At 41.1% G+C, this 72,089-nt stretch overlaps 1 long non-coding RNA gene and 1 pseudogene across 1 annotated transcript; one reads left to right on the top strand and one right to left on the bottom strand.

Annotated features, from left to right (window-relative positions):
• The first annotated feature begins 28,990 nt into the window (after nucleotides 1-28,990).
• LOC136145133 (uncharacterized) lies at nucleotides 28,991-31,826 on the top strand. Its single transcript, XR_010658695.1, has 3 exons — nucleotides 28,991-29,138; nucleotides 29,333-29,499; nucleotides 29,827-31,826. It is a non-coding gene; the product is annotated as an uncharacterized lncRNA (long non-coding RNA).
• Nucleotides 31,827-56,134: 24,308 nt separating this feature from the next.
• LOC136145036 (ubiquitin-conjugating enzyme E2 D2 pseudogene) lies at nucleotides 56,135-56,471 on the bottom strand (annotated as a pseudogene).
• Nucleotides 56,472-72,089: the final 15,618 nt, after the last annotated feature.

The raw sequence follows: 72,089 nt of genomic DNA, 5'->3' as shown, positions 1-72,089 counted from the left end.
TGAGAGACAAGCAGATGTTGGGAAGCGGGCACAGGATTAAGAATGGGTTTTGTTTTATTTTTATTTAAGCAATTTATTTTGAAGTTTGAAATGTTTATTTTTTTTTAATTGAGGTATAGTTGATTCACAATGTGTATAACAGTGATTCAAAATATATATATTCTTTTATATATATATTTTGAATATATATATTCTTTTTCAGATTCTTTTCCATTATAGGTTATTACAAAATGTTGAGTGGAATTCCACATAGTATACAGTAGGTCCCTGTTACCTACTTCTTTTGTATATAATAGTGTGTATCTATTAATCCCAAACTCCTCATTTATTCCTCCCCAACCTTTCACTCTGATAACCATAGGTTTGTTTTCTATCTCTCCGGGCCTATTTCTGTTTTATTAATAGGTTCATTTGTATCACAGACATGTTAAGTTGGAGAGACCCGTACACCCTGCAGATGATGATACCAGTGGGAGGTTGCATTTGTGAGACTGAAACCCAGACAGGAAGTTAGCCTGGAAATGTAAAATTGGGCATCATCGGTGGGTAGAAGAAACTCAAACTCAAAGGAAAAAGCAAGATAACTTAGGAGGAGAATTGTATCAGTAGAAGGAAGACTTCAGAGCCCAGGACCAAGCAGGACAGACAGCAACCGGGAAAGGTTAAATGGAGGAGGAAAAACAACAGCCTCAGGGAAAGAATGAGGAGGGGAGACAACCTGCAGAATGTGCTCGAGGTACTGGGAGGGACACGCAGTGGCATCTAAGCCTCTGTTTCTGAAGAACAGAAAGACATTTACTGAAGTTCAAGCTTTCTTCTCCTATGGCTTTCCCACACCCTTCACATCCCCAGGCCTGACTCCAGATTAAATCGAGAGATACACATTTAGGGATTCAGTCAAGGAGGGAGAATGTACATGGCAAAGAGGAAGGGAGCGCAGTCTGAAAGATCAAAAGAATCTATGGATATTTTCCATCATCTCTCTGGGTCCTGGTTTCCTAATTTTACCTTTAGGGAAGTATCGATTTCTAAGTCCTTTCTTATTCTCAACTCAAAAAGAAAAACGTGAGTGGGAGGAAGAAGGGGAGAATAGTACAGAGAAGTTCAGCTAAATGATCACTTCTTGACTAGATTATATAAACACTTAAATATAATGCACAAATCAAGAAGACTATCTTTGCCACTGTTACTAATACACTTAATATGAGTGCAAACATTGCAGCGAGCACCTTTCCTGAGACACACAGAATTCTTTTTAACTATTTTTGATTGGAGTATAGTCGCTTTACAAGGTCGTGTTAACTTCTGCTGTGCAGCGGAGTGAGTCAGCTGCCTGTAAACATACCTCCGCTCCCCTGGGGAGCGCCCTCCCTCCCCATTCCGCCCATCAGGTTCCCCATTCCGCCCATCAGGTCGCTGAGCGCCCAGCTGAACTCGCGGTGCTGCTCCGCTGCGAGGGCCCACGAGCTCTCTGTTTTACGCAGGGTTGTGTGTATACGTCAGTGCTAATCTCCCAGGCCTTCACATCCCCTTGCCCCTCCCCACCCTGTGTCCACACATCTGATTTCTACGTCCACATCTCAGTTCCTTCCCTGCAGATAGGTTCATCTATACAATCTTTCTAGATTCCACATATATGCATTAATATACAATATTTGTTTTTCTGCTTCAGACTTACTTCTCTCTGTATTACAGATGCTGGGTCCATTCACATCTCTACAGATGACCCAATTCCCCCCCTTTTCATGGCAAAGTAATATTCCATTGCGCATGTGTACCACATCTTCTTTATCCGTTCATCTGTCAATGGACATCTAGGTTGCCTAAATAAAATTGTAAGAAAGCTGATAGCCTCTGGGAACCATCTGAAAGTACTGGGAGAAGATGTCTACCACAGCACCATATACTGAATTCCTCGTATGTAAGTATAATGAGGTATACAAATGATTCAGCAAGTAGACAAGGGTTCCCTGACTTTCACTGACGTTTTTTCTCTACTTTCCCTATAACTTCCTGGAGAAATTTTCAATTTTTTTAAAAATGGAGATTTCTCTGGGCCTGGAAATGGAGCCAGTAGTTTTCTATCCAAGAAAAAGTGAAAAGAAAGTGAAAGTGAAGTCGCTCAGTCGTGTCCGACTCTTTGCGACCCCATGGACTGTAGCCCACCAGGCTCCTCAGTCCATGGAATTTTCCAGGCAAGAGTACTGGAGTGGGTTGCCATTGCCTTCTCCAGGGGATCTTCCCAACCCAGGGATCAAACCCGGGTCTCCCGCATTGCGGGCAGACACTTTACCATCTGAGCCACCGGGGAGGGGGGCTCTATCCAAGACTGTCATTGAGATAGCCTGGGATCTGTGAACAAAGGAAATAGAACTAAGAGCAAGAAAATGGGGTATCAGTGGTCTGGAGTCTATTGGAAATCGTCTTATGGCTGGAACAGTAAGTGCCGTTGCTCTCAGTTTGCTAATGCTGTGGATTGGATATGGTACTTTGGTAGAGTAGCCAAATAAAAGGGGTCGGGGACAGACCAAAGGGAAATCCTTGCTGGTTGTTTTGTTCTGTTTGTTTGGGGGTATTTAGTTGCTGCTGTTTTAGAGAACTTTTGTTTCCTTGTGGTCCTTGTGGCCCTGAGTATCCCCAGTATCCCCTTGTGGCCCTGAGTATTCGCCCTTTAGGAGCTTCCCTCTGGCACTGTTTCAGGGGCTCTCTGTGTGGCCCTTAGAATGTGGCAGAAGTGTTGGGACATTATATCCAAAGTTAGCTGGTAAGAGGCATTAGGCATAAACCTTGCTCTATCTTTTGTTTTATCACTCTGATGTCTGAGTGGCTCAGATGGTTATGAATCTGATCTGCAAGGAGTTCGATCCCTGGGTCGGGAAGATCCCCTGGAGAAGGGAATGGCTAGCCACTCCAGTGTTCTTGCCTTAAGAATTCCATGGACAGAGAGGCCTGGTGAGCTACAGTCCACGGGGCCACAAAGAGTTGGACACGACTGAGTGACTTACACACTACACTACCCTGAAGGCAGCTAGCTGAGTGATGGGAAGGCTCTCAAGGAGCTCTAAGCCACCAGGGAAGCCCAAGACTACTGGAGTGTGTAGCCTATCCCTTCTCCAGGGGATCTTCCCCACCCAGGAATCGAACTGGAGTCTCCTGCATTGTTGGTGGATTCTTCCAGCTGAGCTACCAGGAAAGCCCATATAATATGCATACATATATCTATATATATGCCCACATATATATATGCATATAAATGTATATATGTGGATACACATGCACACATGTATGTATATATATAGGCACACACATAGGTACATACCACACACACATATCACATACACATATATACACATATCCAACTTACCGAGTATCCAACACAAAAATACTGCTGTGGAGGAAGAGACGTGGTTTTTAGTGATCAACTAGCCATCTTCGCTACTTCTGGTTTGCAGTTATAATTTCCATCTTGTGTTTTTGTTCTGATAGCTAGAAGCTCATTTTGATTTCTGTGCTTCAGACTTTCTTTTTTGGTAAAGTCCACTGTCCTTCTCTAACTAGCCACGAGTCCCAGCATGCTTCTTGTCGCTTTTTCATGAGGCTCTGTGTCCCAGGCCAGGGCTCGGCGGTCACAGTGAGCAGGCTCCCTAGTGCTGCCTTTCTGAGCATCCAGCTCCTGGCTGCTTCTTCACCACGCTCCCTATAGCTTATGTTGAACTTCCCAGATGTTATCTGTAGTTGTGGACCTGTAACCTGCAGGCTAGATGCACCTGCCAGACTGGATCTCCTCTCATACCTGGGACTGTCCTTCCACTGCCCACATAGACATCTTGAGCTCTAGATCACTACATGTTCTATAATGGAAACCTAGCAAACTCAGTGACTCTTAAAAATTTGGATGGCTATAAATCCCTTTTGAGTAGCTAATTAGAACTGTAAGCTCTCTGTAGGAAAAAAAGTATGCATGTATGTATGTATGTATCAGTAGATACAAATGTTTATGTATATTTATACTATAAGAGGTAAATGGACTTTTGAACTGAATATCTAGTGACCTGCAGATCTGGGGTGGTTGAGAAGCAGGCAGACACTACAGCCATCATTGGGGATTTCCCTCCCAGCTCAATCGGTTAAGAATCTGCCTGTAGTGCAGGAGACCTGGGTTTGATCCCTGGGTTGGAAAGATCCCCTGGAGAAGGAAATGGCAACCCAGGCCAGTATTTGTGCCTGGGAAATCCCACGGACTGAGGAGGCTGGTGGGCTACCGTCCATGGGGTTGCAAGAGTCAGACACAACTGAGCGACTCATCCACCACCACAGCCATCACTACGGTGGACACCGACTGTCATCTCAGTTGTCCTTGTTGCTCAGCAGGAAAGGGACTGGAGACCTTAGTTGCCATGGGTGAAGCTAGCTCAGGGTGGCAGTTATTCAGCAGGACCAGACTCCTTTTACATGTGCTTTTAAAAATGAGCATAAAAGTAACTTTCAAAAATCATAGTCTCCAAAGTTATTTCTAGAATAGCCCGCAATGTTGTGATTACTGAACAAGGAATATATTCTATCTGTCAGCAGGGGACGATTGCCACCTTCCACTTAATGATGTCAGTGCGAACAGAGGCGTGGGCAAACTGAAAATCCCACGATCTAAACTTTTAAAGATGTATAAATAATGGGGAATGAAAAAGAGAGAATGTAATGATCTTAAACAGAGAATATTTCAGACCTTTTTAAAACAGTCATATTGCAAGTGATTTGGAAGATTGATATGAAAAGAAAAGCAAAACAAAAAAGAATGTCTGGATTTCATGGCTGTTAAAAGGAAAAAAGAAGAATCTTGTGGAGGTTTAAACTGAAGTTTTCTGAATCATTCTTTTTCACATAGAGAGTAATCAGCCTCAGTTAGATAATTCTGAGGTGAATTGGGTGAAAGCTTTTCAATATTATTTACATTGGTAATATTGTCACCCTGCTTATTTAACTTATATGCAGAGTACATCATGAGAAACACTGGGTTGGAAGAAGCACAAGCTGGAATCAAGATTGCCGGGAGAAATATCAATAACCTCAGACATGCAGATGGCACCACCCTTATGGCAGAAAGTGAAGAGGAACTAAAGAGCCTCTTGATGAAAGTGAAAGAGGAGAGTGAAAAAGTTGGCTTAAAGCTCAACATTCAGAAAACTAAGATCATGGCATCTGGTCCCATCACTTCGTGGCAAATAGATGGGGAAACAGTAGAAATAGTGACAGACTTTATTTTTTGGGGCTCCAAAATCAAAGCAGATGGTGACTGCAGCCATGAAATTAAAAGACGCTTGCTCCTTGGAAGAAAAGCTATGACCAACCTAGACAGCATATTAAAAAGCAGAGACATCATTTTGCCAACAAAGGTCTGTCTAGTCAAAGCTATTGTTTTTCCAGTTGTCATGTATGGATGTGAGAGTCAGACTGTGAAGAAAGCTGAGCGCTGAAAATTTGATGCTTTTGAACTGTGGTGTTGGAGAAGACTCTTGAGAGTCCCTTGGACTGCAAGGTGATCCAACCAGCCCATCCTAAAGGAGATCAGTCCTGGGTGTTCATTGGAAGGACTGATGCTGAAGCTCAAACTCCAAAACTTTGGCCACCTGATGCGAAGAGCTGACTCATTGGAAAAGACCCTGATGCTGGGAGGGATTGGGGGCAGGAGGAGAAGGGGATGACAGAGGATGAGATGGTTGGATGGCATCACTGACTCAATGGGCATGAGTTTGAGTAAACTCCAGGAGTTGGTGATGGACAGGGAGGCCTGGCGTGCTGCGATTCATGGGTTCACAAAGAGTCAGACACAACTGAGTGACTGAACTGAACTGAACTGAATGAGGATTAAGCCCATGGAGGATATATAATATGCATATGTCAATATTACATATTTAGGTTTTCTCATTTTGCAAACTGTTGCAAAAACATCACGTTGTATTCATGAGATTCTAGTCAGACTCCAGTGGTAGATTACCTACTCTTGTGAAACTAAGCAAATATCACAGGCTACCAGGATAGCAATGCTCATCAAAGAATTAACTTCCTAAAAAATTTCAAATAATGGAAAAGAATCTGCTTCATCCTTGACAAAGTTTAATCTTGAAGGGAGCAATTTTTTTTTTTTTTTTGCAATATAAAAGAAGAATTCTTCCCTGGTGGTTCAAATGGTAAACAATCCACCTGCAATCTGGGAGATCTGGGTTCAGTCCCTGGGTTGTGAAGATTCACTGGAGAAGGAAACGGCAACCCACTCCAGTATTCTGGCCTGGAGAATTTCATGGACAGAGGAGCCTGGCGGGTTATAGTCCATGGGGTTGCATAGAGTCGGACACGACTGTGTGACTTTCACTTCACTTCACTTATATTTTCTGTGGTAACTAGGTAAAAGCTATTTATTGAATAGATTTTGTGTAGTTATTCCCACCTTATTCAAAGTGATTTTTAAATGATTTTCTTTTAAATTTTTTTATATCTATGTCAAGAATCTAGAGCTCAATTACAGCTATGCTTCCCTTAAGTAATGTAAAAATAAGTAAGTGAATAAATGCTCTTTCTTTGCGCAGTCCTGACTTCCTTGTTAGAGAATTCTCATTCTTCCGTTTTGAGGAGAACATAAAATCCTCTTTCCCTTTCCCCAAATAATTCTCTATTTCTGCTCATGTCAATATAAGCAGGAGTAGCTCCTGAGAAAAAAGCAGTTAACATGTAGTAGAATCTCCTATTATTCACCAGCATCCAATGCCCTACACATCCAGGCCCGTGGGAGGATTACACTTCTCAATCCCCTTGCATTTGAGTGAGGCCACGTGACTGACTCCAGCCAGTGGGTGGAGGGTCAGTTACTTAGCTGAGTGTTTCATTGCCAGGCAGCTCAGAGGAGGCTTCTGCCACCACAGCAGCAAACAGCATGCGTAAAGATGGCTCTGCCATTGCTTTGGGTCCTAGGGACACTAAGATGAGCAGAGCCATGAGCCAAGGCCCAGCTAAGACACTCTGGTGAATGGCATAAGCTTTATTGTTTCAACCACTGAGATTTTGGGAGAGTTAGTTAGCACAATATAACCTAAGCTATTCTAACTAACATAGAGAGAACAATTAACAATAATTCTAATTAAACAGCTAACAATATCTCTAACACAAGCTGATGTGGATCTGCTGTATACCATGTGTCAGACACTTAAAACTACCCTGTAAGAGAATTATTAATATGATTCCTATTTTATAGATGAGGCAACTGAGACCCTGACAGATTAAATAACAAGATTACCCATTTAAGCATTATTAGAATGAGAATATGACGTTAAACAGATTTACTTCCCAGTTTAACTATTAACCAGAGTGACCTTCTATTATTCAAACTAAGCAAATATCACAGGCTACTCCCCAAACTCTACCTTCTAAGATTTCATCAATGTGCCCCAGGAAAAATAATGTTCTGGGCTATAGCTCTAAGAGTTCCATCTTCTAATCAATAATTACAGATGAGAAATATTTAACTGCAAGACAGTTTCCTACTCCCCTAATAAAACTATTTATAAAGTTTCAAAGCTGAACACATATTTAGGGAATATCTATTATGAATTAGGTTTTCTATTAAGTTCACTTTACATGTACTTTAAAATTATTCCTCCTCAAAGTCTTTTCCATTTATAACACTATTGCCCCTTCTTTATAGAAAAAAATTAAGGGCCAGGGAATATATATAATATGCTCAAGATCATCTAGCTTGTAGATGGCAGAGGAAGAATTCAAATTCTGTCCTTAAAACTCCATGCTTTTTCTATTAGGAATTTACACGTGTAAACAGTAAATGAGGCAAAACTCTGTGAAGCTGATTCTTTTAGGATGGACTGAGTCTTGGACGCAGTTGGCTCAGAGGACTGAGAATTTCTGCCAGCTTAGTTGGACTGTATCTCGTCCTACTCATTCAATGTTGACCGTGTGCAGGCTGGTGACCCAATAGCCCTGAACTGGGGAATGACTCTCCCTGGAGCTCTTAAAGGCAAAGTGCAGAACGGATTTCCAAACATGCCTGAAACATCACTGCAAAAGCCACAGGCACACCACCTGACACGACTTTCAGTTATTCTAAAGGCTTCCTCTGGAACACCCTCCAGTGAGCACCAGGGTTTTGATCACCTACAACTTGTGGCCTTCTGTACAGTCTGATCACTCTTTCAGCCCATGGTCTGACAGCTGTTTTTCACTGGGTCCTTCACTGTAACCCTTCCACCTTTGTACTTCCAAATTCCAATTTTAAAAACGCATTAAGAGGACACTTTCAGACTTTACCCTTTAATGATAATACTGATGACCTGCTAAATTGGCACTATTAACCTCTCCACTACAGTTCAAATTTAAATTCAATGTGAACGCAAGATTGCCCCAGAAGCAGCAGTAAAACAAGGATCAGTCGACTCCTGCTATACCTAACCTTAAGCATGTTAATATTTGGTCAGTAAAATTCCTCAGCAAGCTGGCAGTGCCTTGCTCCAGATATGATAACAGTAATTTTTTTTTTTTTTTACTGTAATACAAATAAGTGAAAAGCCCTGCCCTGTACTTACTCTGTACTTTAAAGTTTCTTTATGGAATGTCTTGAGTTCCTGATTCCTCTCTCTATGTGAAAACCTTTCCTTACACAATGCTTGTCAGAGGTTAAGACTAATTATAACCCTGACTTTGTTTTTGAAGCTAAATCAATCAAAAGTGTCAATGTCCTTAGAGAACAGACTTGTGGTTGCCAAGAAGGAGCGGGTGAGGGAAGGGACGGATTGGGAGTTTGGGGTTAACAGGTGCGAACTATCTCATAAAGAATGGATAAGCAACAAGGTCTTACTGGATAGTACAGGGAATGATAGTCAGGATCCTGTAACAAACCAAAATGGAAAAAGAAGCTAAAAAAGAACATCAGTTCAGCTCAGTTCATCACTCAGTTGTGTCCGACTCTTGCGACCCCATGGACTGCAGCACGCCAGGTCTCCCTGTCCATCACCAACTCCTGGAGCTTGCTCAAACTCATATCCATTGAGTTGATGATGCCATCCAACCATTTCATCCTCTGTCATCCCCTTCTCCTCCTGCCTTCAATCTTTCCCAGCATAAGGGTGTTTTCAAATGAGTCAGTTCTTTTCATCAGGTGGCCAAAGTATTGGAGTTTCAGCTCAACATCAGTCCTTCCAATGAACACTCAGAACTGATTCCTTTAGGATGGACTGGTTGTATCTCCTTGCAGCCCAAGGGACTCTCAAGAGTTTTCTCCAACACCACAGTTCAAAAACATCAGTTCTTCAGTGCTCAGCTTTCTTTATAGTCCAACTCTCTCATCCATACATGACTACTGGAAAAACCATTAAAAACAAAACAAAACAAAACAAAAAAAAAAAAATATATATATATATATATATATATATATATATATATATATATATCACTTTCTGTACAGTAAAATTAACAGAACACTGCAAATCAACTATACTTCAATAAAAAATAAATAAGACACATCCTTCTTAAAAAAGTGTTAAATTCTTTAAGATTCCTTCCATGAGTGGTATTTAGACTCTTCTTTGATATTTGTAGTTTAGGGAGCTGACTTTTCCTGAGGGAAGAATCTGAGCATTGTTGGCAAGAGGGTCAACGTCCAATATCTGTGTCTCCTCTGTCTGAACCTTCTAATTCTGAAAGTCAAACGGATTTCTAGAAGCAGCTTTTCCTGACACGCTTCCAGCAGGAAGCTGTTTAGATGCTCATTATTATTTCCTTTCAAACTTTTTGATATCACTGGAGTCACAGATGTTTTGACAAGTAAAAATAATCAAATATAACATAGAGCATGGTAAATAAAACCAGAAAATTATGTTAAAATTGTACCATCTCGTTAGCCCCAGAGACATGAAGTCTGCCTGAGAGAAGTCACTGGCTCTTCTTTGGGCATAATTTCTCGAATTTATACATTTATGTTTGATCCTATTTTCTTCCTTTCTTACATCACCCATCTCCCCCAATCTCCCCTCCAGTACTACCACCACGTGGACAACAAAATCAGAGAAAGAATTTAATTGCAAAATGGCAGAACTTCTTAATAGCAACATCTGCTTTTCTTAGCGCTTCATTTAAGATCAAACTGTAGTCAAGTGAAAATGTATGAGGCTGAAAAGGTGAAGTAAACAGAAGTCCTAAATCCCAGAATATTTGTCCCCAGTTAAAATATAAATGTGACATTTCATCTTCTAGTTCAGTACTTCTAAAATGTTGTAGAACCTCAATGTCCCTTGAGATTGTAAAAAAATACTTTTCAGTCTCTTCAATTGCTATTCCCCTTTCTCCACCTCGCACACAGGCGTGTGTGTGTGCGCGCATACACACGCACGCAGCCACACCCACCTACACATCCACGAGTTTCCTGGCAAATGAGTGTGGGTGAGTCTGAGAAGCGGGTGCTCTTGGTGATTCGTAACGTGTCTAAGCATCCTAGAACCTCCAAGGAGTTGTCTTAGGTGGACTCTGACTTTGTGTCGCCGCATCCTTGTCCCAGGAATGCTGATTTTATTTGGGGGATTCACAGCTTCAGAAATGCCGGGCTAGAAATGCGAGTAAGAATCAGGCGGCAGATCTGCAGCAACTTAAGCGCCGGCCCAACCCGAGCCCTGCGGTTTCACCGCCCAGAACCGAGGCGGGCGGCAAAAGGACGTGGTCCCGGAGGCGGGCCCCGCAGAAAGGCTTCAGCCTGAATCCGGCTCGACAGCCCGCCTGTGCGTTCGCGGGCAGAGGGCCTCATTCCCGGCAGCTCTGATCCCTCGTTTTATAAAGGCCAGAGTTGTGAATATACACCTCATGGCGATATTGGGAGGGGTTGGCACACTTTGAGGGGCTGGAAGACTCTCGAAATAGAAATTCCCCAGGAATGTTATTAGAAATATCAACGTCTCAGTGCATAATGTTCTCTATAGCGTGTTAGTCAGTGGTTCCAGAAATGTCAACCAAATCAACTTCCTCCTTATTTGCTGGTAATTACAGGTTCACCGAGTTTTTTTTCTTTTGGATCAAAGCAGGTAGCCTCCCCGAGGAACAGGGGCATGGGTTCATGAGTAGAAGCAAAGGTAAAGAAGTGAGTCAGCTTTTCTCAGCGCATGAGAATTATCGGCACACAGACAGTTCTGCAGGCATCAGGGGAAGAAAGGACTTCTCTTTATCGTGTTTTATCTTGCTGCTTCTCCTATTAATATTGACTGTGATAACCTGACTGTAATATTTGTTCTTTATTACTCTTGTGCCTCTGAAGTTCATATCATTTATAAATAAAATAAAATACAATTGTGCTATTTTTCCTTTTCACATATAAATACGCGGATGCATGGAAATGTACCGTAAAATTACAGTAAGAAAAACAACTCTAGCAGGCCTATAAAGTAAGAGACATCATGAAGGGGAAAGAAGAAAACAAGAAGAAATAATGCTGGCAACTGCCCCTGAAATGAATCAGGTCCTATTTGGGATTGACATGTACACACTGCTCCATACAAGAACCTACTGTATATAGCATAGGGAACTCTGCTCAATATTCTGTAACAACCTAAATGAGAACAGAATTTGAAAGAGAATACATGTATGTGTAAAAAAATAAATTGCATTTTTTTTTTTTAAAGAAATGAATTGAGTCCTATATCTGAATGGAATTTGGTGATGCGAGCTAAAGCAGAAACATGGATTTGGAATGACAGTTGCATTTTCAGAAGATGGTATCTGAAGCAAACGATGAAGCATACACCCATCCTTACGCTTGATGTGGGCGTCACCTAGCATTTTTGGTTTCTGATGTCTTTTTTGGCCATGATGTGCAGTTTGTGGCATCGCAGTTCTCTGACCAGGGAGCAGACTCAGCAGTAGCCAGAGTGTGGAGTCCTAAGCCCTGGACCACTGGGCAGTCCCCTGGTACTCCTTTAGATAACACGTCACAAGAGTGCTTGTCTGATGCTTCACATACTCTTAGAATTGGTGAGTTTTGAAAGTATATGGATGTGAATTATGTCATAACCAACATGCCATTAAATGAGAATTATCTCAAGAAATTCCTGTAAAATTACACGGATATATTTGTCACACAGATTGTCTTCCCTGAAAAATCCTTCATTGCAGTGGACCACCACTGCCAGGAAAGACAGTCTTGAAGATATGAAGTATTGGTTCCTAAAAAAGTTGAGAAGACAAAAACAACTCTGCTTTATTCAATTGCTTAAAGAAAAAATAAACAAGAAAACACAGATATTTATTCAGATTCTTCTATATATCAGACATTATGGTGGGCTAACGTATTGAACTGGAGAAATAAGGCCTGTGTGCATGCATGCCAACTTGCTTCCATCGTGTCTGACTCTTTGTGACCCCATGGACTGTAACCCTTCAGGTTCCTCTGTCCATGGGATTCTCCAGGCAAGAATACCCAAGTGGGTTGCCATGCCCTCCTCCAGGGGATCTTCCCGACCCAGGGATCGAACCCATGTCTCTTGCATCTCCTGCATTGGCAGGTGGATTCTTTACCACTAGCACCACCTGGGAAGCCCCGAAATACGGTGTACACATATTAATTCATTCAATAGACACCGAGGGCCTGCCACATTCCAGACTTTAAATTATATTCTAGTTGGCTAGTGGCAGGGCGGGAGGTGGTGGAGTGGGGTAGGGACATGATCAGCATAAGTAAGTTGCAGACAGATTAGAGAAGGATGAGGGATACATGCTAAGGATAAGATGTAATGTTGAGAAATGAAGGGTGGGAATAAGGAGGCGAGGGAAGTTCTCACTGAGAAAGTGGACTTTGTGTAAAGACTCCAGGAAGTGACGAATTGAGTCCTACTGAAACCGGGGAAAAGAGCATCCAGACAGAGGAATCAACCAGTGCTGGGAGTCTAAGTGAAAAGTGTGCCTGGCACGTTGGAGGAAGAGTTGGAGGCGGATGGCTGAACAGGGTGGAGGAGGCCCAGGAGGTGTGATCCCAGGAGGAATGGAGAACCAGGTCATGAGGGCCCTTGTTGCTCTTAGACCAGCTCAGGCTCTCACTCTGAAGGTCATTAAGGGCTCCGTGTTTGTTTGCCTTCGTTTTTATTTTTATTCTTTTGGCTCCACTGCATAGCTTAGCAGATCTCAGTTCCCTGGCCGGGAATGGAACCTGGGCCCTTGGCAGTGAAAGTTCAGAGTCCTAACCACGGGACCCCCAGGGGAATCCTCGGCTTCCATTTTAACAGCATTCCTTTGGCTGCTGTGTAGTGACGAGAGAGAGGGGAGAAGGTGGAAGCAGGCAAACCATTTAGGAGGCTGCACAAATAATCCAGATGAGAGACGATGTGACTTGGAATAGAGTGAGGATGGGTAAGAAGTGATCAATGTCTGGGTACATTTTGAGAGTGCAACAGAAGGAGGTCTTCGGTGGATTAATTGTGGAAAAGAGAAATGCCAAAGACTCCTCTGGAACTTTCCGGCTGAGCAAAGCGTGAGATGCAGTAGACCGAGACACTGGCGTCTCAGCGATGTTGGGTTCGGGCTGCCTGTTAGACCGCCAGGTGGTCATGGACACAGGAGCTGGGAGTCGAGGGAAGAAGTCTAAGCTGGAGATACAAATTTGGAACTTGTCAGCATAGAGATGGCATTTAAAGCAATAAAACTGGATGAAATCATCTAGGGAATAAATTTTTTTTTGTATAAAAGAGGAAGGATCCAATGGGTGAGCCTGGGATCTCTTTCAAGTTTAGAGGTGCAGAAAATTGGAGAAAGCAGCAAAAGTAAATGAGAAAGAATAATCTGTGAGGTAGCAGGAAAATCAAAATAGGAATAAAACAAAATGTAGAAATTGCTCTGACAGAGAGGGAGAGATATCAAAGTGTAAACTGTGTCAAATGCAACTTAAAGGTCAAGGAGATGAGGACCCAGAATTGACACCTGCATTTAGCAACACGGTGACCTTGGGAAGCACATATAAAAAAGAAATAATGGTGGAGCAGAGCTCAAGTGCCCCGTGTGTGGTTTAAATCCTGTACATGAGGCTGACCTAGAAAGCACAGATTTCTGGACTCCATTCCCAATGAATTGACCCTTGAAGTCTAGGATGGTGCTGGGGAAAATTTATTTTGAACACTTTCCCCTTCTCCCAGATGACCAGCCAGATTTGGAATCCTGCAGGTGATTCATAGTCAGGAGAGCAGCACGCTGTTACTTGGAGCAGAAATCTTAAGCTGAAGAGGCAAAGAGAGGCTAGGAAACCTTGTTGCTATCTCACGGGCCATGCAGCCAAGGGACGGTGATGAATACGGAAAAGGGGCCCAGGCCGCTGAAATGAGGGCCAGGAGCGCGCAGAAAAGGAGACTGAGGCTGCGTGCTGCCAGCCCGGCAAGTCCTGCTAAGGCTGTGTGAGGAGTCACAGAGCACGTCTGAGCCCGGGTGGGGTGTAATGACCGTGGTGTTTGTATTACTTATTACCTGCGGTGATGTTTTTTAAAGAAAGGGATTTGAAAGCAATCCATTGCAAAGCTTGTCTTTCAACTTAGATAGTTAGCATTTTGGTTTTAGGCTCCTTGTGAGCCCCAGTTTTAGGGTCTCCTCACCCTAAATTGGTTTCCAGCCACTGTCACCTCTTCGTGATTTTCCTTGCCATTCTCTTTCCTGCCTTTATTTATACTTATCTTGAACAGTGATTCTCAATCAGTAAGCTCTAATATTCTTAGGAGCGCACACATTTTGACCAATACATAGTACTTATTTTATTGTGACTGATTTTGAATATAATGACAACTACATTTGTTGGGCAGGATGTAGCACTGAGGAATCTTAACGCTGGAATATAATGTAGAGAAACTCAGAGGTAAAAGTAGGGAAACCACATGATTAATCATTAGCCAAGAATGCGTTTGAGAGGAAACAGTGCCGCTGATAATTCCATCAGGACAACAGGCAGAAACTGGACTTTTCCGGAAAACTGAGGCATACGATCACTCAGGAAAGAGCCATATTTTGTTGCTAAGTTCAATGCTGGGAAAAATAATCTGCTTGTTGGACTTATGAGAAATTTGCCTTTTGAGTATATTAAGAGTCTGTCCAGGCTGTAAACAGTATTATTCAAAAAGCTCCTAAAAGACCACCAGCCAGGTAGTGTAGGAGATGTGAATGAGTACAGAGATTCTATAAAATACTATGGCTCTTTAATGGTGATTGTGTGTAATAATTATTTGAATTGTTTATATCTGTTTTGAGATTTATACTCTACACCTTTGGGCTGTATAACTATGACAAAGGTTATAATCCCTTCAAATATGCTGATAAAATTCTGATATTTGGGCTTTCCATGTGGCTCAGCTAGTAAAGAATCTGCCTGCAATGAGAGGGACCTGGGTTCAATCCCTGGGTTGGGATGATCCCCTGGAGAAGGGAAAGGCCACCCACTGCAGTATTCTGACCTGGAGAATTCCCTGGAGTGTATCGTCCATGGGGTCGCAAAGAGGGAACACAAAAAGATTGTATCCATCTAACGTGGACTGTATGCACCTACACATCTGACTTTCTTGCACAATTCCTTAAAAATGATTACTCAAAACAGTTTCTCTGAAGGTTTGTTAAGAATAATAAAAAAATTGAGACATGAATTGTGTTTTAACACTTCCATTAACTTCTAGGAAACTCTCCTTAGGTTGCATTTCCTTTGTCTTCAGATATCTTCTGGTATCTCAAAATACAAAGAAGAAAATGTCAGCATGACCCTGACAATATTTTCTTAAAATTTTACCACGTGGCATTGAACCTAATGACAGATTTTCAATCCATTCTGTTTGCCAGTCTCACAGTATTCAGCGATCTCCCCTTGTGGAAATACGCCTGACCCCATCATCTTTTTCTGTTGGAAACATTACACTTTCCTCCTGTGTAAATGGTCTAGAAGTGCTTCACTGACGCTTTTTTCTCCTCCTTCCCCAGAGTTGTCTGTATTGCTTAAGGGTAATTCTCTGCACATTCTTATGCCCTTTCTTTTCTGAGTTATTTTCATCCGACCCTAGAGTTCAATATCAATCATGCCCAGGACCCCAAATCTTACACAAACTTTTTTCATCTCTCTCTCAGTTGCTGGATTTCTCACTGTATCTCAATTTCAGCTTATTTCAAGCAAAACTCATCACTTCTTTCTCATGATCAGTCCCCACGTCTGACTTTACGTCTGACTTTCTTGCACAATTCCATAAAAAGGTTGACTGATGGATACTTTGTTACAGAACAGCACAGCTTTCACACACCCACACAGCTTTTCCAATGCTTGACAGCAATAGTCATCGGCAATTTTTCATTTTATAATTCTGCCTCAGGAATCTCAGCAGTGCAGTTAATTCATATAACCAAGCCCAAGGCATGGGCAGTGCAGTAAAACTTGGGCAGCCTCCCTACTTAGGGGCAAAGATTGACTATAAAGCTTCCAGTATGGAGTTGCTGAGCAGAATGGGTGACTCACATGGCCAGCTTATCCCCAAGAGAAAAAGGAGAGGAGGGGGAGGGTCAGACTCCACTTGTCCAGTTTTTCTTCCAAAACTCACCAAATTAAATCAAAGAAGCCAGGAGTGTAATGGAAATGATACTTTCCTTGCAAGAAAAGGAAAAACATGGGTGGAAAGTACTCTGCTCCCCCCTCCACTCCAGTAGTCCCATTCTTTAAAACTAACTGGGCAGCTAGTAGTGGGGTGGAGTCATCAAATCTATCCCATAACCCGACAGCAAAGTGAGAGTGATGAAGCATCCCACACTTGAATATAAAACCCATCCTCAAACCATACTCCGCAGTGGCTGTATCAACTTACATTCCCACCAACAGTGCAAGAGGGCTGCCTTTTCTACACACCCTCTCCCAGCGCTTATTGTTTGTAGATTTTGATGATGGGCATTCTGATCGGTGTGAGGTGACACCTCATTGCAGCTTTGATTTGTGTTTCTCTGAAAATGAGTGATATTGAGCATCTTTTCCTGTGTTTCTTAGCCATCTGCATCTTTGGACATATTTGGAGAAATGTCTATTTAGATCTTCTGCCCATTTTTTGATTGAGTTGTTTGTTTTTTCTGGTATTGAGTTTCATGGGTTGCTTGCATATTTTGGAAATTAATCCTTGTCAATTTTTTGCTATTATTTTCTCCTATTCTGAAGATTGTCTTTTCACCTTGTTTATAGTTTCCTTTGCTGTGAAAAAGCTTTTAAGTTTAATTAGGTCCCATTTGTTTATTTTTGTTTTTATTCCCATTACTTTAGGAGGTGGGTCATAGAGGATATTTCTGTGATGTATGTCATAGGGTGTCCTGCCTATGTTTTCCTCTAAGAGATTTATAGTTTCTCATCTTACATTTATGTTTTTAACCCATTTTGAGTTTATTTTTGTGTTTGGTGTTAGGAAGCATTCTACTGTCATTCTTTTACGCGTAGGAATAAAACTACTATATGAGCCAACAATCCAACTACTGGACATATGCCCCGAGAAAGCCATAATTGAAAAAGACACAGGTACCACATTGTTCACTGAAGCACTGTTTACAGTAGCTACAGCATGGTAGCAACCTAGATGTCCACTGACAGGAGAATGGATAAAGAAGCTGTGGTTCATATATGGAGCTGTGGTTCATATATGCAACGGAATCTTACTCATCCACGAAAAGGAACACTTTTGAGCCAGTTCTAATGAAATGGATGAAACTAGAGCCTATTATACAGAGTGAAGTAAGACAGAAAGAGAAAAACAAATATCGTAAGTCAATGATCAATGTGTATTTATGGAATCTAGAAAGACGGTACCGGTTAACCTGTTTGCAGGCAGTGATGGAGACACAGACACAGAGAACAGACTTGTGGACACAGTGGGGAAGGAGAGGGTGGGACAAAAGAAGAGAGGAACATGGAAGCATATATGCTGCCATATGCAAAACAGAGAGCCAGAGGTGACATATGCACCTATGGCTGATTCATGTTGATGTAGGACAGAAACCAGCACGATACTGCCAAACAACTACTCTTCCATATGTTGCTGTTCGTGTCTGACTGACATGACCCGCTCAGTCGTGTCTGACTCCTCACAGCCCCATGGACTGCAGCACGCCAGGCTTCCCTGTTCTGCACTGTCTCCCAGAGTTTTCTCAAACTCGTGTCCATTGAGTTGATGATACCCTCCAACCATCTCAACCTATGTGCCCCCCTTCTCCTCCTGTCTTCAATCTTTCCCAGCATCAGGGTCTTTTCCAATGAGTCAGTTTTTCACATCAGGTGGCCAAAGTAAATTAAAAAAGAAAAAAAAATCTCATTTTCAGATTGCCAAAGGGAATTAAAATCCAAAGATTAAATCTCCCAAAATTCAAAGCACAAAGCATCAAGTCCACAATCAAATCTTCTTGTCCTGTGGATTAAGTTCACAGGAACTAAAGTACAAAATTCATTAACCATCCCAACTTCCAGTTCTGCTCAGTCTCAGCCAGATGGTTCTTGATGCCTAGAAATTGCTGTGATTGCTTCAGTAACTACAGACAACTCTGTCTCAAGCCAACTTCCTCATATTTCACTTGAGAGTCCCAAAAGATTATCTGAGAACTGGCCTTACCACCTGACCAAATTTAGAAAACAAGCCAGTCTTCAGGACCTTGGGCCAGTTATTTCAAGCAAAGATTTATTCCCTGGAACCTAGGGAAAACCCACTGTATTCAGTGTTGCCCAAGATCCTAAGTGGTATTCATGACATTGGTGTGAGAGATGACAGATGACAAAAAAATGTGATTTTTGCTTTGCCAGGATGCTAGTTACTCCAAAACCAGTGACTCAAAATCTATGATTGAATTTAAACTCATCTGGGAAATAGTACCCAGTAAATTTATTTTGATGCCATATATTTATTGTCCCTTGGATATAAATTCAACTATATTCATGCTTAATTTTCTTCTGGAGGCTAACACATTTAGACATTGCTGCATCCTTGCAAACTTTTGAAATTAGCAATTGTGGTAACATCAGCCACTAGGTGTTATTGAGGTGTGCTCCAGTCTCTCGAAAAGCTCTTGATTTCCACTGAACCCATAGTTCTATCGCGCAACTCCTGAACTAAATGGAGGGTCTATTTCGTGACTTGGAATCAGTTCCCTAGTAAGCAGGTGTGTTCCGGTCTGAGCCACAGTGGCTGTTTCTATTGCCTCTTTTGGAATTGCTTCAGCCTTAAAACTCTGCCTCAAGCATGTTTAACCTACCGATTCTCAAGTAACAAATTCATATGTAACCAACCAATTCAGAGCCAGCTTGAAACTGCATGTGCTTCTGGAGTTAACTCTTGAGTGTGGGCAAGCCTCATTAACTCCAGAATTGTGTCTTTCAGATGTAAAAGGGAAATGAAGTTTGGGACAGCTAACCCAGTGCTTACCTAAATTAAGTGTTAGTCGCTCAACTGTGTCTGACTCTTTGAGACTCTATGGACTATATAGCCCTCCAGGCTCCTCTGTCTATGGACTTCTCCAGGCAAGAACACGGGAATAGGTTGCCATTCCCTTCTCCAGGGGATCTTCCTCACCCAGGGGTCGAACCTGAGTTTCCAACATGGCAGGCAGCTTCTTTACCATCTGGGTCACCAGGGAAGCCCTGATTAGAACAGAGGCCGAGAATCGATGGTCCACAGTTGTTTCCATAAACATGTTCCTTCATTTGTGTGTTGTCTATGACTCTTTTGCAGTATGACAGCAGGGCTGAGTTCTTGTGAAAAGCCCCTGGTGCTCTAGGACACAAGAAACTCATCCTTTACAGCATGAAGCAGTGCAAGGAATTCTATCCCCCAGTGCATAGAAGGTCTAAGCTCACTGACAGGGTTCAAGGCTAAGGACAGGCACATGCATTCTCAGTTCACCACAGGCAGCCCCATGCAGCCAATGTCTGCTAAGCAAGCTCCTTGGTTGGCACTTGACTGAGGTTTCCCAAGGCCTGAGGGTTTTCTGAGGTTTATCCCCCCATTTTATTAAGACTCGGTACAGACCTGCCTCTATAAAAAGAATCACTCACTGCTGGACAAGGCTGCTATAAAGTTTATAGCAATGAATCATCATGGTCAAAGTCCCACGGTCTGCATCTAAAGGCCTAGAGCTGTCTATATAGGTAGTTATAATTAAAAGTCCACAGTATAAAACCCAGTCTTTTATCCTTTAGAAGCCTCTACAAACCACCAAGGTCAAAATGTCCTGCCTTCACAGTTAAGTTCAAGGCCTCAAATCACAGGCCCTGCCCTTCAGAGCCTCACTTTCTATTATTTGACTTCTCAAAGCCACTGGTAAGTGAACACAATATCAAGGTGCCTGGTGGAAGCTAATAAAGAGCGCCCTATACCTGACTTGATTCCAGAACAAATTAAGAGCTAAGTCAGGAGTAAAACAGGGCTTCTCTGATGCCTTGGTGGTAAAGAGTCCTGCCGATATAGGAGGTTTGATCTCTGGGTCGGAAAGATCACTTGGAGGAGGAATTGGCAACCCACTCCAGTATTCTTGCCTGGGAAATCCCATGGACAGAGGAGCCTGGCGGGCTACAGTCCTTGGGGTCACAAAATAGTCTGACATGACTTAGTGATTAAACAGCAGCAACGTATAGTAGGTAAGAACTAAAAATAAAGAGAAAAGCAAGTTTAATTCTCTTGGCTTATTCTTTTACACTCGTTTATTCCTCATCCAATAGCTAATGGAGAAAACCAAGGCAGGCCGGTGTGAACCCTACTTCATCGTCAACTGGGCTCCCTTTGTTGGGTTGTGTCTGCTGAGTCGTGTCTGACTCTTTGTGTTACCTTGGCTTGTTTATTTTCCTCTTTGACCTCAGTTTCCTCATCCAAAAGTGTGAATAACACTGCTCCTACCTCATTGAATTCACAAAGGTTTGTAAAACACTAAACGTCTTGCCTATCCCACTGTAAACGCATTGGATTCACAAAGGTTTGTAAAACACTAAACATCTTGCCTATCCCATTGTAAACACATTGAATTCACAAAGGTTTGTAAAACGCTAAACATCTTGCCTATCCCACTGTAAATGCTCAATTTATGATTATTAAAAGAAGGACAAAGGACAGTTGCAGTTTAGTCACTCAGTCATGTCTGACTCTTTGCGACCTCATGGACTGTAACCTGCCAGGCTCCTCTGTCCATGGAGTTTTCCAGGCAAGAGTACTGGAGTGGGTTGCCATTTCTTTCTCCAGGGGATTTTCCCAACCCAGGGGGTGAACCCATATCTCCTGCTTGGAGGACCACCTTAAGGACAGCTATTCCTATGTCATCTGACCTGCAAACAAACAGTTGCTTCATTCCCTGTTGTTCAGGTGATTGCCCTCGCTCTCAAACCAAATCATAATATATTTATTAACAGAGATTTTTCTTTTTGTGTTTATTTTAAAAAATCTTCTGGAGATTTTTAGTGAAGAAGCAAAAGTAAATGCTGTGTAAAGTGGAGGACTAGATTTCTTTCAAGTATGTCTGTCTGAAATTCATGAGTCTTTATAGAATAAATGATCTTTATTTTTATTTGGATATCATCAAAAAATACCCTATTTCCATTTTACTTTTAGTTCTGCTTTGTATGGAAAGATTACTAATGAATTATACACAAGTCATTAAGTAACCCTGAATCATAAAATGAGACAATTCTTTTTTTAACTATCTTCCATTCCTTCTGATTATGTCAAGGAAAGATGTCTCAAGTTCAAGTAAAGAAGACCTTATCACCTTAGCAATCTTCTTTGTTAACAGAGAGGGCCGATCAGACTGTAATTACAGAAGGCAACAGTACTGAGTGGGAATGAAATAATACTGTATTGCTTTTATTGTGTGTATTTTTATGTTTAACTCCTGTTTTTGCTAAATTAAAGTGGTTACTAAAATGTCATTTAAAAATCATTCAAATAAATCATGAGCCATTTAAAGACAAGTATTTCCTAAGTAACATCCCAATTGACATCCATACGCGAAAGAAGTATGACTATGGCTATCAAATAGCCCCAAATAGGGAAACGTCCAGAGGAGGTGGCGGGGCACCTTCCTTGCATCAGACTGCAGGGGCTCTGAATGATGAAGTGAGAACTGACTCAGCCCTCTGCAGCTGGGAGGAGCTGATCAGCGGGGTGATGACTCAAGGGGCCACACTGGAGGAGTGTTTCCCTCACCTCCCACTCAGCCTGCCTTTTCCTCATGGGCTGCAAGGAACAGCAAAGGAGCTAGGAGAAAAAAAGCAGACTGGAGTAGGAATAAGAAGAATATTCCTTCTCAGATGGTCTGGCCATGGCATATGATTCCTAAGGGGGTAGGGCGGGGGGAGAGATTCTCTGGTGAGAAGAAAGAGACAGCTGTAGTCTGAACACCTCTCACAGCGTTTGAACCCAGCAATGAAATTATCTTAGCAGCTGGAGCCATTGGCTTACTCACGGGCTAGCTGGCGTTTCCCCCTCCCTGATTAAGCAGGCCGCCCTCCAGCATGAACAGGAGGTGACATTTGCCACACTGGGCCTTATCTTACTCTTTCTTTCTCCCTCTCCCGTTCTAATCTGTTTACTCCTCTAGATTCTCCTGAGACAATTTTACATTACCTCAAGAATATTTGCCCTGAGAATATGAAACCATTTCTTCACTAAGTTTAATAAAACATTCAACAGGCAAAGAACATGAAAATGTTAATTAGAAAATTTTAGTCTTATAAGATTACTCTTAGATGTCTACAATTTTGTAGTACTAATATACTAAAAGTAATTGGAATTTGATTTTTTTTTTTTTTTTTTTTTGGAATTTGATTTTTTGTGTGCGCCTTTGTTAACCATGTCCCGCCACTGAATGAACAAGCCTATGATTATTATCGAATTCTTAGTATTCATTTAAAAATTATCTCTATCAAGGCGAAGATTTTGCATATGCTTACTGGAGTGTGAGCATTTCTTAGTTAAGAGGAACTAAGGGACAAGACAGTGTAGACAAAAAGTATTTCAGAGATGATCCGATTTATCCAATGCATTTTATGAGTAGGCAAGCTGAGGTCCAGAGAGATGAGATGGACTTGCAGGGTTATACCACTAATCATTGCCCAGAGGTAGAGAGGGACCTAGACTGACCCCAGCGTTCCAGGTAAGGGCCCCACCGTATCGTTCCTCTGTAATACACACATGGCTAGTAACATTTGTTTTAATCTCCTGTAGCATATCAATCTTGACAATCTTCTCAGTTGTTTAAAAAAATAGATAATTCTTTCAAACTAATCATACAAAGCCATTCATTACTCTTTTCTCAACATTTTATTGAATGAACACTTCATATCCCCTTAGGAGTCGTGAATGGAAACATGCACTTTCCATTAATAGCATCCTATAATTGAGATCAAAGCTCTCATTGAAACTTTCTCAAGAGTTGAGTCTTTCATTTCCTTTTTCAGGAGTTTGAACTTTAGGAAACTGTACCTCAAATTGTAGTTAGCTAGGAGATCTATTCATTCTGTTTTCAGAGCAATGTCTTTTCTTTCACATTTGTTCCTTTGATAAATAATGTTGTGGCATTTTTGCTGAAGGGAAGAGAGAAAAAGAGTTATCATCTAGGGATAAAATGAAAAATTTTGAGACATAGAAAATAGTGTTTTAATCTGAAGAGTGATTTTCCATTTAGACACATATATCACTTTCCAAAATAATTTATGTGTGCAAATGGTTGAGTAAGCTCACCCTTATATTATATATACTAAAGTGAAAGTGAAAGTTAGTTGTGTCCGACTTTTTGCGATTCCATGGACTGTAGCCCACCAGGATCCTCTTTCCTTGGAATTCTCCAGGCAAGAGTACTGGAGTGGGTTGCCATTTCTTTCTCCAGAGGAACTTCCAGACCCCAGGATCGAACCCGGATCTCCTACACTGCAGGCAGATTTTTAACCAACTGAGTTACTAGGGAAGCCCTAGTAGCTATATATATTAAAGGTCTATATGTACACACATATAAATACATATACCAGTAATATCACGTTAATGTATTAGTATCTCTAAATTATACTTCTGGACCATAGTTGTAAGGCGTATTCAGGCAATGACCTAAACTGTAGCTAAATAGTCAATATAGTCAGCAAAACATTTAAGTAGTACATGTATATAGGCTACATGTGATAAATCACCTATTGAAAATGATGTAAGAATCATATTACTCTCTCAGGTGCTAATAGAAGTTGCTTTTGTTGTTTGTTCCTTTTTTAATAAGAAAAAATATGAGAGAAAAGTAGTATAAAAATTTAGTCTGAAAATTTTAGAAATCTAATGTTAATTCAATTCTGATTTTCACATTAAATAAAACAAGAATACTCCCTATTAAAATACACATAAAATCAGGCACAAAAGTTAGGGATTTCCCTGGTGACTGAGAGGTAAAAAATCCACCAGCAGTGCAGGAGACGTGGGTTCCATCCCTGGGTCGGGAAGATCCATTGGAGGAGGAAATAGCAACCCACTCCAGTATTCTTGCCTGGAGAATCCCATGGACAGAGGAGTCTGACTGACTGCAGTCCATGGGGTCACAAAGAGTAGGACACGACTGAAGCGACTCGGCACAAATGGAAATGAAGGAGAAAAAGAAGAAAAAGACAACATTTTCTGCTAGAGAACAGAGGAACGTTGGTACCGTGGTGTCTAGTGGTCCCTAAAAAAGAGCAGAGATAAATACCTGCTGAGGGATATAAATCCTTTTGGTCACCACCCCAAAACATGAATGCGTAGCTCTGCATAGCCTTAGGTTACCTTTATCACTTTAGTCTTGATGTGATTAAACAGAGAATCTTAGTCTTATGTTTGATAGCTACGAAATCTTTAAAATAAAGGAAATTCTTTCCTCCAAATGCCCTGAAACCATAGACAATATTTTGTAAGAATGTACACTGGTGCATTTTTTTTTTTTCTAGGATGTTAGCTCACAGAATCCATTAAGGCTTCAAAGGGATTTTTGGCATAACAAAAGTTAAGAACCACAATAAAGGGGTAATGAATTGGAATGGAATTTCAAGCACATTGCAGCAGCTGGGGAAAGATTCTGGGTAGGCCTTCTCCTTCAACAACCTCAGATATGCAGATGACACCACTCTCATGGCAGGAAATGAAGAACTAAAGAGTCTCTTGATGAAAGTGAAAGAGCAGAGTGAAAAAGCTGGCTTAAAACTCAACATTCAGAAAACTAAGATCATGAAATCCACTCCCGTCACTTCATGGCAAATAGATAGGGAAACAATGGAAGCAGTGACAGATTTTATTTTCTTGGGCTCCAAAATCAGTGCAGATGGTGACTGCAGCCATGAAATTAAAAGATGCTTGCTCCTTGGAAGAAAAGCTATCACAAAACTAGACGGCATGTTAAAAAGCAGAGGTACCGCTTTGCAGACAAAGATCCATAGAGTCAAAGCTATGGCTTTTCTTGGAGAAGGAAATGGCAATCCACTCCAGTGTCTTTGCCTGGAGAAACCCATGGATGGAGGAGCCTGGCAGGCGATGGTCCATGGAATCGAAAAGAACTGGACACAACTGAATGACTAAGCACATGATTTTTCCTGTAGTCACGTACGGATGTGAACAGGTGAAGTCGCTCAGTCGTGTCCGAGTCTTTGCGACCACATGGACTGTAGCCTACCAGGTTCCTCTGTCCGTGGAATTTCCCAGACAAGAATCCTGCAGTGGGTAGCCTTTCCCTTCTCCAGGGGATCTTCCCAACCCAGGGATCGAACCCAGGTCTCCCGTATTGCAGGCAGACGCTTTACCATCTGAGCCACCCAGGAAACCCAGGATGTGACAGTTGGACCATAAAGAAAGCTGAGCGTCAAAGAACTGATGCTTTTGAATTGTGGTGCTGGAGAAGATCTTGAGAGTCCCTTGAACAGTAAGGAGATCTTTCTCTTATGTACCAGGGGTTGTGCTTTAAAAACATTATCTACCTTGATTCTTGCAAAACTTCTGTAATAAATGTTATTCTCCATATTATACAGATTTTAAAAAGAAACAGATACTCAGAAAAGCTAAGCAAATTCCCCCACGTTGTGCAATTACTAGGCAAGAAAGGGTAGCTGAACAAGTAGGGCAGGGCAGTCCAGAGTCAGTGCTTCCTTCACCCCAGCTTACGGATTCTTTTGACAACAAATGCATGACACGTTAATTACAGGATTACTTGTCCACCAAGTTTCATTCTGATTGAAAAATTACTTGACTTAAATTTCCTCTCACATTTCATCCGTGGTGGAATCAAGTTGCCAAGAGTATGGCAAGAGGCAACAAAAGCTGGGGTAACCCACCACCTCAAGTGTTGTAGAGATGGATTATTTTATTTTTATTATTGATAGCTACCAACAGGAAGCCAAGTTAAAAACTAATTCTTTGGGGAGTATAATTGGGGTATATTATTCTCCTTAGAGTAGTCACCATCCAAAATTATTTTAAAATTTATCATGTGCCATCTCCATGTCTACCTTGCCCTTTACATGTGGTTCAAGGAAAAGTGCTATTTGGCGGGGAGAGGAGCCCATTTCATGAGAACAGAAAACTGCAATGCTTTTAAGCTAGTGTTTGAGTCACATAAAACTCTAGTCAACCCTGATTCTTTTGTCTTTACATATGCAAAGGTTAAATAGTGTGATAATCATTTTTTTAAATAAAACCATTTGCACAATCAACCATTTTTATAGACTAAAAGAATTTGCTATTAAAAGTTTAATTTGATGTTAATCCTCTTGGATGATTTAAGGAGGGGCCAATCTGTATTTATTGCCTCCTGAAAGACCCTCCCTTTGCATCAGCAGGGCCATAAATCTGCCAGAACGCCAGGGCACGTGACGCATGAAGGCCATTAAGCCTTGGCATTGCCGATGCTCTCTGTGACTCAGCATGCACTCGCCTCCCCCAGCAGGTGAGGTCTCACTGCGATTTCCCCCGAGTTAGGCAGAGTGTGGCCTGGAAGGCCTTTGCAAACAGTTTAGAACAAAACACACACTTCCGTGCTTGAAAAAAACCTGAAATCACGAAGTATGTATTATTTTTACTTTTATGTGTATGTTATTATTTTTATGTGTATATTATTTTTTATGTGCATAAAATCAAAACAAAAATTTTTTTTTCTTAACCTGGTGCGCTCATTCTTTCTCCTGCTTCCTTTTTATATCCTGTTGAATCCCAAACTTCAAACAGACTTATTAACTGTTTACACATATGTCCGTCCTTAGTTATACCAGGCTATCCGGTGTTTGGCTTATGATATTTAAAAATTCACAAGGGTGGGGAGCAGTGGCAAAGAGGGTTCTTTTGAACCTAATATCCTTTCCTGTTAGAATGACACTTAAGTCAGACATAGTTTCTTCTGGTCTGTTCTTCCTGAGTTTATATAAAAGAAATTGCAGAAATTAATTCATCAGAGAGGCAGTCTAAGAATTTACATATTCTCTTCAACAGAAATTGTTGAAGGTAACAAATTAAATTTCCTTAACTTTAAGAGAAGCTTTTCTTCCTACAACTGTAAAAAAGTCAATGTATTTGGAGGCCAGGATTATGTACAGTAAAACTTAAATAAAAGGCCGTGCTTGCTATTAGGTATATCCACTTTTAGCAGAAAGATCATCTCCTATAGTCTACAGTCTTTGATTTCTGCCTAGCATTTTCTCCCAAGTTTAGCCAGGAAGTTTGGCAGTATTTACAGATTTACAGAAATTGCAGCTATAATTTTATTTTCATTGTTCCCATATTTTATTATGTTTATTTTCATTCATTCATTATTTATTTTTACCATTACTGTTGTCCCTAATTTGGCTAATCATTTAACATTATTGTCCATTCTTCATAGCTGCTTCAATAAGTTCTACTTCTGAAAGACAGGATATGTGAACAAATGGAATCAAAGGCTTGATTAAAACACTGACACTAACCTCTCTGAAATGTCATTTCAAATAATACTATGTGTCCACCATGCAGTCTCCTGCATTAGTATAACCACATAAACACTTACATGGATACTTTTTGCAGACTTACTGAGATGTAATTGACATACAAAATGTGTAATGTTTAAAATGGAGTTTTACAAGATGCAAACTGTGCTTATCCCTATGAAACCCTATGACTGTAAATATTACTGTAGCTGTTCTCATGTACTTAGTCGCTCATCACGTCTGGCTCTTTGCACTACCATGGACTGCAGCCCGCCAGGCTCCTCTGTCCCTGGGATTCCAGGTAAGAATCCTGGAGTGGGCTGCCATGCCCTCCTCCAGGGGATCTTCCCAACCCAGGGATCGAACCCAGGTCTCCCACATTACAGGCAGATTCTTTGCCATCTGAGCCACCAGGAAAGCCCAGCTGTGCTCATAATTACATGGATTTTAAAATCAAAGTCCATTTTTAAAAGAGAACATTCCTTCAGTGAAATTACAATTTAGGCGATTAACTCCTAGTTTGGTTTACTTTCTTTATCCAGTGTAAAGACTCAAGGTAGTATGCTTTGGGTGGTAGATGTGTTCGGATTAACTTCATAGTAATGCTAAATAGATTTTTTAATAATTAAAAAAAATGGATTCTGAATGACCAATATCTTTAAGAACTTGTTTTGAACCTGACATTCTCTTAATGTTATTTTATTATTTAATGGGACAGGCTTGCAGTCTAAATTTTGCAAGACCTATTTTTCTAAACACTCCAGTAAGTGTATTTGACTCTGAACATTCTCATCGTTAATATTCACTTGACCTGATTACCACATACATAAATTCCAAAGCAAAATCAGAGTACTTTAACAATTAGCTCATTTTAAAATGACAAAATGATTTATGACTCCCAAGGTGTACTTTCTTTTCATGTTAGTCTGTACCCTAGTTAAACATTTATGCACACACACAAGTGAATGTCCCCAGAAACTGCCCTTTATCGGTCCCAGCCGTCCAGAAGGGGTCTCTGCGTTGCCACTGGCCTGCAAAGCCTGACAGCAGTCAGATCTCGCTGAGCCAGGGTACGTTTGTGATGTGGCCTCAAGCAGGCTTCATGTTAAATAACACACTGTCTACTTCTGCGTCCTTGTGACACCACAAAAGGGAAGAGCAGATGGCACCTCTTCTCACACTTTCTCAGAGTTCTAAAGTGAGTTCTTTTTCTTGGAATGTCAATGTCTGGACGCTTGGTTTTCTGAGCTCAGAAAATTCATCTGTTTCTCAGCTGTAAAAACGTGTTCTTTATGCCAAACAGATACTGATTTTTAAAATATCTTGTTTTTTCTTCTGGTACTAATTCCTTAAAAAAAAAAAATGTATGCTACTTTGTGTTCTGACCTCTAGATAAGGCGAGGGGGCCGAAGCAGAGCTTCCTCAGCGTCGACTCCACCGTGTTGATGTGAACACGTGTGGCTCAGCTGGGGAGACCTTCCAGAGTCATTGTTCCCCAGCAATGGTGAAGTTCTCAGGAGCTGGGTGAGGTCTTGTATCCTAAAAGGCGACGTTAGATGGTAAGTCCGTTGAAGGTAATTTATTTTTGCATCTTCGCTGAGCTGGCACAGTCCCCACATGCAGCCAGTGTTAACAATTGAATCTCTCTATGGCTGGGAGGTAAACCCGGTCCCATATTATGTCAGGCTACAGGCAGCAGTGAGTAAGCATAAGACAAACGTGGCTCAGTGCAATTTTGGAAATGAATTTCTAGTTCCACAGTTTATTTGATACACATTTAAGTGGAGTCTTTTAAAGGTGATCCACTGTTGCCCAGACCCTTGGAATGTGAATGTTTAATGCTATCGCTACATTCTGGGTTAATTGCGGACTTTATTTGGTTGCAGAACAGTCATTGAAGCAGTTTTACAAACTCTGTGGACATCATTACTTCTACTGTCCAGCGAAGGACACCTTGGAATGAATTCTTGCTACAATAAGAAACACTAAAATACGAACTACAGAGAAAACTAATTTTTAATATATGTTTTATATCCCTCTAGCATTCTAGGTTAAGTCCAGTGGGGAAAGATGGAATGGTCAAAACACTAGCAGAGATTCCCGCCATCCTTGAGATTCTGGGAAAATCTAAGAAAGGATAAGGAAAAGAAAAGCATCTAGTTGTGTCTTAGTGATAAAGAAAAGATGGATTCTTTTAACTTAATCCATGTTGAAAATCTTTTAAAGTATATCTATCTATATCTCTACTGTAATAAATACATTATGCTAATATGCAATTGAATATTGTTGAATATTACCTTAAAAATCTAGAATCATTGGTTCCTTGGACCATGATTTTACATAGTTGTTAATTGAACTCTTGTTGAATTCCTAAAACATAATTAATAATAATCTAGTGGTTAGAAGTACAAGAAGACAGAAATATAGTCCTACATACAAGTTTGGGAAATAAAATATGTAGACAGGATATGACATTTCAAATACCAGCAAGATTAACTTTTATTGAATATAAGATGCCATTGACTATGATATACATGATTGCTTTTAAGACATTGAAAGGAGAATAGTCAATTATATTTGCAACATGTCTTTGAGATGCGTTCTGATTTGATACTAAAATATGAAAAGTGTGCATCTCAGAATTAACAGCACACTGCATGTTTGACATAACAGAGAGGATAAACCGTAATCAGTCCTAGTTGGCAGCAGAGATGATAATGCACATGAGTGGCAGGTAGGACTTCATTGGGAAGAGGGGCAGAGTATGGTCAGAAAGAGGAGAGAGTAGATGTGATATATCGGGAGCAAGAGAACAAGGTAAAGAGAAGTACACCTATTAGATGATATATGTGCTTCTTCTTGTTCACTCACTCAGTCGTGTCCGACTCTCTGCGACCCCATGGACGGCAGCATGCCAGGTTTCCCTGTCTTTCACTATCTCCCAGAGTTTACTCAAACTCATGTCCATTGAGTCAGTGATGTCATCCAACCATCGCATCCCCTTCTCCTCCTGCCCTCAATCTTTCCCAGCAGCAGGGCCTTTTCCAATGAGTCAGTTCTTCGCATCAGGTGGCCACAGTATTGGAGCTTCAGCTTCAGCACCAGTCCTTCCAATGAATATTCGGGACTGATTTCCTTTAGGATGGACTAGTTTGATCTTCTTTCCATGTGTGCTAGACCTAGGGTATATCTTGAGATACAAATTCTAGTATGTATCTTCTGGTGTTTATAGAAATAAAACAAACTTTAGATTTTGGGACCTAGATCTTAAACCTTTAAATTATCAGCGTCTAAATCTCTGTCATTATGAACACTTGTCCATCCCAGAAAACCGAGCCAATGTGAACAGACACAGTTAGCGTTACTCAGGTAATACATGATGAAGGGACAATGAGGGCTCAGGTCTCCCAGCTCAGAGAGCAACGACCCCGGTCAGCACCCAGGTGCTGAGGGCTTCGGAGAACAAAAGTCTTAGTTTACCTTCTATGTCCACATCTCAAGATAGAAAAGCAGGCATCTTCATTTTCAAAAACATTCATTCAGGATCTTCTGACATGTTTTTAGTTGATGCTTCTGTTCTAATACATGTAATTTTTAGATGCTACTAGTTGCTAAAAATATTTCTAGTGGAAAATGCTAGAGGGAACAATCGTTAGATGAACTGAGCATCATGAGAGATTATTGAAGAAAATATGGGCAGTTGTGACCTTCATTGACTTGTGAAGTCCTTGAATACTTGCAAAATACTTTCAACAGTGCCTAGCTGCTAATGTATATTAGCTGTTATTATACCTTTCTGATCAGAAAATAATGGAATTACATAGAATTTGGATGAGTATTGCCTAATTAGTCAGGATTAGCCATATATACATATAATATTTAAATATCTGAAGGATGAAAAGATATATGTAACATGAAATAAAACACAAAAATTAAAGATATGTGATATAATTATACTCAAAACACATAATTTAAAAGAATTTTGGACGATTCTGGATAATGCAAGAAGTGGATTTTGTTCATGTCAATACATGCTGTCACAGGAAAAATAAAAATGGAAAGCCAAGAGCTGTGCTGTGTTCTGCTTTCATCAGTGCGATTTTAACCTTAACTCATCTGTTTACAACATGCAGTCACTTCGGGGGATGTGCTAGGAGGCTGGAAATAAAGTTCCTGAAAGGGCATATTTCTTCAGTGGCCTGAATATGATCTAAAATATAGAGCTCTAAAGGAATGTTTGTGATTAAAATTCTGTTCAAATCAAGTATTCAATATAACTGTATAATTTAATCTCTTTGGGGGCATTGGGAAAGAGTTAAGGCACTTAGAAGTGTTGGGAATAAGCAATACAAGCATAATTTAAACATCTGGGCTGTTCCATGGTAATACATATTCTATACACGTACATATTCAAACACTCGGTCTATTTTCTGTCCTTGAAATTCTCCAGGCAAGAATACTGGAGTGGGTAGCCATTCCCTTCTCCAGGGGATCTTCCTGAACCAGGGATTGAACCTGGGTCTCCTGCATTGCCCTCTGAACCACCAGGGAAGTCCTTTATCCATTGCTGTCTCCTTTACCAAAATAATTTAGGCTTTTATTTAAAAGAAAGGAATTATAAATATTTAGAATAAATACTTCTAGCACATTACTGAACCTCTATAGTTATTGAAAACTATATTTCTCATCAGGGCCTGTGTCTTATTATAGTTTAGCTGGACTTCAGTATATTGTCAGATTTGACATGTTTTCCAGAATCAAGAACCTAGGAAGAAATTTTACATCTAGAGTTACATTAGAAAACAGAAAATCATTCAGATATCCAGGATATAAAGCAAAAAAGTAAATTTATGTGTATGTGTGAAGGGATAATTAGACACAGTTCTTATCCTGGTGAAATTTTCATAAGCCTTTTATAGATGTTTACAGGCTTCTCAGGTGGCTCAGGGGTAAAGAACCCACCTGCCAATGCAGGAGACATATGAGATATGGGTTCAGTCCCTGGGTTGCGAAGATTCCCTGGAGGAGAGCAAGCCTGAAGTGACTTAGCATGCACACATGCATGTACAGATGTGTACATGTATATTTAACCCAATAATAATTATTATTAACAATAATTACTTTAGCTCTATTGGTTGAGTTTTTACTATGGTCAGGAGCAGTGTTGATACTTTAATGCACCAGTGAATTGTTGAAACATCTCTGAATAACTATATTTATTCCTATTTACAGATGATGAAATTAAGTTCAGGGAAGTCTAATTGTTCAACGAGGGCACACAGCAATTCCTGACAGAGTGAACTCTGAAGCTGATCTTTAAACGTTACTATGGATGAAAATGTTAGGTACCCTGTTCAGGATATGAACAAAATGCTGCAGGATCTGGGGAACCATTTACTGTCCCTGTGGGAGTGAGTGGGTGAGTCAAAGAGAGTTTTACAGAGAAGAGGACATTTGAACTGGAAGACCAAAGACATGTGTTTCTGGAGAGCGGGACCAGTCTGTGTAAAAGGCTGGAGGTCTGAGAGAGATACTGGAGGAACAGTAAAGAATGTCGTGTGTGTAGATTACAGAGAGGGCTTGGTGAGCGTGAGGTTAGATGATAACGTTGTAGAATGATGCCAGACTTCAAAGGACCCCAGAGATCATGCCAAGATGTTTGGCTTTATCCTGCGTACAAAAGAAAGCATATTTACCACTTGTTTGGGATGATAAGCTCAGTAGCCTTGTGTACACACCACCTGCAAGAGTGAATTAAATAATGACCTGGGATGCTGGAAGAGGCACTTAATTCAAGAATCATTTCAACTGGGTGAATGTGGGTGATGAAGTGAATATGGAGATTGAGGGAGGGAGAGTTAAGAACATCATGAGAGCATATCATAGGGTTTACTATGTAATCGAGCTTCCCTGCTGGCTCAGATAGTAAAGCGTCTGCCTGCAATGCGGGAGACCCGGGTTCGATCCCTGGGTTGGGAAGATCTCCTGGAGGAGGAAATGGCAACCCACTCCAGTATTCTTGCCTGGAGAGTCCCATGGATGTAGGAGCCTGGTAGGCTACAGTCCATGGGGTCGCAAAGAGTCGGACACGACTGAGCGACTTCACTTCACTTCACTATGTAATTATGAAATATTAGGGCATGACCAGACAACCACCATAGGGTTACTTCTTAGATTCCAGCCAGTAGCGTAGACAGGTTTGTCTTGGGGTCAGCTGGTTTTCCCCTACGAATTCTGGTTGGCAGCATATATCTTTTTGTTTCCATCTGGTAGGGTTAAGTTTCTAAATCTGCATGTCAATTTTAAGTCTATACATCTACCTCTGGGCAGTTTGAATAATTGAGGAGGCATGGCTATGTAGGACATTTTAATAAAAGAGCTTTGTTAATGAGCAAATTTATGACGGTTTAATTTTTGCCTCACTGTGTAAAAGCAGTGGCCCAATAAATACAGTTTCTCAAGGGCCCCTGATTCCGTGTGGCCATCCCCAGGCGCTCGGGGACAGGATGTGGTTTCACCACCTCGGTCGCTGCTCCGCCAGCCTTCTCTCCTCCCTGGTTCCCACGCCCGCCCTCCAGTTGGGGGCTCTCGGGTCCTAAGAGGGCTATCGCTCCCCTGGGCCCCCAGACTGGACCAACTGTTGAGGCAACAGGAACTTGGTTTGGGATAAGCAGAAGAGATAAGATCAAAGTCTCAACACAAACAGTAAGAAACAGCTTGCACTTTGAGACCTTGGCCGACAACACGCCGGCCTTGTGTTCAGAGAGCCTTCAGGGCCTCACAAGGGCCTTGCAGGGACAGAAAGATGGGGCGAGATGTTCAAATTTCTCCATAGTGTAGCTTTTAGGAGAACTCAGTTACATACCTTAGCATCTTTTCTTTTTTTCTTTCTTGTTCTTAGAGTTGCTTTCCAAATCAGATCTTGTTGAAATCAGGTTGAAATGCCCTCTTTGCTTCATAAGGACATGCTCAACTGAATTTCAAAGCAATGTAATAGATAGCTAAAGCTCTAATAATTTAAATTGTCCACTTTAGAAAAGAAGAATAATCAAAGTCACACATAGGCTTGAGATTTTTGTAGATCTGCCGTTCTAGTTTGAGGTCAAGACCAAAATTTTACTTATTTACTTATTTAAATTTAATTTTATACTGGAATATATTGATTTACAATGTTTTGTTAGCTCCAAGTGTACACTCAAGTGATTCAGTTATACATATACATATGATACGTATATCCATTCTTTTTCAGATTCTTTTCCTACATGGGTTATTACAGAATATTGAATAGAGTTGCCTGTGCTAAATTCTAAAAATCATTCCTTTTCTATTAACATTTCACTCAGCAGAATTGTTAGAGCTGTTAATTCTTTTGCTGAATTTTCTGACTGTTCTTTTTCAGGAACAGTAATAAATGAACATATTATTATAAAGAAGTGTTTCATATAATATAGACTTACTCACATAAATCTTTTTGCTAGTTTACATTTTATAAAGCAAATAATATGCTGATTAGTATTTATTAGAATAGTCACATGAGCTTTCACTATTAGCCAAATAACTAGGAATCTCTGTGATTTGTTTTCATTGAGTAGTATCTTAGCACTCAGTGGTATCTTAGGAGAGAGTTGTGGGTATGTTTTAAGCCACTTCAGTGGTGTTCAACTTTTTGCAACCCTATGGAACATAGCCCACCAGGCTCCTCAGCCCATGGGATTCTCCAGGCAAGAATAGTGGCGTGGGCTGCCATGCCCTCCTCCAGGGGATCTTCCTGGCCTGGGATCAAACCCACATCTCTTAAGTCTCCTGCATTGGCAGGTGGGTTTTTTATTTTACTTTTTTAACCACTATGCTACCTGGGAAGCCAAGAGAGTGTCAGCCTAATTCTAATATATATTAAAACCTTACTTGTGCACACTTCATTTTACTATGAAAATTGGTATCTGGGAACTTCTGAACTACGTAACTCAAGATCTTTTATTTATTTATGTGAAAAAAAGAGCGTTGCTAAAACCCACAGAAAGTTTGAATTGATTCTTGAGCTTAATATTTCTGTCAAAATGTTTCTGGAGGCCATACATGAATGTTCAGTTTCTGAGAAGTTGCTCAGTGTCCAAACAGTGAGTTTAAAAAAGCATAACACACACGAATAATGAATTTTCCATGAAAATCCTGAAGCCCTTGGAGAGAAAGGAGGCTCCAGGACCTTTTAACCTGGAACCCCAGGGAATATAGATTTTTCCCGAGGTCATGACACATCTTTGCAAAGTTTTCATGGTTCTTCTCTAGCTTCTCAAAAGAGTCCTTGGCAAACAAATGGTTGAACATCCCGGGTCTAGGACCTCCCATTGCTCTAAAAGTAATAAATTTTATTTTTACCATTAGCTAAGCATCCCATTAAGTAACAAACACTGGGTTTGTCCCGAGAGTGACCTATGCTTATTTTTACATACAGAAGGTTGTAACCACAAAGGCAACGCTTCTTCTTCTTTTTTGGGGGGGTGAGCTTTACTATAACATCATTCATTAACTTCCAGGCTGTGGGGTTTCTTTGATTCTCACATGCTCAAGTTAGTACAGTTGACTGTGTGAACTAGGAATCCCACGATTCTGACTCACTAACCACCTTCCTGGGTTAATCTGATCCCCTCACAGTTCCTGCCACGAGACACTCAGCCACACTCAGGGTGAATCAGAAAAGCTAAAAATGGTTGGGGGAAAAAAATAGATTAATGGTCATAGTTTATTCTTGAAATGTGTTTATTAGCTTGATCCAGTTAAATGTTAAATGAAGAAGGCATATTTAACTAGTGTTTTACTAAGTTGCTATTTTCTTTTTTAGTAAATTATTTTTACCTTATTTTGTATCTCACAGAAATAACATTCCTTGGACGACACTTTGGGAGATGTTACTGAAGGAAGAAATCAAGAATTACAGTTTCATCACAACTGTTATATTCAATAACAGATAGTCTTGGATACATATAAGGTGGCTGTGGACTAGTTTCACTTTTAATCTTCATTGCAGTAGATCAGTGCCTTCACAGCTTTACTAGAAAACAGGGTCTTTTAAAAGGAAAAGTTCAATTAGGGTCAAACTTCCCTAAAGAAACTGAAATAACGGAACTTTTATTGAGCTCTCGTCATGTGCAAGGTGCTAGAAATTAGGCAAAGATGAGAAAAAGACAATTTTGATTTTCAGAGGCCACGGTTTTGTGGAGAAGTTCATAGATTTGTGTATTTTATTACCTAATATGGTTTACATTAGTTACTTTGGTGAACTATATTGCACTGGAATCTCAGAGAGAAGGAAAAGCAAACCTGAGAGGAGGAGGAAGCTTCCCCAAAGAGGTGACTTTGGGTCAAAGACTGCCTGAAGACTTGGTAGCAGTGTGTGATGTTTGGGTTCCCCCCCATCAGGAAACAGGAGAAAACAGGAGCAGAGACGGGAGTGTGCCAAGGCGTGACTGGCCCAGAGAACAGTGAGCAGTGCCAGGCGGCCGGAGGCAGAGAGCAGGACCGGACTGGGGAGGAAGGGAGGAGACTCTGCTCCAAGGACACTGGAAGGAATTCAGACCTTTCTGCAAAGCAGGGCTTCCAAAGGAGAGTGGGCAAGGAGTATTAGAGTCCCATTGACGATTTACGTCTGTCTTTTTCTTTTAAATGTTCGTTTTTAATGTGTGTGTGTTTCCAATTTATCTATCAGTGGAACAGTAAATGGATATCTTACGTGGGTTAATACACATCCATAATTAAGCATTTTCCCAAAGAGCACAGTTCAAAACATGCGGATGACTGGTATGAAGGACTACAGTTTCTCCAACTTCAAGTAGAAGACGGAACAGATTAACTTCTAAATTAGATGATGGACAGTATTAGAGCTGGAAGGATCTTGGATAGATATAATTTGACTGAGGGGCTTCCCAAGTGATGCGCGTGGTACCCGCCTGCCAATGCAGAAGACATAAGAGATGCAGGTTTGCTCCCTGGGTTGGGAAGATCCCCTGGAGGAGTGGATGCTCCACTCCAGTGTTCTGGCCTGAGAATCCCACGGACAGAGGAGCCTGTTGGGCTGCCGTCCCTGGGGCCGCAAAGAGTCAACACGACTGAAGCGATTCAGCACAGCACAATCTTCCTATACATGAACGGGATCCGAATGGCTAGAACTCGTTTGCTAAGACTGACCTAGAGTGTATCCACTAACAGGTCTGGATAATCTGCCTGCATTTCCCTCTTGAAGCTCACATGCTTTTTTCTTAACTAAGGACATTCTTGCCTTTTAATGATGTACTGTCAGTAAATTGAACATAAATCCTGTGTTTGTGGCACCGATTTGGAAAAAACCCAAGTAACCTTAGCTGAAGCAAGATGAACAAGAGATACGTAAACGTGGACCCTCATGACAGGAAGTGTTTTAGAAAAAAAATCTCTATTCCTAAAAGAGCATTTAAGGTGAAAGCTTGTGTCTGCAAAACTGTCACCCAGTATAACCCCTTCCCCTCCAGACTGCCAGCGAGAACGTTGCTTTTGCTCTGAGATAAGAGGAAGCGGCTGTGCAGGCAGATAATCTGACTCAGGCTCTTGACAATTCTTACGTCTTCGACTGTTAGCTGAATTTTTTTACAATATTGCCTTGTTTTGAAATTTGCTGCCTCCATTCTTTTTCCCATGAAAGTTTAATTTATTAATTAATTTTTAAATTTATGTTGGGTTTACCACATGGCTTGCAGGATGTGGGTTCCCCGACCAGGTTTATTTGTTTGTTTGTTATGATATCAGCAATATATTTGAAGAATTCAGGTCAGTTAATTTAGAAAAAGTCTCTCAGTTTGGGTTTCTCAAATTTCCTCAGGATTGGGTTGAGATTATGCATTTTTGGCTGGAATACTGCATAACAGATGTCTTTCTCAGGGAACAGTGTTGTTAGCACAAGATGCCCCCTCCCCTGCCTTGATGATATTAATTTTAATCACCTGGTTAAGGTTTTGTCTATTTTCTCCATTTTGTTGTTATACTATATTCCCTTTTGGAATTAAGTAATTTGTGGGGAGATGCTTTGAGACTATATAAGCTTCCTGTTCCTTACCCATCTCCCTTCTCTACCTTGATTTAGCATCCATTACTGACTCAAACCAGTCCATCCTAAATGAGATCAGTCCTGGGTGTTCTTTGGAAGGACTGATGCTAAAGCTGAAGCTCCAATACTTTGGCCACCTGATGTGAAGAGCCGACTCATTTGAAAAGACCCTGATGCTGGGAAAGATCAAAGGCAGGAGAAGAGGGTGACAGAGGATGAGATAACCATCCGATGGCAACAGATGGCATCACTGACTCAATTGACATGAGTCTGAGTAAACTCCAGGAGTTGGTGATGCACAGGGAGGCCTGGCGTGCTGCAGTCCATGGGGTCGCAAAGAGTTGGACACGACTGAGCGACTAACTGAACTGAACTGACTCTTGCCTAAAATAACTTTTTCTTATAATAATTATAAAGTAATGATTTTTCATTCCATCATTCTGTCTCTCTGAGAGTCAGCCAAGGAAGAATTGACTTTGCTTTCCTCTTTTTCTTTCTTCCTCCTGTCTTTCTTATCAACATGAACTCTGATTTTTATTCAGTTTTGTTTTAATCTGTTACTGTCTTCGTTTATTTTGATTCTGAAATTGTCCCACTCTGTCTTCTTCAAACTACCTACTGGTATCCTTTTGATTCTTTCATTAATTTATGTTTTTATTCATTCATTTTCTGGCACAAGACAGTCTGGATCAGCTTTCACTTTCCCTGTCTCAGCTTCAGAACCAGCCATGCCTAAAACAAACAAAAACTGGTTTCTTTTGGTGAGGAACCTTGTGAAGAAAACTCTGTGGTCGCTGACCTAGACGCTGAGATCACTGCTTCTAAGATGTATTACTTCCACCGTCTTTCAGCAGGTTTTGGCTCTCTGGTGCTACATAACAAATGACCCCAAAAGGTAGTGACTTGAGACAACAATAGATTATTACCTCTCATAACTGTTGTGTTGGCTGGCCTCAGCTAGGCCCTTGCTTGGGCTTTTTCGCACAGTTGTTCAACAGTGCCTGGGACTGGAGTTGTCTCAAGGTCTGGCTGGAAGGACGTCCAGGACGGCTCCCCCACAGGGCTGGCAGCTGATGCTGGCGGGCAGCAGAGAGCTCAGCGAGGGAGTCGACTGGAGAGGCGCTCGGGGTCTCTGCGTGAGGCTGGTCTTCCATAGCACCGTGGCTGCGTCCTGAGAGGAGCCTTGACAGGAGTGAAAGGAGGACGCTGAAACTGCCTGTCCTCTAACAGGCAGAGCCTGGAGCTGGTCCCGGGTCCTCTTCTGCATCTTCTACTGGGGTCACGAGACACAGGCGTGCCCAGATTGAAGCCGGTAAGGAAAGCCAGGTAACCGCCTCTCTCTCTGGAAGTCTGCTGTGCGTGGACAGGGAGGGGAGGTGTTGATGGTGGCCGTCTTTGGAGACAAGCTACTGTTTGTTTTAGAAATGGTGCGTTTACACTGATACCTCTGATTTCATCCCAACTCCACACTGATCTCCTTTGTATCTTCCTTCCTCTCAGTTGTTCAGTCTAACACACTCAAAATAGTTTCAAGATTTCTGCACATATAGCGTGGAAAGCAAACCCACTGCCAAGAGATCAAGATTTGCTTGTAGTTCTTATTTTTATAGACTGAGGATTTATCATTGAAATCTTCATACACCTTTACCTTTTTCTTTTTGTTTGTTTTTAACGATTTGTCTCTTTTGTTGCTTTTGTAAACAGGATTTTATCTTTCATAGTGTTCTTGAACTTGCATTTATTTGCCTACTCATCATTTTTAAATACATTGATTGTGAGTGCTTTTAGTTTGAAATGCACTATTTCAGAATGTCCACAATTACTCATGGTCTTATACGTTGTCTGTTATTTGGCTAGCTTTTAAAGGCATTTGAGTTTTTTCAACCATCGAAAACATATTTCAAATTATTTTATAATAGAATACTCTGTAAATAGTTTGGGAATATAAAGAAATTATCCATAATGCAAATCTTACTCCAATATAGGTGTTTTATTAAAAATTCTATTTTAATAAGTATGTGTTTTGCTTTTTTTTTTTTAAATCAAGCACACTGACCTTATAATTCATTTCTTTTTCTAAGCCATGCATTTGACTACAAGGTGCTACTCCTACTTTAAGCAGTGGGTTATGTATTTTGAAAAGATTCTCTCAGTAGTACAATAATAATTAAACATTGCATGTGTATTAAACATGACCTACTCTAATAAACTTTGCATAAACAGTCTTTATACTGCTTGGCATTTACACCTTCAGTGGCCTTTAAGAAAGAAGGATGCATCAAAAATTTCCACCTATTCTACTTTTAAGCCATTCAAAAATAAGCAAAAGTCAGCCCTTGAATACAAGTACAAACATAATAAATAACCCTTGAATATTTTAGTAATAACCAAGGACCTAATTATCACAGGCAGTTATCTAATCAGCCATTAATTCTGAAGCATTTGTAGAGCAGTGTTTTCTAACATCAAACAATTCTTCAGTTCTCCAGGACCGGTTGCTGTCCAACAATTCGATTCAGTTCCGACACTATCTATCTGAAGTTCACGAAGCCCAGATTAGGGGCTCCATCCCACACGGCGCTTCCCCTTGGGGTACCAGTGGCAAAGTTCAGAGCCACTCAGACTTCTGATGGACAGGTTCCCGCAGCCCCCTCCTTAGCTTTGATAATTAGCTGGAATGGCTCACAGAACTCAGGAAAACACTTCAGTTCTGTTTATCAGTTTATGATAAAGGATGTGGTTCAGTAGCAGTCAAATGGCAAGATGGGTGGAGCAAGGTGGGGGAGGAACCAGAGCGCCCACGGCCTCTCCGGGGCCCCCCCTCCAGCAGCCTGGGTCTGCGCACCAACCCGCAAGGCCCCTGACTCCTGTTCAGGGGGTTTAGACAGCTTGATCTCCACCAGGAGCTGGGTGGATGAGGCGAGAAGCTCCCCCCGTCACCTCCTGGTCAGTGACTAGTTTAATCCAGAAGTTATCTAGGGGGCCCCATTGTAAGTCAGTTATTCTGTAACAAATAACAAAAGACACTTCTGTCACTCAGGAAATTCCAAGTGTTTTCGGAAATCTGTGCCAAAACTGGGGACAAAGACCCAATATATTTCTTATTATGCTACATGTAGGTATTTACATACAAACTGTGGCTTTTCTTTGTCTTCTCATAAAGAAGGGTGGAGAGAAGAAGCAATGTGAGGGGAAAAAAGTGAATAAATTGAAAGGGAGAAAACAAGAGGAGGAAGGACGTAGAGATAAAGCAGAAAAATAACAGAGTGGAGAAAATCGTTTCTGTGCTTTATGAAACTTTTCAAACCTCTTACAACATCCCAGAGATTTTTTACAGAATTAATTTGAAGTTAGAATTAGTATTAACTCTGAATGTTAATTATGATAAAAGCTCTGATCATTTCTAATTATTTTCTCTTTCTTTTAATAATGATGATGATAAATCACACTATTGAAAGATAATGTCTTTTAAAATTTGCTTATTGGTAAGGTATCAGACTGACCACAAACTTGGATGATTGAGTATTTTCATAAATAAGTAGTTCGTTTTCTTAAATGGAGAAAAGATTGCAGGTATTCCTGAACACTATAAGAAAACATGACCAAATAAATGTCCTTGAGACTTAATGACTCGGGAACCACTCTGGGTGTGGGCTCAGTCGTGTCCGGCTCTTTGTGACCCCGTGGGCTGTATAACCGGCCATGTTGCTCTGTCCGTGGGATTTCCCAGGCAAAAATCCTGGAATGGGTTTTGCCATTCCCTCTTCCAGGGGATCTTTCCAACCCAGAGATGGGACCAGCCAGACTCTCTCACATCTCCTGCCCTGCTAAGCAGATTCTTTAGCACTGAGCCCCCTGGGAAGTCCCAGCCACTTTAACGCAATGCAATTATTTCAGTAGAGTTAAGCTGTTACAGTCATTCATTAACCAGCTATAGAGTGGTTCACTGATGTTTTCTGTTTGAAATACATAGCCACCAAAGTCACGTTATTAGGTTATATAAATAAGTGTAGCAAATTCGATTAGGACTGACTTGTCAAGTATTTATCAGGTATTTAGCTCAATAAAGACATTACTTTAAAGTGTCTAACATAGCTCCCAGAGGTAAATCCAGGAACATAGGAATAATGAAAATGAGAACAGTTCTTCTTCATGGAAGAAAACTTGATTAATTGTGCTTCTCAGTCAGAATCTGTAATGGATAAGTGAATAAGTGGCAGTGTGTCTTGGGAGAAATATCATCAGGAAAATTTTTATGATTACCATAGTAGCAGGAATAAGTATTATTCTCATTGACTATCTAAATGATTTTACTTTTCCTCTTCATTGCCATATAATTCTAAGAAGAGAGATATAACAATTAATTGAAGAAGTCTGAATTTGTTCTTGAATATCAACACAGTAGGAGAATCAATGAGAAAGGTTCAGAAAATGACTCCCCAAAGACTAAACACAACACCACCAGTAGCTGCTGTGTATTGAGAAACCTGCATGCAGGTCAGGAAGCAACAGTTAGAACTGGACATGGAACAACAGACTGGTTCCAAATTGGGAAAGGAGTACGTGAAGGTCGAATATTGTCACCCTGCTTATTTAACTTATATGCAGAGTACATCATGAGAAATGCTGGGCTGGATGAAGCACAAGCTGGAATCAAGATTGCCGGGAGAAATATCAGTCACCTCAGATATGCAGATGACACCACCCTCATGGCAGAAAGTGAATAGGAACTAAAGAGCCTCTTGATGCAAGTGAAAGAGAGTGAAAAAGTTGTCTTAAAGTTCAACATTCAGAAAATTAAGATCATGGCACCTGGTTCCATCACTTCATGGCAAATAGATGGGGAAACAGTGGAAACAGTGACAGACTTTATTTTGGGGGGCTCCAAAATCAATGCAGATGGTGACTGCAGCCATGAAATTAAAAGACGCTTGCTTCTTGGAAGAAAAGCTATGACCAACCTAGACAGCATATTAAAAAGCAGAGACATCATTTTGCCAACAAAGTTATGTCTAGTCAAAGCTATTGTTTTTCCAGTAGTCAAGTATGGATGTGAGAGTTGGGCTATAAAGAAAACTGAGCACCAAAAAATTGATGCTTTTGAACTGTGGTGTTGGAGAAGACTCTTGAGAGTCCCTTGAACTGCAAGGAGATCCAACCAGTCCATCCTAAAGGAAATCAGTCCTGATTATTCATTGAAAGGACCGATGCTGAAGCTGAAACTCCAATCCTTTGGTCACTGGATGTGAAGAACTGACTCATTTGAAGAGACCCTGATGCTGGGAAAGATTGAAAGCAGGAGGAGAAGGGGACGACAGAGGATGAGATGGCTGGATGGTATCAGCGACTCTATGGGCATGAGTTTGAGTAAACTCTAGGAGTTGGTGATGGACAGGGAGGCCTGGTGTGCTGGGGTTCATGGGGTCGCAAGGAGGACGCGACTGAGCGACTGAACCGAACTGATTGAGTGGTTTGACAGTGTCAGTCACTGTGGTAAGTCTTTAACAAGAAGTTTCTTCCTCTTCTTCAGAACTTTTGAGGTAGATATGGAACCGTAGACTATATGGGTGGATATGATTTTCCACCTATTGTGCCCATTTGGTTCTATTGAGCAGCAAAAAAATGTGTCTAATCTTTCACATCTACAAATCCAGTGAGCAACAAAGTATCTCCAGCATGTTGGTTTTTTCTTCCAAGCCCTTTCTTCTTCATACCAAGCAGTCTATATTTCCTCTTCCACTGTCTTCTTAATATTGAAATTTGTCAAGCACTCCTGTAGATGTGGCTGTCTGAAACGTGCATAGAAATTTGATGATCTTCTAATACAGACACTCCCTTTGTCTGGTCTATAAAATGCTTGTTGCTGTTCAGTCACTCATTGGTGTCTGACTCTTTGGGAGCCTGTGGACTGCAGCACTCCAGGCTTCCCTGTTCTTTACTACCTCCAGAGTTTCCTCAGACTCATGTCCACTGAGTCGGTAATGCCATCCAACCATCTCATCCTCCGTCGTCCCCTTCTCCTCCTGCCCTCAATCTTTCCCAGCACCAGTATTTAGCTTAGACTATAATACCTGTTGGCTCAGCTCCTTGGCATTATTGATGGTACTTAAGTTTCAGTGGCAACTATAGCACCAAACTGATTTTCACAGGTGAGCTACTTAGCCATAAGCACCTATCCTGAACTTGTGATTATTGATAGGATGGATTTTTTAATTTATATTTTATGTATTTATTTTTATATTGCTGCATAAATATGTAACATTTATGTAGTACTTATGTATTATTTAACCATCTTTTATAAAATTCAGAAATGAGCTTTATTTTATATTTTGCTTACACATTTGTTTAAATATTGATATTATATGTCATAAATATTTACCTCATTAAATTTGTCTTATTAGCTTCATCTATCATAACCTTAAAATCAATTTCTCTAACATTTTCTTTCCTTCTACTTTCATGTCATCTCAATAACTACTGGTTTAATTCATTTGCCAATTTGTCATGCATGTCTTCACTGGAGTCACAGACCAAAAAATTTATATACACATGCATATAACTCATCTTGGATAGAATACGGGGCCTATACCTTTATAAAACATCACTCAAATTTAGATTTGTTCATTAGCCAGTCTTTTGTTTGTTTCATTTTGTCAGTGACAATATACTTTGCCAGATACCTTGCTAAGGCCCTCACCAAAAATGGAAAAAATGTTTTCTTAGTTAATCCCTGTTTAACAGTAATAAGTCTCTGTTCTCTAGGCATTCTCCAAATCATATCTGTTCAAAAGTTTTGTGTGACTGACTAATAATGCCAAGATCACCTCTGCACAGTTTATAGCATTTATCTTTTTCTTGTTTCAAATTTGGAAAAGCAGCAACTTTTCTAGTCTTTCTACTGCTTTTTCTGAGGTCACCATTTCTTTAAAGATTGTGGATGATAGTTCAACGTTAAGCTGGAATTTTTCACTGCACCTATAAGTCTCTTCATCCAAGAGACTCACGCTCATTCAGAATGAAAACTGGATCTCCTGCGATTTTCTACCCTAACTTCTCGTATAATTTTATTGAAGAATTTAACACTTTTTCTTCCTGATACGATAATTATCTTGCCAGAGCAGAGGAGATGGTGGAACATTTTCACTTTGTCATTGATTAACATGATGCTGCTCATCCTAATCACCTATTCTTTATTTTCCTGAGGCTGCACTTACCTAAGAAAATGGTTTTTAGTTTGTTCTTGATGTATTTTCAAGCCCTGGCTCATTTCTAGCTTTGCTAAGTCACTTCAGTTCTGTCCAACTGTGTACCAGGCTTCTCTGTCCCTGGGATTCTCCAGGCAAGAATACTGGAGTGGGTTGCCATTTCTTTCTCCAGTTCCTAGATTTAACCTTTGTCAAATTGTTCTTAGAGAAGGCTTATTTCACACTTTGTCTTCACCTCAACCATGTCATGATTTAATCTATCTTTTATTGAGCATTTTATATACACTATCTTATTTGAAATTCACAATATTCTATGAAGCATGTATTATTATCTCATTTTACAGATAAGAAACTAAATATTTTGACAAAGTCTGGCCTCTGATATGCAGTAGAGCTGGACTAAAATGAGCAATATTATCTCAGAGTCTGCACGCCACTATGGTATATTTTTTCCTCATTCCATGTTTTCTCTAGGCCATCTAGAAAGCTCCTTTTATAACCAACCATTTTAATAAGCCCTTTCTTGCTATTCAAAAGTATTAAGTGCAGAATAATCTTGCTCTCCTGAGTCATTTTTTCCCCTTTAAAGTAAATCTATATCTGACTTTCTTTGGACTTTTTGATATTTAACTTCCTAAATTTTAGGAAGCATGTATAATTGTGACTAAGATTTTCCTCCTTGGGTATCCCAAATTTAAAGATTACAGTGTGCTACAAGTCTTGCATTAAAACGCTATGATCAAATCTGTTCTTGAAATTCAGGATTAGAAAAAATATTTTCTCACAGCTTCTTTCACTTTTGGAAAAAATTAACTATCAACAACATAATTAAAATTCTCAAGTATATTTATTAACTTCAAAAGAGAGTCCAGTGATTATACCATGGATTTAAAAATGGAGATAAAAGAAAAATTTTCATATAATCAGGATTATAACACAATAAGAATAAGTTAATAAATGACCAGTTTGGGACTGAATGGGCAGAAACTTCAGATGACCCAGTGGGGACAGGAGCTGACTCTTGTCCTGGTGGGAAAAGTTGTGGAAAGGGAAGAGAAGTGAGGAGTTTTCAGTCATCACAAGCCAGCAGACTTTAAAAATGTACTTGTCAAAGGAAAACATTTCAAAAGAACAGTTGTAAAATGCATGAAAAGAAATCTTGGAAATACAACAAAACTGCAAAGTCAAAATAACACAGAGAAAGAAAAAAAGATCAAATATGCCTAAGAAAAGACTAAAGAGTCTACTCAAGAGAGCTGTATCCATGAATCTATCCATGAGGCCAATAGGAGTTTTAAACATACACACACACACACACACACACACACACACATTCACTCACTCACTCACACATAGGGGAAGAAATGGCCCAAATAAGTGCCTTGCTCATTGAATAACAAAAAATGATACAAAGAACTTGGTGTGAAATTTTACAGAAGAGAATTTTCTAAAAGCTCTGAGAGGAAAAACATCTTGAGCATTTCATCTACAAACAGAAGATAATCAGAATAACATTGAACTTCTCAATGATATGCTTAATGACTTGTTGACAGCATGCCAGAGATGGTAGAGAAGTGCTTTTAACTTGGTTTTCATCCTGATTTCTATACTTAGCCAAACTATCAATCAAAGTTGGAGAACAGAAAAAATGTCTTAAGATATGCAAGGGCTCAGAAAACATCTCCATGAAAGCATCATTCTTTCAGGACGCTTCCTGAAAGAATAAATCAAGTAAAAGTCCCGGGATCTAAAAATATTGATGATGGATAGCATTTAAATGCCCAAAAATGATTATCTAATTTTAGTGGAAAGGTAGATAATGAAGTGGGAGTGAAAGAGAACTAAATCATTGTCTACTGCAGCAGGAAATAAATAATGTCTGAAACTGATAAATCAAAAAAACAGCAGTATAAAATATAATTTAGTGATGGCTATCAGAAGAAATAGCTAAAAGCATTAAAAACTGACTATTCTCGAGAGTGGGAAAGGATTAGAAAATGGATGGTGGTTTCTGATTATCAACTATTAAGCATCTTACTATTTTTTAATCAAAAGTTTTTGAATCAATTAGACTAGGCTAGGTTATGCTTGAGTAGTAAATGACCCTGAAATCTCTGTCAAGCCATCTTTGTAGCTAAGCCTCTACGTAGATCAGAAATGATGAGTTTTACACTGAGGCCTTCAATTTCATGATGTCTCTGGTTTGTGTATTCCCTTCTTCTCAGCCACTCTTCCCAATTTAAAAACACACGCAAAGCAGATTCAGGACTGCTGCACACATATCACTCTGAAAAACAAATCTATTCCTTTGAGAAGAAATCAAGAGTTGTTTGCAGTTCTCTACACAATCTCTGGAACTTAATTTCTAAGCAGTAAAATCAGAAAATTAATGGAAGAATGAAAAAAAACACCTCTCCAAAGTAGGTTCTACCTGGTCTCTTAAAATATTCTTCTAAAACTTGAGATTAACTTGACATTTACAATGTAGCATCTGGAAAAATATACAGTGTCCAGTGCTTAATAAAAGGAAGCACAGACAAACTCAGATAATGTCAATAGGTGGAAGTGGCACGGATCACCGCTGTGGAAAACTACTCAGAGAGCTCTCTGGCGTTCTTAGCAATTCTAAACATTTTGCAACTTCTGAGTCACTCTACATGGGCTTTCTTTCCTCATATGCTTTCTTCTTTATCACATGCTGACTTTGGTTTCTATTTACCTGGGTTTTTTTTTTTTTTTGGTGGGACTATATAATTTTCTGCTATCTGCTTAATAGGCACACCCGTAACTGTGTATTACAAAAAAAAAAAAAAAATGAACCAGTCATTCTCTGTCTCCATTATTTTTGTTGCTCATGGATCAGATCTCTTGGCACAGAGGCCTTAGGCTACAACTTTCCCATTGAGTTACACAGGTGGAAGAATGCCCTTTAAAGGAAGAAAAAGTAGAGCAAAAGCATCTAGTCAGGTTGGGCTCCAACTCAACTGAAGTGAGAGATGCTGACCTACTGGAGCTAATTAATATCAATGATCCAAACAATGAAAGGCTAGGGTCACCTGGGAATAAGAGAAACTTGCCAAACAGAACACCATAGTGTCACCCAAGAACAGGCAAACATCCTCAAAACAGAGAAAAATGCAATTCCTATCAAAATACTGTGTGGATCACTGCAAACTGGAAAATTCTTACAGAGATGGGAAAACCTGACCACCTTACCTGTCTCCTGAGAAACCTGTATGCAGGTCAAGAAGCAAAAGTTAGAACCAGACATGGAACAATGGACTCGTTCAAAATGGGGAAGGGAGTACATCAAGGCTGTATATTGTCACCCTGCTTATTTAACTTATATGCAGAGTACATCATGCAAAATCCCAGACTGGATGAAGTTCAAGCTGAAATCAAGATTGCTGGGAGAAATATCAATAACCTCAGATATGCAGATGACGCCATCTTTATGGCAGAAAGCGAAGAGAAGCTAAAGAGCCTCTTGAAGAAGGTGAAAGAGGAGAGTGAAAAAGATGACTTTAAACCTCAACATTCAAAAAACTAAGATCATGGCATCCAGTCCCATCACTTCATGGCAAACAGATGGGGAAAAAATAGAATCAATGATGGACTCTATGTGTTAGGGCTCCAAAATCACTGTGGAAGGTGACTACAGCCATGGAATTAAAAGAAGTTTGCTTCTTGGAAGAAAAGCTATGACCAACCTAGACAGCATACTAAAAAGCAGAGACATCACTTTGCTGACAAAGATCCATCTAGTCAAAGCTATGGTTTTTCCAGTAGTCATGTATGAATGTGAGAGTTGGACCATAAAGAAGGCTGAGCACTGAAGAATTGATGCTTTCTAACTGTGGTGCTAAAACAGACACTTGAGAGTCCCTTGGGCTGCCAGATCAAAGCAGTCAGTCCTAAAAGGTGTCAATCCTGGATATTCATTAGGAGGACTGATGCTGAGGCCGAAGCTCCCATATTTTGGCCACACACACACACACACACACACACACACACACACACGGCTTCTATGGTGGCTCAGCTGGTAAAGAATCTGCCTGCACGCCAGCCGCTCCTGTTCCATCACCCCTGGGGCCCTGGGGGCTCCACCCTGCCTCCCCACTCTGGCTGAGACTCGCTTGTTCCACTAACCCAGGCAGGTGGCAGGTGGAGGCACCTGGCTTTGGCTGCCTCCGAGAGCAGAACACTAACCTGACCGTGGTGGACCTGCCATGCTGGCCCTGATAGAAGCAATTCCAACCTCAAAAAAAAAAAAAAAAAAATCTGCCTATAAAGCAGGAGACCCAGGTTCGACCCCTGGGTGGGATCCCCTGGAGAAAGGAAAGGAATGGTGCCTACTCCAGTATACTTGTCTGGCGAATTCCAAGGACACAACCTGGTCAGCTACAGGCATGGGATCGCAGAGTCGAACGTGCCTGAGTGACTCACACACATACACATATATCCCTATGTTCATCACAGCGTCATTTGCAATAGCCAAGCTATGGAAGCAACCCAAATGCCCACCAATATACTAACCAATAAATGAGTGGATAAAGAAGATGTGGTGTGTATACACACCCTCACACACACACACAAAATGGAACATTACTCATTAAAAAATAAACACCAAAATCTTGCCGTTTGCAACAGCATGAAAGGACCTAAGAGGGCATATGTTACCAGGTGGTTACCAGAGCAGTGATGGGAAAGGAAGGATGGAAATAGATGAGGGAGGCTGAGGTACAGACTTTGAGTTGCAAAACAAATGAGCCTTTGATATGAAATATATAGTGAGCACATAGGTGTTACCTCTGGATGGTGACATATCCTAACTAGAGAGATGAAAAAATATGGGGAAAAACCTCTACGCTGTATAAAGCAAAAACAAAAAGGGAAAAAAGTCTTGAGTTTAGAGGAAACTGACAAACTTTTCCTGGAAAATTTATCCCATAAATCCAGTTTTGACTGGAAGGAGAAATCCTTCAATATAATACTTATTCTCATTAGCTCTAATCCATATGGTCAGATTGAGAAATAAGACAAATAAGTAAATATCTTGGAAAGTCCCATGAAATTGCAGCCTTACTTCCCCTATGTCATTTAGAAGCACACTTTGAAACCTAGAATTCATTTGATTTTGAAAATGAATTTCAGAGTGGTTAAACCACTTGTACCTTGCAGAGTAAGATAAGCTAAAAATTTAAATTTTGACCTGTGTTTTGAACTATACCATCACTCTACACTCGCACGCCTACCCCAGAAGTATACCACGGTTTGTAAGAGAAGATTTCAGCCAAACCCAGTCATCATTGCAATAGACCTCACACCCTGGCCTCAGTTACTCACTCAGCTGGGGCTCATTCTGATTTTTTTTTGGGTTGTTTCCACCTTCAACCTCTGAAATCAGAAAGGAAAACCTTTAGCAGTTTGCTGATATAGTCCTCATTAATGAAAACAATATTACGAATGAAATTTCCAATATTTTCCAGGACTAGTGCCCTTTTCAGTAAACGATCTCTTGACAATTGCTCCATGAACACTTACACATGGTGATTACGGTTCTTAACATGACTAGAAGTCATCACTCAAAAACTTCCTTACCACACAGTTACTGGGTCATGTGCTTCTTCTGTGATTCTGGGCTACTACACCATGATTCAACTTTTGTTTGAGAAACATAGACTTTGTGTCAGCAACAAAAAAATCACTGCCTTTCACGGAAATTAAAAAAAAAAACTTGCATTTTTTAAATGAAATCAAGAACATGGAAACATATATTAGGAGTATTATAATTCTAGTATCTTAATGAACACTTATTATGTGCCAAGTTTAACGTTGCTGCAGGAATTATCACATGTAATTTAATCTAGACATTGCCTTTCTTGAGTGGATACTAAGATAAACCCGATTTTGAAGAGAAAGAAATTGTTTAATAGCAATTCCTGTGTCACTCAAAGAAAGTGAAACTATTAAAGTAATTTTTGGAGAAGAAAATGGAAGTCCTAACAGCAGTGGGGAGGTTGGTGAGAAGGAGGCTGATTACTGTAGGGACAATTGGGAAGCTCCGTGGTGGATATGCCTGGGAAGGCACTAGAGAATCAGAGGAGACCGAGCCATTTCTAAACTTCATGAAACTAGTCTTTGCTCATCAAAAGTCATGCTTTACCTCAAGGCGTCTCAGTATGGACTGAAACTTCTTTGGGGAGTTCAAAGGCTGTGTGAGAGCCTTGGCATTGATTATCTCTAGCCAGGGATTTCTCCAGGCAAGAACACTGGAGTAGGTGGCCATCCTCGTCTTCAGGGGGTCTTCCTGACCAAGGGGTTGAACCTGGGTGTCTTTCATTGCAGGCAGATTCTTTACCATCTGAGCCACCATGGACGCCCCAATATCTATATCAAATCTCTCCACATCTCTAACTAGATTCTAAGGTCATCTTAGGCCTGGTACAGAACGCTGTCATTTCTCTTCTGTCAAAGATGAGGAGGAGATGGGAGAGGTCATGCTAGAAAAGATTGCTAAACTCCCAAGGGAAGTTGAAGGTAAGGGCAGAAATGTAGAGAGAAAGACCAGGGGTTAGCAGGTTGGGATGTCAATCAGCGACTGCAGGGCGTCTTCACTATAGGCTCTGTTCCAAAGCTAAGATTCTCTTTGTCTGACAAAGAGAAAACAAACCAATGATCTACAGAGCTTCGGAGGTTTTGTTTTCCTTTTTATCCCAAGTTCAGCGGGGACTAGATTCTTACAAGCTATAATTTTGTATTGTTTCCCAAACTGAAATCACAATAGGTATGTAGCCTTTTGTTCTTTGTCAGAGTCGTCAGCCTCCAGTCTGCCCACTGGCATTAATCTTCATGGTCACTACACTTCCTATATTTGGTTACAAAAGCTCTAGCCTGAATATGTATGAACCAAACAATAGCCAGGAGAGGACAAAAGTTCATTCATGAGATCGTGTCAAAGCTGCAACAGATTAGAGAAACTATTTTTTTTTCCCCAGTTAAATGAAGATGAAACACAGCCATATATTATTCACATCGTCTATCCTGTCACAAGGGTAGTTAGTGACAATTGCTGCTCATAATTCTTTCTTTCATTCCTGCTAATAAAAATCTATTCAGATCATTCAATGAGAGGAGGTGGGAAAGATTTTACATGAATATGAATGTTTATACAGGGGAACAAGAAGATTCCTGCTTGATTTTGGAACTAGTTCTATCTAAAACATATCTTTTCCAAGTTGCCTTTGAATATTTAATATTAATGTTAAATTAATATATAACAATATAATTAACATATTAATCAACTGGATAATTTATCAAAAATATCAAAAAATAATATTAATTATAAAATAGCAGTGCCAATGATATAAAAGAAGAGAGATTTTAAATAAAATTCTTAGGCATAAAGATAAAAGAGGCAACATGCCCATTCTGATATAATGAATAAATGGTTTAGATTCCCATCTTGTTTTGTTAGACCCAGAAACTGGATTCTAGTAAAAACTAAGGGTTTAGTTATATGAGGGCTTCCCTTGTGGCTCAGTTGGTAAAGAATCCGCCTGCAATGCGGGAGACCTGAGTTCGATACCCGGGTCGGGAAGATTCCCCTGGAGAGGGGAAAGGCTATCCACTCCAGAATTCTGGCCTGGAGAATTTCATGGACTGTATAGGGGTCACATAGAGTTGGACATGACTGAGCAACTTTACCTCACTTAGTAAAATGAAAAAGAGTATTTTGGAAATCTTCATCAGCCCAGTAAAAAACCAGATCTGCCTGCCTCAAAATGTAATTGACCTACTTAACTATGCCATTTTACCACCGTTTTTCAAATATAAGTCTTAATCTAAGTCTTTTCTGCAAACTGAATGACAAGAAAACATTTAGCCTTTAGTAATCCATTTATTTATTTATGAAGCACTTTCTAAGCACCTACCATGTGACCGGTGCCATACTAGGGGTTGGAGACGGAGATGATTTAGTCATTCTCTCTACCCTCAAGGGACTCGTAAATGTTTTGGTCAGATCAGCAATGCAGATAATCATAGCAGTAGCTGGTATTTATGGAACGCTTTACTTTATACGGTGCGTGCCTGTGCTAAGTCACTTCAGTGACTCTGTGAGTCTGTGTCTGACTCTTTGTGACCCCATGGGCTGTAGCCCGCCAGGCTCCTCTGTGCATAGGATCCTCCAGGCAAGAATACTGGAGTGGGTTGCCGTTCCTCCCCCAGGGAATCTTCCTGACCCAGGGATCGAATCCACGTCTCCTGAATTGCAGGCAGATTCTTTACCACGGAGCCACCGGGGTAGCCCATGTACCAGGTAGGGTTGTAAAAACTTCATTGGTACAAGCTCTTTTAATATATAGCAGTATACTTTTCGAGACAGATATATTATTATTCTCATTTCACAGATGTCAAGACTGAAGCGAAGAGGAACTTGCCTAAGGTCATAAGGGACAATAAGACCTAGTAATAGGATTCAAATACAAGCAATTTCACTTTGTTCTCAAACATTTTGCCCAGAGGATGACGGAGTCAGGTCAGGGGGCAGACTTTCAGAAATAAAACAGAGCTCAGACTGAGCCTTAAAACCTGAGATGGAGTTAGCTAGCAGAGGGATGAAGGACAGCAGGGGAGGACATCGTAGAGATCGGGGATATGAGTCAAGACAGGCTTGAAAGTGATACCCAGCGTCCATCCATCACGTCGGGGCTCCATGCTGCAGCTCCTGCTGCTGGGCGGGTCCCAGGGAAACTGATGGGAGCGGGAGGGAGACAGGGCTTAGCAGGGAGGCCGGGCCAAGTGCAGGACTTCATCAGAACAGGCCTGGCACACCTCCTCAGGAGACCTGGGTATCACCCTGATCCTCACTGTTCCGTTGCTAAGCCGTGTCTTATTCTCTGTGACCGCATGGACTGCCGAGTGACAGGCTTCCCTGCCCTTCACTGTTTCCCGGGGTTTGTGCAAACTCATGTGTATAAAGTCGGTGATGCTATCCAACCATCTCATGCCCTTTGTTGCCCCCTATTCTTCATACACAGCTACATTTTATGGGGCTTTTGTCATTTGTTTGTTCACATTGCCTTGACCCACATTTTCTTTTTCATTTATGCAACTTTATTGAAGAAAAAAAAATCAATTGCTAGCAGAGCTATTACTTGATCACTCATCTGTTGACAACTTGCATCATTTGTTCTGTTCTATATCAAACAGTGCATTGGAAGATAGATTAGCTAATAGCTTCAAGCCTCCTAACAATTTAAATGAAAATCACAAAATGTTGGAGGCTCTATTTTGGAATACAAAGGGTGTTTGACTTCCAATTTCCATTCTCTGTGGAACAAGAACAGGTCATTCCCTTATTGATATGCATAAAATGCATCACATTTTCTGTCCTGTTGATGCTATAAATTCAATACCAGTTCTCCAGCCACATCAGTTACGAGCATAATGTATATCATGTAGCCTCAAATCTCTAATGGTGGAAGGCTTAAACACGCATGGAAGCTGCTAGAAAAATGCTGCTTCCTTTGATGTGACGACTCAGCATTCATCGCCTGCCTTTCCTCTCAGGGGATTCTTCAGCTTGTTAGAGCAGTGGGGAACGGTTTTAATCTCATGACCAAGTTAGAGTGAAGGCATTGGCCACATAATATACATGCTCCTTTTTTTTAAAAAAAAATTCTGAACCTTGGGCAACTGTTCTCTTGTACAGTTTCTAAAAGCAGTCATTGTCCAAAGCTGGAAGAACTTAAGTCTTCTCAGATGAGCATGTGAATGAATGGAAGGTGGGAAACAAAAAATAGAATTAAAAAGATGAGGTCTGATGGGTTGCAGCTGAATAAGAAAAGCAAAAAAGGAACAGTATCAGTTTATTCCAGCTATAATGCAGGTTATTCTGACTTTAAGGCAGCATCACATGGTACACTTCTGAGTCCACTCCAGAGCTCTTCTGCTGTACTTTGCTGTTTCATAGATCCATGGAATCTCTGGCAGTACGGGGTCACCTGGGTTTGGATCACACGGCAGTGAACAGAGGGATAAAGGAACTTTAGAAATAGTGGAAGCATGAGACCAGTGTGACCTTAGAACACCGAGACGAACGCTGCCATTACTGCTAATACTTGGAGGGTAAATTCTTTACAAATGCGTGTCGTAAGTGCAACCTTAGGTGGTTTAAAAGGGTAGACATAGGAAAGTGAATTGTCAAAAACAAAAGGCCAGCTTGATACGGGCTGTCATCTGGTCCCATGACTGTGGCTTCCCACGAATCGTATCACCCCCGCCGGCCCTGCAGAGCACTGAGCTGGAAGGTCACGGGTCACACCACGAGGCTCCTTATTAATCCGCTTCAGCCCCACAGTCTGTGCTCATCGCCTGGCTGCTGGCTGTCTCATGGTGTGCTCAAGGTCCGGCCAAAGCCCTTGAGTATCCCGGCGGCTCTGGAGGGAGGTCTCTTGGTCTCACACCGGCTCTGCCAGAGACAGGCCTCCCGCACGCTGGGGCCTCAGCCTCCGGAGCACGTGGCAGCCTGACCTGCAATTTTGAGTCAATATCGAGTGACTTTTCTGGGGGGGCGGTGCCCAGTCTCCTCATTATGATTTAAGGAGTTTGGTTTAGATGACCACTTAGATCCCTTCTAGCTGAGCTTTATATCCATTTATCTCATCTCTTTGGCCTCTTGTTTGCGTGCTTACGTTCTTTCTAAGGGTAAACTTTACCAAGCTTATGCATCTCTGCCCCAGCTCAATATAGAAGCGAAGTTCAGTGAAACCCTAGGTGATTACAGTTTAAAGGATACTGCTCCTCATGACTCACTTCAGTGTGGAAGCTGGTGGTGATGCTGAGGGGTGACCCAGCAGGAGTAGAATTACAAGTTAGATGTGCACGCGGGTAAAACCAAATTACACATCAGTGAGCCACGGCGCTCATAAAGTGTCATTACTGTGGCGTGTGCTAGTTCTTCGTTCTCCGGCTCTCCTGACTGCAGGGAACTCTGATCCTGGGGCCGTGCCATGACCTGTCAGCTGTTTTCTCAGTTGCCTCAGCCCCATTTCTTGTTCTGCCAAAATCACGTTGCCCTGTAGCCAGGTCAGCGTCCGCCTCCCAGCCTCCTGAGCTCCTCTTTGACCGTACTCTCTTCGGGCCCTGCTGCAGAATCCGTCTTGGATTCGCCCTGTTACAAAGCTGTCTTTTTCTCTCTTGCTACAGTCAGTGGGCTTTGCTTCCCGCCTCTCTTTAAGCGTAAGTCTCATCTGTTTCATGTTCCTTGAAACACTTGAGAGAAATTTCCATTTGCCAGAAGTTTCTTGAAAGCTACCTGTTTGCAAAAAACTTCTGGTCACTTTTGCTTTGAGGTTTTGATCACGCGTCGGGAGGAGGGACCCACCAGACTCGCAAGGCAGACTGTTCACAGCGTGGATTTTCTCCTTCCCGTCTGCTCTCTCCTGCTCCATCTCTCATCCCCTCCTCTTTGCCTCTTCCTTCTTTGCCCAGAAAGGACACAAAACAGGTTTCACAAAGGAATATAGCGTGACTAGAGCCTATCAAACTAGAACTTTGTGATAACGGAAATAAAGGGAGAAGTCAGGAATCGGGTTAAGTTGAAAACAAATGGTACCAGGTCCTCTCTGTAGATTTGTTAAAGGCAGGACACGGCTTGGCTCTAATCGGGCGCTAATGCCTAAGGGCAAGCTGACCCACTGGACCCAGAGGACACGCGCAAGGGGCACCGGGGTGAAGGGCCGCGTTTCTTGGGCTGAGAATTCAGAGGAGTTTCTGCCATGAATCCCCACGAGGGAGACCCGACCACGTACAGCGTTCGCAGTGCTATCTTTACAAAAAGCAGCCACACACAAAATATTTTAAAGATCTGTGCTTTGGGACTTACATCGTGCCAAAGCCAGCTCAGAAAAATTAACGTCAGAGGCGGCCCTGACGTGCCGTGGTCAGCCAGTGTGGGCTGGACTTCCCAAGCCTTGGCTCATTAGTTACAGGAAATGTTGGGGGGAGGGATACAAGCTTCCGTGGCCAAAGTAATTTGAATTTGCAAACTCTCTTTGAAGATTGGAAATGCATATTAGAATATAAGGACTCTGGATAGTCCTTCAGTAAGGCAATGGTCTCACCTTTGTTTACACACTTTCTCCCCAAACAGATAAATGTGGAACTGGCTTTTATTTTTTCATTGTGTTGTTTCTGTCTCCTAGCTCATTACTTGGGCCACTTTATTACGTTTAAGGAACAGATTAGAGGTTAATAAAATTAGCTGGATGAATCAAACACAAATTTTTATCTTACTTTCTTAATGCATTTTCTTACTTTCTTAATATACTAGAAGTTACACTAGCTTCTAGATTGTTATAAAATCATGATGGAAATTAAGTGAAATTGAATTAAATCTCACTAAGGATTTTGATGAGATTCTACTTTGGGTAAGAAAAAAAGCTTTTCCTTTTAAAATACAGGAAAATGTCCATTTTGATGTTTTAAAAATGACTACTTAAAATACTGTTGACATCATTTTAACCATACTCACTTATAACTTTTCAAATACACTGAATATTAATTTAGAAAAACTGCTGTTGGTTGAGGTTTTTTGAGCAAAGTTCTTTTAACTGAACTAGTGAATCATTTTAGGGATACACCATAATTAAACATAAAAGACAAACATTTCTTAGCTGTGTACCAGACACTTTCTAATCTCTAAGTAGAAATGAATAATTAACAATGCATTCTACCTTTGGTCCCTTTTTCAGTGTAAAGAGACAGGAAATTAAGAATATTTAAGGAAACACTGTTGCAAGCCTTCTGGCTCTATTATTAGATGTACAAAATCCTCCTCAGGACTATTTTTACCCCAAGCAAACAAACAAAGGAGCAACAGTGAATGAACTGTGTATAACCGCAAGTTCTCCCCCAGATGTTCTCCAAACAGTACTTTGCAGTGGTAGTTCTTTTCCATTCTCAGAGCATTCTCTTTTCTTTAGATATACAGACTTGCTATTTTGGGATCACTGTTTATCTGAGGTATAAAGCCGATTCTAGCCCATCTTCATGGTTAGAACCCACATGACAATTAAATTCTCCTGTTGAGAAAATTACTAGACACAGAGAATAAATCCTCCTTTACTAGGTAGACTTTTCTGGTTAGGAGAAGTTCTTCACATTGGGCATTTTTGAAGGGTTATATATAAGATAAGATAATATTTTATAGAGTAGATAGATATTAGTTGAAACTGATCAGTCCAATGAGAGATATTACAGTACTCCTCTTTTGAAAGGTATACACAGTACAACATATCACAACTAGAGGGATCTTACCCTATAATTTTATAGCTTCAGAGACTGGAAGTTAGAGACGGGAAGGGATTTTCCCATGGTCACATACAAGTTAGTGGCAAAAATTAGAACACATCCTGGATGTTCTAATTCCTAGTTTTTCTCATAACAACATGCTGATAGTTCATAGAAATCTTTATAGAGAAGTCACATATTTTTTTTTCTCTTGATCATGTAGGTTTATAAAAGCATGAGGTCATGGAGTTTATAAGTGTTTATTAAGCACTGACTATATTTGTAAATAACATGATAGCAACACCCTGAGTCAGAATCTCCTAAAATGTGAAGAGATGCTGGTGCTTGGGGAAGCTCACCCACACTCAGGACACTTACTGGATTCAGAGAACACACATCACGTATCACCATCACATTGATTGTGCTTGTTCTTCTTAGCCTCTAATGCCCACCCCCATCTATATGCTGGTGACACTGAAATACACATCTCTAGGCCCGATCTCCATCCTGAAGTCTATCGTCAGCAATCCAGAGGTCTATGGGACATCTTCTGTCTTAATTTCTTCAGAGGTGCTACACTTAACATGGTGAGATCTGAACTCATCTTTTGAGCCCTGAATTCTTATCTCAGGAGCACCCTCACCATCTCTTCCCAACCTGAAAGTCTGGGCATCACCCTGAGTGCCCGCCTCTCCCCCAACTTTCACCTCAAGTCGGTCACCAATCTCAGAGCCATTGCTTCCTCGGCTGTCTTTTGCATCCGTGACCTTCTCTGCATCTGCCCTGCAGAGCTTTAGCTCAGATTCCCACCGCTTCCTGTGTCACAACAGCCTCCTAATTTCCCACAAACTTCCTGCCTCTCCTGTCATCATCTGCCAGACCAGTAGCCAATCTTTTCTATTGTTTTGGCAACAGGAAATGCCCTATTTCCTGTTGGGTTTCCATAAGGGTTCCTATAAGAACCCTTTCAAATTCTGTATAATCTAGTAGTAACCATAGATCTTTGCTTGGGGAACTGGCTGATGCGACAGGCCAGGTTACTTGATGTGACCTGCCGTTTGAGTTCGCTACTCTAAACACACTTCCTGGGCCTCCTCCCTATTTCACCAAACACCAGGGGAAAGAGGGAAGGGGAGCGTGGCAGGTAGAGACTGGCCCTTCTGGACATGTAGTTCAATAGGTTTTAATCATTTTCAAGAAACACACGAGTAGTCTCATCACTTACTTAGGAGCAATATTCACAGTTTGATATAGACATGAAAATACAGATATGGCATCATCTACCGTGTTCCCCTTTTAAAAATGGTTATTTAGATCTAAGAAAAGAGTGAAGTTAGCAATGTACATAAATGTCAAGCAGGTACAGGTTTACAAGCAAAGATTTATAAGCATGAATTCATGTTAGAGTCCCTGGGAGAAATTCTAGAAAGCATGAGTCTAGCGTGCATGTGTGTATGTGCCTGGGCTTGCACACATGTGACTGCATGTGTGATTATCTCACTGTCCCCCCCATTCATGACAAAGATGGTTTTGAGACATGGCTTCATAAATGTCAACGCTGCAACTGACACCTCTGGCTTCTGTGCTTACTGGGGATAATATGGGGATAAGCTGCTCACTCTGCCCTCTTCTCTGTAATTTTCCTCACGGGTTCATCAACCCCACCCTTTCTACAATTTCTTTAGCCACTATAAGAAATTGCATGCCTTCCTTTTACCTCAAAGAAGCTGAAGAGTCTAATTTATGACACCTGTTATGGCTAGGCACCGCTATAGACCGCAGACACTTCATAAACCGGCCATATGAGGCAAGCACCTGGGGTTAGAAGGGGCGCTTGTGTTTAGGTCCAGGGATTCTAAACCTTCCCAACCCAGTGCACCCTGCCGAATAATATGTACGATTCTTATTCAAAAGAGGAATCCTAAAAGAAAATCCTCTAAATGTCTCCATTTACCTAGTTACATTACATGAATTTCTCCCTTTTCTTTCATTTCTCTCTCCATTTCTAGAGTATTCTAGTTGATGTACCTCGGAAGGCCCTTAACACTCACATTAACTTATGTATAGGCAAGTACAAAGGCAGATATAGAGAACCATACAAAAGCAAAATAGACCTGCAGATTCATAGGACTTTCAGAATTTGACAAGAATGCACAATCCTATATCTTCATTTTATAGATACAAAAACTGATTTTGTATCAGGCAGATAATTCAGACTTAGGTTACAAAGTCAATAAGTAGTTAAACTGATATTAGAATTCAAGATTGGGCTTCCCAGTTGACTCCAGTGGTTAAAAAAGAAAAGCAAAAAAACCGTCTGCCAATGTAGGAGACATAAGGCTTCAGGTTCAGTCCCTGGGTCGGGAAGATCCCCTGGAGGAGGGCATGGCAGCCCACTGCAGGGTTCTTGCCTGGGGAATCCCACGGATACAGGAGCCTGGTGGGCTACAGGCCATGGGGTCACACAGAGTTGGACTGAAGTCGCTTTGTACACATGCACTAAGATTATTATTTCACGGAGGGCCCCGGGAACAGGAGAGGTCATAGGAACCGCTGCCTTCAGGCCGCAGGCTCTGAACTAGCAATTCCCAAGCCCATGTCATTAAACTACCTTTTCAGGATTAAGCATGTTGGAACAAAGAAAAACGCTCCTATACATATACATATAAACACAGAAGATGACAATTATTCAGGGTGAATTGGAAAGGTCTGGAAATACATATAGACACAGAAGATGACAATTATTTAAGGTGAATTGGAAAGCTTTTATCCCAAACTTCTCATTCCTTAGTTCGCCCCCTTGCTTGCCACTTTCAACTGGAGGAATTACAGCCCCTGGCTTCCTCAGCGGAAGGCTGCGTGAGGCTGCATCACTGTATCACGAAACCGGAGGGTCCCTTCCTGCTTTGTTACCCTTCCCTTCTCTTTCCCTTCCTTCCTCCATCCTTTGTTTTCATCTCACTGCATTTTTCTTTCCTTTCTCCTTTCTTTCTTCATATAGTTATCAGTGCCTGCCTTGTGCCAGGCACTGTAGCAATTATCACACACAGAAAGATTAGAGACCCATTGTCTTAATCAGTAAGGAGTTCAAGGTCCGGTGGGAAGATGGATCTGTAAAAGCACAGTTCCAAGGGCGATGCAATGTCGTGTTAGACCACAGCTCTGTTCACGGTATCATGGGGAGCCGGGGGAGGGAAAACCTAGCCATGGAGTTGGGTTGAAAGGAGGAGAGAGGGCGGAGAGGGTGAAGAAAGACTTCAAAGACTTCAGGAGACGAGGCTATGTCCACGGGGTCTAGACCAAGAAGCTCCCCGTTTCATTCAGTTTACGAGCATGTGCTGAGGATTGTTTTAGGTGTTGGAGATGAAAGTAGCTGATCCTGTACATTTGCCTAGAACTCCCCTGGTTTTCAAACTGAAAAGTCCACATCTCAGGATGTTTCTCAGGTCTGAGCAAGGATGCAGTTGAGGTGCTTGTAAGATATCCAATGAGAGGTGTCAAGCAGAGAGTTAACATACCTGTTCCAAATGCAGAAGGGAGCAAGGGGTGGGAGGTCAACACAGAGATGGTATTTAAAGCTGTGAGACTGGATAATACGGATAGTAATCTTTCTTTTTAAATTTTTAATTGGAGGATAATTGCTTTGCAATATTGCGTTGGGTTCTGCCACACCACAGTGTGGATCAGCCATAAGTATCTCTCTCTATATATATATCTCCCCTCCCCTTTGAGCTTCCCCCCGCCCACCTCACCCCTCTGGGTGGTCGTGGAGCCCCAGGCTGAGCTCCAGGTGTGATGCAGCTGCTCCCACCCTCAGCCTGTCTGACCCACAGCGTGCATACACGTCAGGGCTACTCTCTCAGCCTGCCCCTCCCGGTTCCTCCCCGCTGTGTCCACGAGTCCTTTCTCCACCTCTGCATCTCTGGTGGGAGTGGATAGCATTATTTGGTGAGACTGTGAAGGGTGGTATAAGAAGAGGATTTCACAGGAGAGCTTTTTTTTTTTTTTTTTTTAACTAGGGAGATACGATAGAAGAGAGGCAAATAATTGCAAGAAAATGAATGAATGGACACACGGTGGAATTTGAGCCAGCTAAAGGAGGCCTGGCCTGCTGCGATTCATGGGGTCGCAAAGAGTCGGACACGACTGAGCGACTGAACTGAACTGAGCTGAAAGGAGAGATTGAATCCTGAGAGAGATGAATGAAGAGGTAGAAAGAAAGGAATGATCGCCGTCAGGAGTCGTTGAACAGGGAAGGCAGCTAGTCGGTGAGGAGGACACCGATTTTCATTAGTGAGTGAGGAAGCTGGACTGCTTCACCTTGAAGACGAGGTCTTTGGTGCAACCATGGGAGGCTGGCGGGGGCGGAAGCAAAGGTAAATGTCCGCATAAAAGCTACAGTCTCCAGGAAGAGGGCTAACCCTGGGTGTTTCTCACAGTCTTCAGCGAGGGAGGTGAGACTGGGAAGCCAGTGGATGCCTACAATGAGGAGGAGGAGGGCAGTTCAGCTGTGAGGCAGCAGCCTCAGAGCAGAGGTGTCATTTCTCTTTGGTTTGTCCAGTGTTATTGAGATATAAGGGACATATAACATTGTACTAGTCCAGAGCATGTGACATAATGATTTGATATATGTGTATATACTGCAAAATGATCACCTCAATAACTTAACATCAATCACCTCACGTAGTTAAACTTTTTTTTCTTGCGATGAGAACTTCTAAGATTTATTCTTGGCAGCTTTCAAAAATACAATACAGTATTGTTAGCAATAGTCGCCATGCCGTACATGACATCGCCAGAACTTATTTATCTTATCCGGGGAAGTGTTAATCTTTTTGACAACTGCTATCCATTTTCCCTCCTCCCCCACCTGTTGCCTCCGGCAACCACCGATCTCTTCTCTGTGTCTGAGCTGGCAGATTGGCTTAATCAAGGAGGCTTTTTAATGAGTAGTAACTGGTGAAACCAGGAATGGCTGAAGGTGACTGAACCGGGAGGGTAAGCGTTTGGGCTGAGCAGCAATGAAAGTGCTCGTGATGTGGGACCAGGCATTATTCTCTTACTTGTCCTGTCTTCTAGCGGGTCATCACGAGTGTGGCAATTGTGGTTGGGGAGGCGCAAACGTGGTCCTGAGTGGGGCATGTTAGTGACTCACGTGACCCCAGTGCTGGCGCGAGAAAGGGCATCACCACGGCCGTGCTTCCAGACGTGGCCAGCATCCCACTGGTCTTCCCAGGATGAGTGCTGAGCGGCCCTCTAATTGAAAGGGCCTGGAAAAAATTCTAAAGAGCCTAAAGTTCCCGTATATTTTACAGTATCCTGTCTGTATCTTTGGAGTTATTGACATAAAAGACAAAAGAATGAGTAAATGATCCATCCATTCTAGAATCTTCCATGTCCAGAGAGAAGAGGGAAAATCCTTTGAAACCTATGTCATCTTCTCTGGTTCTCATGAAATTAATTTGGGTCTTTCAATATTTTTGGCTTCCAATACGTCTTCAGATTAACTCATCATGGCAGTGTTCTTAGGCATGCTTTGATCTTTGGCTGTCTAACTCTGGCCTAACACTCAACTGCTTCGTTCCAATGATCACAGCTTTATAAATTTCCTTCTGCTAGATGATAACCATTGCTGTATTTTTATCCAGCTTTGATGCTGAAGCTGAAACTCCAATACTTTGGCCACCTGATGCAAAGAACTGACTCATTTGAAAAGACCCTGATGTTCGGAAAGATTGAAGGCAGGAGGAGAAGGGGATGACAGAGGATGAGATGGTTGGATGGCATCACCGACTCAATGGACTTGAGTTTGGATAAACTCTGCGAGTTGGTGATGGACAGGGAGGCCTGGCGTGCTGCAGTCCATGGGCTGCAAAGAGTCGAACACGGCTGAGTGACTGAACTGAACTGAAGTGATTCTTTAGTATCAGTAGCTGTAGTATTTAGAAATGCATATTTCCTTAGCTGAGTTTCTCAGGTCATGAACAATAAAATCTGGCCCCGTGATGTATCTGGGCTCAACTGTCTCTCCATGTCTCTCCCCAACAACCTTGCTGCAATGTGAAAATTCACCTTGCACAGTTTCTTGATGCAAGACCTCAGAAAAAAACACAAGAACACTAGCATGCCAAGAGTCAAACATGACTTTTGATATTTCCATGAGTTATTTTCTGTAAAATGGCTAGTCACAGATTGCTTGCTGTTGTTTGATAGCTATGGGATGTAGAGACCTTGAGAATATGTCAGAATTTAGCCATGCACGTTAAAAGTTAAAATTGACAAATGAAGGGCTAAGAATTTGAGCTTTTCTTTGCTCTGCAACCATTCTCTGCGTATTGTGTTTATCCCCGAGGGTTTGGCCCGATCAACCAGCAGCACAGAGATGTCTGAACCAAAATCCCTCCTGGCTTGCGTTTATGTAATGTTCTTTCCTTGGCCTCATCACAGATAGGCCAGAGGGCTGCCCCTCTTATTAGGAAACCTTACCAGAAACTAAGGGTTCCTGCTTTCATTGCAAAGTAGTCTAAAAAGAAATACTATATATTAACACATATGTACGGAAGCTAGAAAAATGGTGCAGAGGAACCTATTGACAGGGCAGGAAAAGAGAGGCAGGTGTAGAGAGGAGACAGGTGGACGCAGGAGGGCACGGGGAGCGTGGAACACGTGGTGAGATTAGGGCTGACATAGATGCATTACCACGTGAAAACTGCTAGTGGGAAAGTGCGGGACAGCACAGGGGACCAGCTCGGAGCGCTGTGATGGCCTGGGGGTTGGGGTGGGGGTGGGAGGGAGGCTGAAGAAGGGGGAATACATGTATACACACGGCGGATTCACTTTGCTGTGCTGCAGAAGTTAACACAACACTGTAAAGCGATCACACTCCAAAGAAAAGAAAGAGACACCGGACAGGCTTCTATTTAGCATCACCTACTGCAAGTCTAAGCTGCCTCATTCCCATGCTTATGGCATGACCCTCAGAAAGGGAAGAACTGGTATGTGACACCACCCTCAGTTCCTGTTCTTGAGTGAGTCTGCATTTGTTTCAAGTTGCGTATTTTTGTTTGATTTATATATGTCTTTAATATCAATATATACTTATATCCATGTGTTTTCTACATTTATTTAATAAGCTACTATTGTTTGTGTGGTCAGTAAACCTCAGGTCTCCTCTGTTGCCTGTTTTAAAGTAAACAACCAACACAATTAGTGCTGTGGGATGCTCAAGGAGAGATTCAGTCTAGACCACAGAATCAAGATTCCTGGAACTAACTGTGATACCCTCTACATCCTATAAAAATATTCCACTCTTCCGAAAAGAATCTTGTAGAAACACACAGCATGCTTCTTTCAGAGAGGCTGATGCTGCTCACAAAAATCTAGAATTAGTTTTCCACGTGGTCTACAAAGCCACTGCGTAAGTCACCCGGGAAAATATGATAGTCAATGCGTCAATTTTCTAAAATTCAGCCTTCCATTTACATATTGAGATATAATTGACATTCAGCACTGTGTGGGTGTGAAGTGTGCGGCATAGTGGTCTGACTTACAAACATCATGAAATACCACAATAAGTTTGGATAGCATCCATCTTCTCTTACAGATACAAGATTAAAGAAATAGAAGAAAATTTGTGTTTGTGATTAGAACTCAGAATTTACTTTCTTAATAACATTCATAGATAACATACAGAGGTGTTAATTTAGTATTTATTCGTCTCGTAACTGGAAGTTCGTGCCTTTTGACCACCTTCATCCAGTTCTGCTTTCTCCACCCCTCCACTTCTGGTAACCAGAAATATGACCTCTTTTTCTCTGAGCTTGTGTGTTTGTTTATTTGTTTTTTATAACTGACTTACGACACTATGTTAATTCTTGTTACACAACATAGTGAATTCTTTCTATACGTTTCAAAATGATATGACTTATTTTGTGATAAGTCTAATTGTGTCACTATACAAAAATATTACTTAGCTAACCACTGTATTGCCCACACTGAACACTTCATGCCGTGATTCGTTTATTTTGTAAATGGAAATGTGTGCCTCGCAGCCTCCCCCACTCACGTCTCTTCTCCACTCACCTCTCCTCTGGCACTCACCTGCTTGTTTTCTGTATCTGTAACTCTGTTTCTGTTTTGTTATGTTTGACCTTTCTTTTTTTTGTTTTTAACTCATAAGCAAAATCATATAGTATTTGTCTTCCTTGGTTTTATTTCACCTAACATATTGCTCTCAAGTTCCATTCATGGTGTTGCAAACTGCAAGATTTCATTCTGTCTTGTGGCTAAGTAATATTTCATTATATATACCTCTCTCTATATATATGTATATCACAACTTCTTTATCCATTTATCTGTTGATGGAAACTTAAGTTGTTTATATATTTTGGCCAATTGCAAATAATGATGCAATGAACGTAGGGTGCATTCATCTTTTCTAATTAGTGTTTCTGCTTTATTTGAATAAGAACCCAGGAATGGAATTGCTGAGTCATATGGTAGTTCTATTTTTAATTTCTGGAGAAATTTCCGTACTGTTTTCTGTCATGGTTGCATCAGTTTGTTGATACATTCCCATGAACAATGCACAAAGGCCTCTTTTTCCCCACACCCTCACCAACAATTGTTATTTCTTGTCTTTTGGATAATGGCCATTCTGATAGGTATAAGGTGATATCTCATGGTTTTAATTTGCATTTCCAAGATGATTATTGATGTTGAGCAACTTTTCATGTGTATTTTGGTTATCTATATATCTTCTTTGGAAAAATAGATATTCAGATCCCCGGCCTATTCTGAAATCATGTTGTTTGCTTTTGTGATGTTGTGTTGTAGGAATTCTTTGTATATTTTGGGCTTTTAACTCCTTATCAGATGTATAGTTTGCAAATATCTTCTCCCACGCAGTAGGTGGATTCAAAGTGAGTTCTGCTTGTGTTTTCCTCTAGAAGTTTTATGGTTTCAGGTTTGCATTTAATTCTTTAATCCATTTTGAATTGATTTTTGTGCATGGTGTGAGCGAGTAGTCCAGTTTGATTCTTTTGCATGCAGCTGTCCAGTTTTCCCCACCCCATTTGTTGGAGAAGTGTCTTTTCCACGTTGTACATTCTTGCCTCCTTTAATGCCTCGATTTTATTAAAAACAAAGCAAACAATACAAACTCCCCGCTCTTACCCAGTCTGGTTCCCCACCTTGTTTATAACAACTGCCTCTTAACAAATTTTGTGTGTTTACAAAATACCACGCCCTGTCCCAAGTGATGATTTGTCACTGGTGGAGATAGGTGTGTACTGAATTTTTAGAAACCTTTAACCCTCAGCGCAGGGTCCGAGGGTGAGAGTCTGGGTTCTTACACTTATGACGCTGACTTTGTGAAAGTCATTCACTTTTTCACCTTCCCGCGTCTTCACCTGCAAACATGGTTACCGGTAATTCCTTCAAGTGTGTATTGAGGTCCTGTGAGGTGTGCTGCCTTCACATCCATTGTGATAACGCCCTGTTCTTAAAAGGATTAGACAGTGTTTGCGCATGGCCTCCATGAATGAAAGGTGTTATTAGCACACGTCAGGCCCTGAAAGCAAATGAAAAAGAAGTTCTGAAGGTGTTTTGATCACTGCCAGCTTTACCAGAGTAAATATTTGGTTTACCGAGGTGCCTGGGACTCAGTGACTATTTATCAAATGGAAACATTTACTGAGCACTGAGACTTTAGGGAAAAAATCAGTAGCCTTACTCATGACGTGGCAGAATCTGTGAATAAATGAAGGAATGATAATTCTTATTGGCAAAATATATATTTTTATATGTTAAGGACAGTATGTGATATTATTTAACACTTGCACGTCATACCTTAAGAAAGGTTATATCTGAAGTTTAATTTCCTAGAGACAAGAACTCTGAATAATAATCTCCTAGAGGAAAGAAATATCCCTATGATTCCTTTTCCTAGCTCGATCATCGACTCTGAGATCCATTTAAAGAGAAAAAGCCATTATTTCATTTACCCCTTCTTTAATCACTCTAGCAAGTATTTTGTGTGATGGGTGCTGGTGTATATCCGGAATGAGACATTCCCCCAACCTTTGTGAAGCTTACATTTGTGCACTGTATCTTTCCCATTCCAAATCCATGTGGGCAAACAACCACAGTCAACTGCAGTTGGGTACCATTGTGCCAATTATTTCTGCAATAAGAGCATCACCTTACTCATCATCATCTGCCTGAAAGGGGCTCACAGGCTAAGCAAAAAGGGAGTTACCTGGAGAATTGAACCCAGGTCAGAACAGCTCCTACATAGGATTTATGATCATGAGGGTCTAGGATAACTACCCACTGTCATTTGTCAGTTTTAATAAGAGTAATATTAATATAATAATAATAGATCTGTATAGTGCGTTAAGCATTATCTTCATTACATATTTAAGAACTGGACCTCAGAGATCCAAGAAAGCATGATTTTGGGTGACACAAACAGATAAAATTTCAGGCCTCCTCATTCCAAACCCAGAGCACATTGAAACATCCTGTGATGTCCTTCCTCTGGCAACTCCTTTTCTGACGTAAAAATCGACAAACTTTATTTTAGGATGGATTAGGAAAGGAAAATTGTGATCATTTTATTAACCAAGATTTTGCCTGCAAAACAAGAAATAAACTCGATTTTAATCAGAAGATTGCTTAATTGGCAGGTTCTTGATAGAAAGAGCTATCATTATCAACTGAATTATGGAAATGTCCAGACATGTTTTATGGGCTTCCCTGGAGGCTCAGCATTAAAGAATCCACCGGCAATGCAGGAGCCGCAGGTTTGATCCCTGGGTTGGGAAGATCCCCCTGGAGGAGGGCATGGCAACCCACTCCACTGTTCTTGCCTGGAGAATCCCATGGACAGGGGAGCCTGGCGGGATGCAGTCCATGGGGTCGCAAAGAGTCAGACAGGGCTGAGTGACTTAGCACACACACCAGAAATGTTTTATGCATACAGCATTTCTTGGTAATAACAAATCTCTTAAATATGCATACACTAAGCATCTTCTTTATCAGAAAACACAGGATGTTTATAGAAGACAGCACAGAGAATTCATGTGATTTATTTGTTCTAAATAAGCTAATCAAGTGTGTTTAAGAGTGGATTCCCACAAAGTTATTTCTTTTTTTATCTTGGAATTGTTACTGAATTAGTTTTACGTCAATGGAAATCCCACGCAAGCCAGCATCCGTAAGTGAAACCGATTTTAGAAACAGAAATGGAGATACGGGGTAGGACCAGACTCGGAGGTGTGGGATAGATAGCAGAGCAGGCTAATGAAGATGCTGCTTGAAGACTGAGGTTGTGAGGGGGTTGAGACATTCAGCTGATCCATATTGAAGCACTGGGCCCTGGGGTGGGTCTAACCTTCTAGGGGCACTCTGAAGATAAGAAAAGCAACAGCCTTTTTATTTTTATTAATATCTTTTAAAATAATAATAACGTTTGTTATTTATTATATAATAATATTAAAATAATAATAAAAATATTTGTTGGTGATGAAGGGTTTTGAAGGTGAAGAGCCCCATGGAGAAACCTATCTCCCGTCCTTGTAAGCTGTGTGTCTCACATGGGTCCTTCCTTCCGAATTCTGCACTTCAGTTATCCATAATAGGAAAATAATGATACCAGCATCACAGACTTGTTGGGAAGATTAAATGAGACATTAGAAACACAGTCAGCATGCCACCTGGCACTTGGTTGTCATTTAGTAAATAAACACTTAGAGCTCTAGAAAGGAAAATATGACCTACTGACCTGTGAATTCTCAATATCTATGCTAGTGGGTAAAAGAGAAATGTAAACATCCCGGTGATCCACGCACAAGCAAGCAGAGGAGAATCCAAACAAGTGCAGCGCGTTTCTGAGCACCAGATCAGCCTGAAAACGAAGGCCAAGTATGGGCCGTGAAGGGGTGCTGGGATCGAGCAGGCCTCTCAGGCGTTAGGTGCTATACATTCCCGACAGAGGGAATTATAACCCTGTGTACAAAGGACATCGCATCCGAACCGAAGTCCAGGGAGTTAGTTCCAGGGAACATGATGCAAACCGGCTAGAATGTTTCGCCCAGGGGGTGAAGCAGGCTGCCAGGAGCCTTCCTCAGAAGGGAGCAGACACTCAGGCCAGCACTTGCAACCAACACACAGCCTCTGTCAGGACATCACGAGTGGGACAGCACGGGCCACGTCTGTCATCCAGGGCAGCTTGGATCCACCGTGTGGGGGGATTTAATTTGAAAAAGCTGTTGGCTCAAATCACTTGGGTTTGAAACTGGACAGGGAAGCCTGGTGTGCTGTAGTCCATGGGGCCGCAGAGTCGGACATGACTGAGTGACTGAACTGAACTGAAATCTTCCTTTTATTGCTTACTGTCCGGCTTATCTTGGGCAAGTTGCCACTATTAATTTTCTGTTATTTTGTAAGATCACCATACCTTATACCTTAGCATCACACCCACAATCAGCTCGCAGTCCTGAAGGCAGAAGTCCGGCGGGGTTCTGTGATTGGATTCCAGGCTCCCTAGAGTCTCTGGGCTGAGGTCAAGGTG

Source organism: Muntiacus reevesi, chromosome 12, assembly GCF_963930625.1.
Source record: "Muntiacus reevesi chromosome 12, mMunRee1.1, whole genome shotgun sequence".
Taxonomy (NCBI): Eukaryota; Metazoa; Chordata; class Mammalia; order Artiodactyla; family Cervidae; genus Muntiacus; species Muntiacus reevesi.
Note: the sequence above shows the minus strand (reverse complement) of the source record. Positions and strands in the feature narration are given on the sequence as shown.